The sequence below is a fragment of the Populus euphratica genome, unplaced genomic scaffold (genome assembly GCF_000495115.2).
Source record: "Populus euphratica unplaced genomic scaffold, PopEup_1.0 scaffold1.1, whole genome shotgun sequence".
NCBI lineage: Eukaryota > Viridiplantae > Streptophyta > Magnoliopsida > Malpighiales > Salicaceae > Populus > Populus euphratica.
This window is the reverse complement of record NW_011499845.1, coordinates 8,076,808-8,147,472: the sequence shown is the minus strand read 5'-3', so window position 1 is coordinate 8,147,472 and position 70,665 is coordinate 8,076,808. Positions and strand designations below refer to the sequence as shown.

At 35.9% G+C, this 70,665-nt stretch overlaps 8 protein-coding genes and 2 pseudogenes across 13 annotated transcripts in view; 2 read left to right on the top strand and 8 right to left on the bottom strand.

Annotated features, from left to right (window-relative positions):
* The window catches only part of LOC105127113 (ferredoxin, root R-B2-like), a 727-nt gene extending 497 nt beyond the window's left edge, over nt 1–230 (top strand). Inside the window, exon 1 of the mRNA XM_011028244.1 lies at nt 1–230. This exon is cut by the window's left edge and continues 497 nt beyond it. Coding sequence (XP_011026546.1) covers nt 1–67 — 67 coding nt within the window. The 3' untranslated portion in view covers nt 68–230.
* A 25-nt stretch (nt 231–255) lies between these two features.
* On the bottom strand, nt 256–2,299 carry LOC105127108 (Ribosomal L18p/L5e family protein). Its single transcript, XM_011028234.1, has one exon. The coding sequence runs from the start codon at nt 1,993–1,995 to the stop codon at nt 889–891; it is 1,107 nt and encodes a 368-aa protein (XP_011026536.1). The 5' UTR covers nt 1,996–2,299; the 3' UTR covers nt 256–888.
* Nucleotides 2,300–5,049: 2,750 nt separating this feature from the next.
* LOC105127099 (FRIGIDA-like protein 4a) lies at nt 5,050–9,140 on the bottom strand. The gene is made up of 3 exons (XM_011028223.1): nt 8,113–9,140; nt 6,615–6,790; nt 5,050–5,834 (listed from the first exon to the last, which is right to left on the bottom strand). The coding sequence occupies exons 1-3, from the start codon at nt 9,014–9,016 to the stop codon at nt 5,349–5,351; spliced, it is 1,566 nt and encodes a 521-aa protein (XP_011026525.1). The 5' UTR covers nt 9,017–9,140; the 3' UTR covers nt 5,050–5,348.
* A 3,958-nt stretch (nt 9,141–13,098) lies between these two features.
* LOC105127077 (uncharacterized) lies at nt 13,099–21,415 on the bottom strand (annotated as a pseudogene).
* A 73-nt stretch (nt 21,416–21,488) lies between these two features.
* LOC105127083 (photosystem II D1 precursor processing protein PSB27-H2, chloroplastic-like) lies at nt 21,489–22,785 on the top strand. 2 transcript variants are annotated; one of them, XM_011028213.1, is made up of 4 exons: nt 21,489–21,569; nt 21,697–21,818; nt 21,931–22,316; nt 22,390–22,785. In XM_011028213.1, the coding sequence occupies exons 2-4, from the start codon at nt 21,737–21,739 to the stop codon at nt 22,525–22,527; spliced, it is 606 nt and encodes a 201-aa protein (XP_011026515.1). In that variant the 5' UTR covers nt 21,489–21,569; nt 21,697–21,736; the 3' UTR covers nt 22,528–22,785. The 2 variants fall into 2 exon arrangements, with proteins under 2 accessions (XP_011026515.1, XP_011026507.1); XM_011028205.1 differs by having other exon boundaries at nt 21,510–21,612; nt 21,692–21,818.
* Nucleotides 22,786–23,048: 263 nt separating this feature from the next.
* LOC105127060 (uncharacterized) lies at nt 23,049–27,890 on the bottom strand (annotated as a pseudogene).
* Nucleotides 27,891–27,995: 105 nt separating this feature from the next.
* LOC105127065 (uncharacterized) lies at nt 27,996–37,662 on the bottom strand. 2 transcript variants are annotated; one of them, XM_011028176.1, is made up of 8 exons: nt 34,872–37,662; nt 33,844–33,976; nt 33,660–33,748; nt 32,662–32,900; nt 30,662–30,748; nt 30,165–30,264; nt 29,814–30,027; nt 27,996–29,735 (listed from the first exon to the last, which is right to left on the bottom strand). In XM_011028176.1, the coding sequence occupies exons 1-8, from the start codon at nt 37,146–37,148 to the stop codon at nt 28,531–28,533; spliced, it is 4,344 nt and encodes a 1,447-aa protein (XP_011026478.1). In that variant the 5' UTR covers nt 37,149–37,662; the 3' UTR covers nt 27,996–28,530. The 2 variants fall into 2 exon arrangements, with proteins under 2 accessions (XP_011026478.1, XP_011026486.1); XM_011028184.1 differs by having other exon boundaries at nt 29,820–30,027.
* Nucleotides 37,663–41,070: 3,408 nt separating this feature from the next.
* Nucleotides 41,071–43,930, bottom strand: LOC105127050 (40S ribosomal protein S24-1-like). The gene is made up of 5 exons (XM_011028153.1): nt 43,686–43,930; nt 43,544–43,585; nt 43,287–43,457; nt 41,560–41,646; nt 41,071–41,456 (listed from the first exon to the last, which is right to left on the bottom strand). Exons 1-5 carry the CDS (start codon nt 43,755–43,757, stop codon nt 41,424–41,426), a joined length of 405 nt encoding a protein of 134 aa, XP_011026455.1. The 5' UTR covers nt 43,758–43,930; the 3' UTR covers nt 41,071–41,423.
* Nucleotides 43,931–51,021: 7,091 nt separating this feature from the next.
* Nucleotides 51,022–54,219, bottom strand: LOC105127027 (probable serine/threonine-protein kinase WNK9). 4 transcript variants are annotated; one of them, XM_011028135.1, is made up of 8 exons: nt 53,958–54,213; nt 53,821–53,858; nt 53,484–53,711; nt 53,124–53,344; nt 52,731–52,888; nt 52,206–52,647; nt 51,330–52,100; nt 51,022–51,218 (listed from the first exon to the last, which is right to left on the bottom strand). In XM_011028135.1, the coding sequence occupies exons 1-8, from the start codon at nt 54,030–54,032 to the stop codon at nt 51,043–51,045; spliced, it is 2,109 nt and encodes a 702-aa protein (XP_011026437.1). In that variant the 5' UTR covers nt 54,033–54,213; the 3' UTR covers nt 51,022–51,042. The 4 variants fall into 4 exon arrangements, with proteins under 4 accessions (XP_011026437.1, XP_011026430.1, XP_011026421.1 ...); XM_011028128.1 differs by having other exon boundaries at nt 51,022–52,100; nt 52,731–52,879; nt 53,958–54,219; XM_011028119.1 differs by having other exon boundaries at nt 51,022–52,100; nt 53,958–54,217.
* A 9,318-nt stretch (nt 54,220–63,537) lies between these two features.
* On the bottom strand, nt 63,538–64,685 carry LOC105127022 (uncharacterized). Its single transcript, XM_011028105.1, has 2 exons — nt 64,399–64,685; nt 63,538–63,946 (listed from the first exon to the last, which is right to left on the bottom strand). Exons 1-2 carry the CDS (start codon nt 64,655–64,657, stop codon nt 63,831–63,833), a joined length of 375 nt encoding a protein of 124 aa, XP_011026407.1. The 5' UTR covers nt 64,658–64,685; the 3' UTR covers nt 63,538–63,830.
* Nucleotides 64,686–70,665: the final 5,980 nt, after the last annotated feature.

Below are 70,665 nucleotides of genomic sequence, written 5' to 3'. Positions count from 1 at the left end.
TTGTCACATTAGCCTTATTCCCGAAGAGGAGCTGCTGTCACTGCAACTAGCAACAGCTAATGACTAAATGCTTTGTGCCTAATGTTTTAAGTGAGGATTTTTGTTATCTCATGTTGAATCAGAGTATAATCTTTATCATACGCTTATTTTGCAATAGAATGCTGAATAGATTTGTCAAAATTTGGATCATCCCTGTCATCTCAATGCGACCAGCAAATCATATCTTCAAATAGTGTTGTCCTTTGAATTTGATTCAAATCCTCTGATAACATCTCCTCCTTAAAAAAAAAAAAAAATCATCACAAGCGAATAAAACATGAGTGAAAAAGGCTGCTTCTTCATGTCATTTTTTTCTGACTGCATATCTTACGAATTGTTGAATGTGGTCGAGAGGTGTAGATATATCCAATAGCAAGACATCGATTAAATAATGACATGAATTGTTGCAAAGGATTTCAAATTTTTTCATTCATTTGTGCACAACAAGCTTGAACAACACCTCGTCAGATTATACACAGAGACTACCGCAGGACGATCCTCAGTTCTAGTTTGCATCCCACAAGTAACAGAGCATTACAATCAGCAAGCGTGCCCCTGGTTGTTGTAAGCAATGCCGATAGGAGCAGAATAGATTACGAACTTGCAATTTTCTAATGGTGGACACGAGTCCCTTTCTCAGCAAATGGAGGAACTGGCCCTCTTTATGCCACTGGACATGAAATCCAAGCACTAAATTTTGACTGCTTCTATAAGGAGGGAAATTAAGCGCACTTCATTACTCAATTATCTTTCTAAAAGCAGAGTTGTCTAGTACTACTTGAAAGAGAAGCTGTTCGCAACAAATGTAAGCAATGCCATAATGTAAGGCTTGTAGATGATAAAAGGAACTCATTGAACAGCCAGCCCTGTATCAAGCTTCAAACCAGTGGATGGGAACCTAGCCTTCGAGGGCTTCCTTTGCTTAAGCTTCACTTTCACATTAATGCCATTGTCGATAATAGCCTGCAGCACAATCTGAAGCTTTCCCTCCAATCTCTCCCCCTTTCTTGGCGTGTAGACCACATCATGAATATCATCTGCTAATGCTCTCTGAGCTAAAATCCCTCCAATTGCAGCACAAGCAGCTGCATTCTTGGTTGAAGCCAGGTCGAATTTAAAATCCTTCGATATCGAATGTGCCACGGCCACCACCTTACTAGTCACCCGGTGTATAACACAAGCGCGGACAGAGGCTTTTGATATGTAAATGTCAAGGCAAAATGGCTCATGATAAGGACCTGTAAGCTGATTGAAAGTCGGAGTCCTGATCTTCTTTTTCTCGGCACCGCAAGAACTATCCATGTTACTAACCAAAGAATAAACCTTCGGATCCTTTGCTATTCTTGGAAGTTTTTCAACATCAAAAGCTGAATTACAGCTTGGGTTTTCCTTCCTTTTGCTCTCTTTACTACTTTCATTCTTCTTTGAAGATTCTTTCTTTTCATTTCCCTTAGGATCATCTTTCCTCCTCCAAGAATTCTTCCTGTGGAAGTCGAAACTGTACTCTTCAAACTCTTTGGAGTCCCGATCAAGCTTGTAAAAGAGATTACCTCGAATTCTCATATTATCAATCTCATCAAAATCAGGGTTACCATGCAAAGATTTAACATCATCAAACTGCTCACCGAATGCCTCAATCACTGACTTCGCTTCCTTTTCCCTATCCAATCCTCGCCATGCATGAACTAAACTCGATGATACCTGCCAGGCGTCATCGTCCACGAGCTCAATATTATAACCATCCAAATGAGGCCTACTATCACCGAGTAACGGAGAAAGATGAATCTTGCTAGAGTAGCTGGTTGACCTCTCTTGAAGCGATGCTTGTTCGGTCGTTTCGTTTGCCTTGTCAATATTTGTGGAAGCCTTCGAGCAAAAGCTACTTACTTTTGAGAGAAAATGTGAGCTCAGTCGTGATTGGAGGCTGATGAATACCCTAACTCGGGTTGGTGTCATCTTGGACTTCTGAATTTAAGATAAAAATAAGTGGGCAATTCATCAAACAATTGGTAGGCAACAGTCAGAAACCGAACTTTCTCCCCACTCTTTGATAAACGAAGGCATGTCTGAAGTAGAGGCAAGTCTTTATCGTAAGATACCACCGCCACAAGGTTACAAACTGCGGAAAAAGGTAAAGAGAATCCAGTGTTCAACTTGGTTCGTAGTAAAAGGGTCTTATGGTGGGGCCTGAGGACTCCAAAGCAATCCAACTCAACGTCTATGCACAGCGCGATTGGTGTTCGCCTACCGCACCTTATTACGAATTTAAGCAGTTTGTCTACGCGGATAAACGGTGATTTGCATAATTTTTTATATATATCTTATTATGATAATATTACAAATAAATTTTAAAAAATAAAAAGTATATTATTTTAATATATTATAAAATAAAGCAATTACTAATATTAAAAAAAATTACTAAAAAAAATTATTTTAAAAAACAATTGCTAATACAAGTAAAAAATATCTAAATCACTACAAATATGGAGATATACTATTTAAATAAAAACATCAATATTTAGAAATTATATTGAGAATTACTAAAAGGTAAAAACAAGTTAGAAATAATTTGATTATTGTAACCAAATTCAAAATCTTTATATAAAAAGTCAAGTTCTAGTGAAATCTTATATACAAGTCATGGATAAATAAAAGAATATAAATGATTTTTTTTTATAATGCTTAATTTATATTTGAATTCTTCAGCCAACTAATTAAGAATAATAAATTTTACATTAATTAAGAAAGAAGATAATACCACTTAGAATAATAAAACATTTGTATACGTATTTTAAGATATTTTGTTACCATTTCCTCTAATTATATGAATTTGTATAGGAAAAAGATTTTCATAAGGAAAATCTAGATTAGGTTCTCAACCTAAATTTCATTTTGATGAGGTTCCTTGTATATCTATTAATCCTTCAATTAGTTTTAGGTAACATTTTTATAAGGTAATCATGTCATGTCGAAATCTTTTATTTCTATATATATATATATATATATATATATATGAATGGTGAGTTTACTGATACTCCCCCTCACATGATAGATAATTTTGTATAACAACGTAATAATTGTTAAATAAATTTGATTTAAAAATTTGATTGAAAAATAAGTTGAGGTCTTATCTGGATTGAACCTGTAGGCTGTGGACTTTTGTGAGGTTACCAAGAAAACATATTTGGCCTGAGCGTGGGCTACACACACCTCCTCCGGCTGCAATAAGCTTTTCACATGCCTTCTGTCGACGCGCGTTCAAATAACAACTTGGTGTTTCACGCTAAATAACTGCGAGGCGCTCCCACACTACAACCATTGCCACTTCTTGCCTGCATATAATGATCACTTGAAAATCCCATGCCGCGGGCGGGAGAAATCTGGTCTTTTATTGGCCGAGTTCCCGTCCACATCCTGTTGTCCCACCATGAACCAAAACCCAACGAGACAGTTGAAGGGAGTAATAAGGCAAAGGACCATCACCCAGCGACGGTAACACCCCCCCCCGGCTGCCCTGAGGTTAAAATATTTGCCCCCTCCTCAACAGTGATATATTAAATTTGGTCCGTTTTCCTTGGAGTTTTAACTTGATCCTTGAAAGATGAAAGACCCCTTCAGTTATTTATAAACAAAAATCTTCAAAATTGACATATTTGTTCCACTTTTCTATAAAAAAAAAATTGTTTTTAATCCATAAAAAAACAAAATTTATCATTTTTGTCCCTAAAAAAAGTACCTTAGCATTTGAATATTTTCCTGCAGGGAAAAAAATGTTAGCCCCATGTCAATGAATCTGAAATCATCTCTGCCTTCTCCAAGGCTTAGTGGAGTAAATACCATCAGTACTTGCAAGTTACCACGAACCCGGGAAACACAGACAACCTTACCTGCTAGCTAGAAAACCACCCTTTTAATGCCAGCGACAAAAGTTGATAGAACATAGTGCTCTTAGAAAACAAAGAAGAACTCCTGTGTGTAAATTGATAAATATATCTCTGATTTATACGATCCGAATTCTGTGTACATATTATAAAGATACTCACTCAAGGAATCGCCTCTTGACATGGATACTACCAAAATAACACATGCTCAAATCACCGATGTACATGTACATCTACCACTGGCCGTATTACAATTAACATACGAACCCAGTCTTGATTTTCACTAGAGTGGCGAGTAGAGCACCGGAATTTTGAACAATCGAGGACGCGGAATTTCCGAGCAAACAAAGTCTGATGAGTCACAGAAATTCTCATCAACCCAACTTTCGTAATGCATTCCAAACTAAACCCATCCAGACAAACTCGAAAACTTTACAGGCGGGGCCTGCCGATTTGCCAATTTTCCCAATGCTTTATAGATTATGCATTGATACCACTCTAAAATTCTGTAATTTCCCCCCTAAGGTCGGTTACCTGATAATTCTGTCAGGTCGATTTTGCGATGCTCCAGGAAGGGAGCTTCTCTTTAAGTTTAACATAACACGTGCCATGAAAAGGCTTTGCATTTATTACACTGTGCCTTCACAGAATACCGTGCCTTCACGAATTTACAAGGCACCGAATTGACACTTGTCCCTTTCAGACATGAGAACAACCACTCAACAACTGCACCTACATCAACAGAATCATTTCATTCCACTAACCACTTCCTGTCCTTTGGCCGTTTTTGGAATTCACCTCAACTACAAAATGTGAAACACAAGTCTTTTACTTTCATCCTGCACGTAAAAAAACATTAAGACAGCTGGGGTGTCATATCACCAGCTAATTATACATTCCACACAACGCTAGTGGGATGCCGAGTGCCATCTGATCAAGCAACAAGGACACCTGGATCACCAGGCCGTAAATTGTGGGCGTTATAAAGGCGGACGCTCAAACGGAAACAAACGCCACCTCCATTCGATTTTGATTAAGATCTTTGCAAGCAATAGCGCGCATTCGTCAACACATTATATGGATTTTTTTTCCAATTCCGAGCACGCTAGAAACAAAAACGAACCGAACAGGATAGCAAGAAATAGTCTTTCTACAACTAACCCTAGTAACAGTGGTAGTACTTTCAGCTCATTGACATTGTTATGCTTCCATCATGATTACTTTCCACAATCACCTAGTGCTAGAGTTTGATCAATATTAGAAATACAACTTCTCACCATGGCAAAGCAAGAAGTAGAACAGTTATAATTAAACACACACGGATTGTTGCTACCGTTAAGACGGTTAGTGATTACAAACAAGCCAGTTGAGAAAGCAAATGAGATTGGAGTCATCATATCAGTGGTTACCATCATCGAGTAGTCATGTCTATCGGTAGTAAGCCTGCTGATAAGCTGGTGCGAAACCATTGCCATACCCTCCATATGCTGGATAATTCAAAGGAGCTACAGGGTATGAACCAGCAATTGGAGCGGCAGCCTCAGGAGAGTAAGCATACGGAGATGGTGGACTCCTGCTGCCATAAACAGCCGGTGGAGAAGGATATGCTGGTACCCCAGTAGGGTATTGTGTATGTGAGGGAGACCTGACAAAAGTTGGAGGTGCAGGAAAAGATGACACATATGCATTCGTCAAGCGACCAGCCTTGGCTGGGGGCATAGGGCCACCATTGCTGGCTCGTGTTCGTTTGTTGGCTGGAACTGCAGCTGGCCTTTTCTTCTCTGTCTTGGCCTTCTCAAGTTGTTCAAGGCGTTTCTTAAGGTTTTCTGGAGGGAACTGTGCCTCTAGTTTGTAATCTTCAACGCACTTAATAACAGCCCGGAGGGCTGACTGCTCCTTTCGTGCAGCAAGATGCTACAAAATAGATTAAAAAATAAATAATGCTAATTAGTTGAGTTTCTCGTGGTTGCTCATGCAAAAGAATGAAATTCAGGAATGCATGTACTTCAAAACCTTTTCTTCTCCCGAACAATTAACACAGTTACCCAAGCTTGCATTAAAAGACTTACAGGTATTGTTGCAGGCAAAGACATGATATTACAAGCATAAAACATTTAATCAAAAACAGAGAAAGGCATAGATAATATAATTTTAGCCCCTAAAGTAATTGAAAAAACAATTGCATTTGAAATTAGCTCAAGTGAAGAAATGGTGGTTTGCCTAGTAGTTTGGAGAGACTATACAAATTATAGACGGGGAGGTACAGGATGGTGGCCAGTGACACCAAGTTATTTACAGGGGGGGATTTTATGGAAAACATTAAAACAACCACTGTAGGTCACACCCAAAAAATGAGAGCTTCACTCCCTATAGTAAAATGTTGTGTCTAGTTAAAAAAGAAAAAAGAACAAGGCTGTAAATTAATTCAATACACTATGACCCCTGCAGTCATTTATCACTTCTTCAGAGAAAAATGCAGCATTTTTTTAAATCACCTACCAATGACGAAACACAAAATCAAGATTACCACACAGGTCAATCACATAACATGTGATCTGGTGTCCAAACACATGTTGCAGTTGAACCAGTTTCCAGTGACAAAATAAAGTCACATAATCAGTTCCTCAGAAGACAGGGCATATAAATTATCCGTGAACAAAAAATCAACTAGTTATACGGGATAACAGGAAATACCGCAGCTCGACCAGTATTTTCAGGATCCTCTAATACAGAAGCTGCAGCCTTCTTAGCATCCTTCAAAAAAGCTTTCAGCAAGGGTACAGGGGGGAATTTATCCACAAGGCCAACTTCATAGGTGAAATGCACTGCATCTAGCTGTTGTCCCCTACTGATTAATTCTTCAATCATATCTGCACGTGAGAGCAGTGTAAAACCATTGAACTAATCTATAGCAAATATAATACACAATTAACGGGTTGCATCAAAATCCATGACAGTGACCAAAAGGCTACTTCAAAAACAACATGATCTGGTGATAATAACTGTAAAACTCGATGACATATTTGAGATTGAGACGAAACAATATATCTAACACACCTAATACTGATGTGTGCAGATAGAAAATGCGAAGGATGTGTTGGATGAACTCTACTACAAATACATTATTTACACGGACATATCTAAACTATCAAATCCATAACTGTTGACTTCTATAACAGCTAGATTCCAATGCTTCCTATAAAAAACATATCCTCACCAGTTTCAATGTAAGTTAAATAACAAAAAAATTATTGCCCTCGTCATAGAAACAAGATGCTTTCCAACATGGGTTCATAATCATTGTACATCAATTTGTCAGGAACAGAACAAAAAACTAGCATGCACGTCAAGCAGCTGGAAGACTAAAGCACATCACATGGCAATAGAACGTGCAAAACTGCTACCTTCTCATTTTTACCACAAGGTTAAAAAGGTCATCCTTATCATGACATGTAACTTCCAAGACCACATATCAACAAAAGCCCAAACTAGATATAAGGCGATCTAAGCCCCATGGCAGGAAATGAAAGGTCGATGTAGCCTACAGATTCAGTAATTAGCACTGAACAGAAGCACATTAAAACGGAATTGATCCCATTCCCCATTCCACCTATCAAATCGTACAAGGGCATTTAGCTAAACGCATGCAAGGAACCAAGGCAACCTTATCTTGAAGCTCATAAGCTTATCTTGAGGAATTCTCAAATTCTCAACCATGTCTGGATCACAAACAACCTACATATGCACACTGCATGAAAGGGATCTTAAAAAGCTAGATGTAGCAATCAAAATCCCTAAACAAGAGCCAAACTCTCTCAAAATGAAAACTTTGATACATCACGTGTACGTTCTCTTTGTTTCCATTAATCCCTTGAGTTTTGCAAAAACATACATCGCATTTTCTCCCACATTGAAGTGTGCGATAGCACACCCGTCCTTCACTTAGTTTAGGGATCAAGATCCGCCATACACTCTCCCAAAAAAAAAACAAGTAAATATCAACTAGCGACATATTTTTGTTGTTTTGAATCTTGATTGCAGAGTCAGACACTTTGTCGGCAGAAAACAATATTTTTTTCCCAAACACAGACCAATAAATGTAAGCTTAAGAAAAAACGAAAACAGCAAGAAAACATCTCAAAACACAAAGCAAAACACAAAACCCGTAAATAAATAATGAAGCAAAACATACCAGGCATTTTATCACCCAACCCAAGAGAGACAGCAAGCTTAGGCATTTGTTTCCTCCAAGCAGACCCAACAACAAGCTTCCTGTACAAATCCACATCATCCTTCTTCACAATCCCGAAAGTCACCAAATGCTGCAAGAAAGTATGCACATCAGGAGTCTTGACATTCTCAATCCCACCTCTTTCCTCCAAACTCTTCTTCCAAGTCTCCGCTATCTCCTTCGCTCTTTCCTTAACACTAGGCGTAACTAACAACCTGGATTTCCCGATTACTGGGTCCACGACAACCGGAATCAAACTCTCCAAGATTAACACACAAGCCCAGCCTAAATCATTTCCCTTTTCACCACTTCTTTCCCCTCTTTTATCCACCGGAAAAACCTCCGATATCGCTTCTATGACAAACTTTGCCGGATCCACACACTCAGCTAGAGCCAAAGGAATTTGCTTCCTCAAAATTTCAATTTCCTTCTTTTTGGTAATCACAAAATTCCAAAACTCACGCGACTCCATTGTCAAACAGAGAGACTTCAAAACCATAAAAGATCCATCTCCATCATCCACCTCTCCATCCGGATTTTCATAATCAGGATCTGACAGTGACTTGAGAGCTAGTTCCCTGCGTTCTTCGACGCGCTCTAGTGCGATCTCGACGCTACCGTCGATTGTTACCTCGCGCTTCTTGAGCGAAGCAAGGGAAGCTTTTGTTTGGGTGTCTAGGGTTTGGATTTTGTGTTTCAGAGCTTCTGATTTCTTCTGGAGGTTTTGTTCCAGTGAAGTGAAGTGATCGGAGAGTTCTTTCCATAGGAGAGTGCAGCTCGTCATCAGTGATGTTTGACGCTGGAACTCGTCAAAGCTGGGCCGAGTTAGCTCAGTTAACTCGCCTGGATCGGGGATCGACCCCATGGTAGTGGCTGTTTCGATCAAGTTTTCGGTAACAGTGGGTGAAAGTTTAGAGGAAGAAACCCTAGAACCGAGAGAGAAAGATCAAGAGAAGAGAGAGAGGGGGGGATAAAGTTAGCTAGGGGAACAAGACAGCGATGACATGGAGCGTTTCAGAAAAGGACACGTGTAGTGGCGACTAAGGAGAAAGTGGTAATGTAGGGGTCTAGAATGCGCCGGGGATGCGTAGGAACTGAGGTTCGCACCAAAAGAGCATGTGGAGACTAACGTGAGCGGGTGCGTAGGATAGGAGAGTGGGGAGCCTGACGTAGGATAAATGGAGGGGGGAGTTGGTTTGGGTTGGAAGTGAGGACAAGAAGGGATGAGATTACTTTCGCGGAAACCGAAGAGAGATCGTAAAAAAGCAAAGTGAAATGGAAAGGGAGAGGGTGGGCCAGGCCCACTTGTGACCACCACATGGGTGGAAGTCAGATAAAGTAAAGGCATTGCCGGTGTAACAGTAAGAGCTTAGTGGAAATTAGTATGTATGTATGTATGTATGCATGCATGAATACAGCGAGAAGCATCCCTCCATCAGCCATCAAGTACCGCGGCTGCTGAGGAGTCCAGTCCAGACCAGAGATTCAATCATGCCCATCATTTTTCTATGACCTTGTGAGAAAAAAAACATCTAAGCTAAAATCTTGCTTGCGACTTTATGCAGACGTATGGGAGGACGCCACTTGGCATATCCTGATATGTTTTTATAGTGACTGATTGATCCAGTAAAACCTTACTTTTACTCCTCCATTTTTTACCTGAAAGTAAATAAAATTTTTATGTACGTGTACATAAGGAAATTACATTTACATTTACCCTTTGTATTTATTTATAAAATGTACTCAGACAGTTGAGAACTTTCTTGTGCCTAAGTTGTTAGCCCTTTCATATTTGCATGTTCGTATCATTGTTGGTGGCTTTTTTTTAATCATTTTTTTATCCTTAAATTTTATTTTATTATGTTGTTCTCGAGTGTCATGTTTTCATGCTTGGAGTTTACTTTGCATTATATGTCACTTCTGTGCTGTGACAAATTATCTCTACATTACATGAAAATTACTAGTATTTAATAAATAAAAAATTAACAGCATGGATTATCAGTTTATAAAATACTGGGCGATTTTGGGCAAGTACTACCATTACATAGCATTTACCACTATATTGATTCGGGATTGGTAACAAATTAATAATAATTTTTTAATTAAACATATATAAAAAATTATATTTTAAAAAAATTTGTATTTGACAGCAAAGTCAAACCCAAAATACTTATTACTGTATTTTTAAAGTATTTTTATTAATTATTTTAACTGTGATAATTCATAAAATATTTTTATTAATTATAGATTTATAAAAAAAAAAGATTACTATAGCAGATTTGTTATTGCATTTTAAAAATAATTTTTTAAAAAATAATTTAAAATTTTTTCTCTGCTTTAAAATAATTTTTTATATTTTTAATGTATTGTTGTTAAAATAAATTTAAAAAATAAAAAAATATTATTTTATTATATTTAAAACAAAAATACTTTCGAACAAAAACTATATCAGTAACAACCATAAAATATAATTTTTATTGAGGAAATAACAAATCTATAAACCAAGAAAAAATATTTCAATAAAAAGATATGATTTGAATTTTTAGATAAAAAATGTTAAATTATATTTTTATAATAGTTTGTTATTTGTAAATTATTTAAACTTGGTTTATAAATAATTTTTTGATCCACTTTACTTGGGATCTGGAAAATATACATGGTTTAAGTTTATTTAAGTAATCATAATAACAAAAATAATAATAATAAATAATAATAATAAGCATACTAAAAATAATAATTGAAGATAGAAATTTCATTGATAGATAACAAGTTCATAAAAATATAAACTACTTCAATAAAAATATATAATTTTAATCTTCGCATTTAAATCATTAAATTCTATTTTTGTAATGATTTATTTATAATAATTAAAATGTGTTAAGATATAACAATCATATGTGATATCAAACCCAAAAACAAGCATGATAATTCTGGAAAATTAAGTCTACAGACTCAGGATCGCAAATTTGGTCCAGGCACTCAAGGTCTGCCAAGCATATATAATTTCAATATTAGGTGTTTAACAATTATATTATTTTTTATTATCATCCTCTAAAAAATCTGAACAAATTATTTTATCTTTAATTGTTTTTTTAATGTAAAATATATTTTATAAAAAATATAATCTCACCCTATCTACATGCCTAATAAGTTTATTTAGTAAATGAAGTTATTGCATGTATGTTTCTAGTTTTTATAGACAGGGAATGTGTAGCTAGTAGCATAATGATAGACAGGGGACCCAAATTACCAACGAATAGAGCATGGCTACCGGGGGCGTGTATTTATTTTTTATTACCAGAACACTAATAAATGACTATCTTGATTTCATAACCCAACACATGGATTTGATAAGTTCATGTAAATTGATTTTGATATATTTTTTTGGATATTTTATTAATTTAACATTTTTTAATAATTTTTTTCAATATTATTCTGAAAAAAAATTTGATTTTCATAATTTAATTTATTTTTTATAAAATTATCACGGTAAAATCACTTATTTATTAAGTTAACCACTACCTATATATGCTATATAATTATTTCAATATTTTATTTAAAAATATCATTTAATATACTGCGTTATAAATATTTTAAAAAAATACATTATTTAATATATTTTATGTTAATTTTTCATGTAAAAAAATGACCCGAACCCACAGCAGCGCGGCCCTGTATAGGATATAATATCTGTTTCTGCAATACTGTACCTAAGTGGGCTCACTGCGCAGAAATCTTACATGCCGGTTTTAACTCTAGACTTTGGGTTGTGAATAGTAATTAGAAGGGCGGCGCTTTTATTTATTCAACGCCGGGCCCGTCAAATAACTAGAGAACTCATCTGAATTCTACCTGCCCCGATTCAGTTGAAAGAACAAGGAAGAAGGCCTGTGGATTGAGCTTACGAAAACAGAGTTGATCGAACCCTTGATTAAATTTGAACGAAAGAATGATCTGTTTCATTCTCCGTGCATGTGTGATGTCCACCTTACTCTCAACAATTTCATCGAGCTCTGCGAAGAAATGGCTTACGATCATGTGGAAGTCCACCGCTGGGAATTTTCAAATCTCCATTTACTATAATTATTGAGTGGTCCACCGATGGCCATAATTGTGTAGCTAAGCCTCCAATAAGTACCAGGTAGCCGAGGTTTAAATTAGTGTCAACTCATTGATAAATGCTTCGTTCATGCAAACAAGAAAGTTGGTGGGTCCGTCTCGGGTCTGTTCCCATTAAATAAGACATTGTTTGGATCCAATTATATTCTTCTCCTCTTCGAGGACGTATAGCAACGCCATCGTCTTTCATCCAGGCATCACGCATCCTCAGAAGTTGGACCATAGGACCAGATTGGGAGGGGACAGTTGGTTGCTGGATTGCTAATCATCTAAAAAGAGAAAAAAAAAAAAAAAAGGAAACAAGAACAGGTTGCAGCAGGGAGGATGGCATCGTGTCTTCAGCTGCTGAGCCACTGGCAATGCACAAAATACAATAGCAGCACGTCAAACGGGACATAGGGTATTGTACCATTTTAACACTCTTCTTACTTCCATGATCACATATTCCGATAAAAATTGTCATGGCCCAGGAAATGACCGTGGGAGAGCAAGGTGCTTCCTCCTAGTCCCCTCTCACTCTCATCATTGTTATTAAAAGAAACTAAAACAATAATTGAAATTATTTTAGCAAAAACTACTAATCCTGTACGGAAGTGACAGTAGATCACAATAGTATTTTTTTTTTTTTTAATCATGGTTGAAAGTTTAACAGCTAACTTGAGTTTTCTGAATTTTTCCAAAAAAAAAAAACATCCAATACATTTCAGATGTTTAGTTCATCATTATTTTTGCTATGAAACCATATTAACAGTCCCTTTATTTTTAATTATTTTTTTCTACATTTAAAATAAATCCGACCAGCAACATAACGGATGTGCAGTGCAGACTGAAGGGGCGGAAACATTCATGTGTTTCAATAATAATAGTACAAGGCGGGGAGGACAGGAAAGACAATAACAGAAAAAAAGAGCAGATGATGTCACGAGGGGGTGTTTTTCAAGCTCGGAAAGCAGCAAGGACGATAATTGCAAACACGATAAGTAGTGATAAGATAACGATTGTCCTCTTCAAGGACACCGGGAAATAATTGGCCACGATCAAAACATCACCACCTTGTACAATTTCTAAAAAGCGTGGGTTACCAGATGCCTATTCTCTTGAATCTTTGAAGGGAGAGGATCACAGTTTATATCCTGTCTGAGAGCGACCCAATCACCCATCATTCATCCAGCCATTAACATTACACTCGCCAGTGAAAAAAAAGGTGGAGCATGCACAACGAAACAAGAGAAAATCTTCAAATTACCCGTGACTTTGGAATGGGCGATTTGCTTATATTCCACAGAAGCCAACTACGCGGCATCGTACTAAAGCGTCCAACCACCATGCGACCTGTTGCTTATTCAATTCCAAAGAAAACATCTTCATCTGGCGTCCCGACTTCACTAGCCACTCACACGGAGACTTTTCCTACCATGGAAATCTCCCTTTTCCCATACATCAAATCATATGTCTAGCTAGCACAGATATATGATTGCTTGCATAATCAATGCTGGCAAACTCTGCTTTTCCACGTTTGATGTCCTCTAATGTATAACAATTACTGGACGAGTAACAGGGGACGTGTAAACAACTTGAACCTGTAAAGTTCCTGCGTAACACAAGCTGTGATTACAAACACTGATAAATTAGCATCAGAACACTAACAGGCCTCCTCTTAACTTGAAATTCGGTTAGCAAAAGGCCTACATGAAGTCTAGAAAAAGGAAAAAATGCCCACATGAAGCTTTCCTCAACTTGGTCAGAGATTTGCAGGTCAAATAACAGCACATCAAATTACGTTGTTGTACCTTTTTTTGTCATGACAAATCTACTTGGGTGCTTCGTATTCCCGCAGGCTCTCAATCACAACCTTCTTCCTTGTCTCAAAATCAACCTTGTAGAGATCAGCAGCCGTTGCAAGATAACCATATAGAATCCTGGTTTTTTCCCCACTCCGATCCACCTTCACAAGGCTCGGATTTTTATCATCATCCTTGCCCAATGTCACAGGCTGTAAGGAACCCCAAGCCTTGCGTCCATGATTATCCTTCTCAAAGTATTCTGCCATCCGTATAGCCTCTTTCAGTCCTGATTGATCACCACCAAACATTACAAGAGTAATGCCTAGATGACCATCTCTTCCATACAAGGACTTTGACTTGCCACCCACAAATCCAAGATCTGACCAAACAAGTAAAAACAAACAAAAGAAGGTGTTAAGGGTTGCACTCTTGCAAAATATTGAGTAGATTATGAAACTCATAAGAATCATCATCAACTCTTCTTCCAAGGCTGAACTAAACCAATGGTTCCCATACATTGCATTCATAATTAAGGATTTAGGTCAGAAAAAAAACAATAATAAATAATTCTCAGCCGGAAAGAACAGCAGAGTCTAGAAATATCAGTTAGGAACCGAAGATCATCCAAACGAAAATGATAAGCCTAAATTTGCAACTGCAGTAGCTAATTGCTAGGTAAACTTTGACACACTAAATAAATTTACAGAAGAAAATAGAATAAAACCAGCCTGTTGCTACAGCCTTCCCATTAAACAAATATTAAAACAGAAGACCAAAGAGAAAGAAATTAATAAATCATGGAAACAAAATACAAATAAATATATTACATGGAACGAAGCACAAACAAGTCACTAAACTGTGGTGCAAGACTGACGGTCCCAAGAATCTGGTAACTTGAAGGAATACAAAATAAATATATGTAGCTTGGTCTGCATAAAACAAGTTAGAATGTACGGCCTCAGAAACTGTGTGCATAAAAATTGAAACCCAGCAAGCCACTGGAGGTTCAATTTTGGTTCAATTTTGACACATCTAGAAACACTCAACAATTGAGTCGCCCACCAGGGCCCTAAGGATATTTTGTTTCTCCTTCAGTAATGGATTTGGATGGGGTGGAAGTTAAAACTAAAAAGAACCTGCAACTCTCATCAAAAAAGCCTTAACCTTAGCCCCTGACTGAAATACATGCTCTTCAGTATCATGCAAAAAAGACAACGAACAGAGTTGATGATCTAAACTCTCATCAAAAGCATGCTTGTCATTGCATCAAGCAAAGTAATAAAGCCATTGAAAAGAACAATTAGTTAATGCTTTAATTGAGATCTTCAAACTTGGTGGTTTTAGGTGTTTCTTTCATGAGTCCTCGAGCAACAGAACCTGTTATTGTTTGCAAGTACATATTCTTCTACGAATTTCTGTCTCTAATCTTTGCACCTCAATTCACTTCTCTATAATACTCAAATTACAAATTCCAATCCCCGTGGAACAAGAACAAGAAAAAGTCCCAGTAGCCTTTACAAGCACCAATGTATAAAGGTCATTTTCTTAGACTTTTGATAACAGAATTAAAACTATTTGGTTTTAGCTTGGAGGCCTATGCATGTGCAGTGAGTCCATTATCTCTCTCTCTCTCTTCCTCTCTTTACCTGCTTGCTCTTTTATCTCTATTCCCAACTTCCATCACTGCATTAACTTATTCTCACATCAAATCAACTCTCATTTCATTTCTAAAACACCCACCCGTGACTTGTATCCTGGTCCATTCTTCCATGATGTAGCGCCCAAACTCACAAACCTGCAACTCTAGTACTTTTTAGGTCACCGTTCACAGCACCAGCCTCCATATTTCATTCTTTTTGCTTGCTTTACTAATCCATAATCAGGCACAACATTACAACATCCATTACACTTCATGCAGTTGATTGACCCATCAAATTCAATTCTAAATACAACAATTAGCCACAGAACCAGAAAACCAGCAACCTACAACCCAAATTCTTGCTACTAAAACTTCTCTAGACAGAAACCATCTATTCACAGAGCGGATTATTTAAATATGATCAACATCATAAAGCTTTAGACCAACTGACCCAAGTCTGCAATCAATATACTTATTTACCTCACAATTATCCTTTTGCATAGCGGTTCCATCTCTTAGTTGGGGTAGATGAAAGTTTCTAGTAATATGATGCATTTCTGAGACTTATTAGTGAATGTCCTTTGTGTAGCAGCAAAACTCTTGGAAGCTAGTTACTGCATGTGAAGCCCATGAGCAGGGAAGCGTAGAGTTCAAAATGATTTCTCCTTGATAGTTTTCTCTGAGTTCATATAATGTAAAAGAGAGTGAAGAAGTCAACAAGCACATGGCTGGTCTTCTGGTCGGTATGGCCAGGAAAAAGAAATAAACTACTTAACAAAATTGTCAGAAGTATAAATAATCCTTCATTACAGAAACAACAGCCCTTAAATAGTTAAGCATACCCTAACATGACAAACCCTAGTCCTTAAATACCATAATAAAATAATATGCATAAAGAGACTAGAAAATGGAAAACCCTAACCCAACGAACCAGGTACAGTACTTGCTAAAGTCACCTATCATTCTTAAGCGAGTACTTAGGTTTGATCTCGCATCAAGATATCATCAGTATTTGTAGAAAAAAGTACACGGTGGTGTATTGAGATGTAGCAAGTAACTGGCATCTTCAAGAACTGATGCAAAGTGAGAAGCACATCCTATATAACAGGAGGATTCTATTAAGAAGATAAATAACACTGTATATGGTGCTAGTCACAGAAAGGAACCAAGGGGCACACTATACCTCTCATTTTGCTATCCATTGCTCGGTTTCCCAAACCTTCCATGCGCCCATCTTTACTCTTCCCTGTAATTGTGTTATGAATTATCACCATTGGTGGCCACATAATCAAATCATCCTGGTTTGCCCCTGCTTCATCAGCAGGTAAGAACTGATAGGCCTTTGAGTTATCAGGAGGCATCGAATAATTCCATCTCATTAGAATACAGAGAGCTTTATGTAAGCCCAAGTGATCCACATGCACATCAGCATTATCTGAGCTATACGTGTGCATTATAAAAGCATGCATGTCTGGGAAGTCTTTGGAAGACCTGTAATTTTGCATATCAAGGGCATCGAAGAATAATAATTCAGCTTTCTCTCGGATATTGTTAAGCCTACAAGTTCTAACTAAATGAACAGCAAAGACGCACTCACCACCATATTTTCGATAAGTTAAGGCACAAACAGACAAATAACATGTCAAGCACACACCACAGAGTCCATGCCTTCTGTGCTTCAATCGAGATAAACAATAAACATCAAGAATAATAATCTTTTGATGCTTTCTTCCAAGGAATGATTTCTTAACCCTACTTGTGTGAGGCTAGTAATTTTTACACTTCCTCCCCCATCAATTTCACACGTCCAGTCCCTAAAGCCTTAAAATTCTACAAAACCTAACTCTAACAAAATCATCTAAAGACTTTCCTTTTGCTGTCCTGCACCACTAGTGCGCATGTACTAAAAACAATAAAATAGAAGGGTTATCGGGAACTCCAAAGTTAAGAAGAAATGTTTCGCAAGCATAATGTCAATTCAAACTAAAGCTGAACCTCAAACTAGTTTGATACTTTCTCTTCCATTATGATATATTTTACACCTAAATTATCAATCCATCTTTGCACCTTTTCCCTCTTGACTGCTCCAAACCAGTTACTCTTCAGCATCTTGTACATCCGCAAGTCCATATTGGACAAGGCAAAGCACCTTAAACAGTCCTTGCTTGAATTATAGCTAGTTCATAGCCAACATGCAAACCTCATAATAGTCAGCAAAGAGAAATGGCCCACAAGCAAGACAAAGCAACTTATGGTCAAACAGGCACAAGCAGGAATTGATGCCATCTTGAGATCATAAAAGAGAGGATCTATATGATAAAAGCCTATCATACAAAATGGTCAAAACTCATCTGAAGTAGAAAAGATGAGAAAGGAAGCAAACTGATACCCTATAGATAACTTTTAGGATATTTATATCTTGATAGTGCAAGCATAAAATCCAAGATTTGATGTTATAAATAATATTGCACGAGAAAACTGGCATCAACTGCCTTTATTGGTCAACTAAAGCACCATACAAGGAAATGAAACTATTCATATTTTCCAAATACATGTCCATATATAAAAACCATGAGCATTAAAGGCATTAAATGAACAGCCAACATTTTTTTATGAGGTAAGTATTCCAAATGATTTAGAGTTTATAAGTGTAAAGAAACACAAAAAAACAAAAGTCAACTTGGTTAAGAAAGTTTCACTCATCAAAATGCTCTTAGATGTACATTTTGACCGCCCCTTGAGAATTAAGCAATCCTCAAAGTATAACAATCTGCCAGGTTACACAGGAGAAACAAACCTGTAAACCCATTTGAAAAGGCATAAAGACATGACAGCTAATCTCCTCTTTACAAAAAGTGAAAAAGACAAGGTGAATGCATAAGCTGTTTTCCAACTTGAAAATTGGAAATCAATCAAGGAACTTGCATATGCCTGCAATAAATGCATTAACTTTACAATGTTGTTAAGATCAACCACAAACCAAATCTATACAGGATCTATCACAGAAATTTACAATGTGAGTCGCAATTCAGTAGGCAAGCTGACATTCATAACTCAAGGTAAGCGACTTAATAACAACTATTCTGTGTCAGATGTAAGAACAAGATAACAAGGAAAGCTACAACCAAAAGGCCTACCAATCCAAAGTAGAAAAGGGAAAAAAGAAAAAGAAAAGAAACGAGAAGAAAAGACAAACAGCTAGACTATAACTACAGCTAATCTGCAAATAACTACCAAAACTTTTACACCCCAGTACAGTCTCATATAAGCCAGTTAATGAAAATCTAATAAAGAATATCACACGTGGAAACAAGCTCCAACTACCTTCCTTGATTAATTGAAGTACCAAGCAAAAAACTAGATTTTTTTTCACTTTCCAAATAAGGCATCCTTTTCAAGACTAATCATAAGCAACAAAGGTAGTATATGAACAACCAACGTTTGGAAATTTTGTCAGACAAGTTAACCTGATAATGTAATAGCAAAGATGTGATGAAGTTCATCCAAGTTAAGAATATTTCACGTTCCAGTATCCAATTCAATGCAGTATATATTCTCACCATGCACGGAAATTAAGCAATCATCAAAGGATAACACAAGTTCCAAACAAAAAAGCATCTATAAATGTATTGGCAAAAGCATAAAGAGATGACAGTATATTTTTTATTCTACAAAAAGTGCACATGAAAAGGTGAATGATCAAACTCATTTTCTAACTAGGTTGAAACTCAGACCAGAAACCTAAATTTTTATCTACAATAAGTTTACTAAGCCCATGATGATGTTAGCAGCTGTAGTGAGAACCAAAAGAAATACCTAAGTTCTACCACAGAAAATTACTACTCCAAGTCCCAACTCAGCTGCCAACTTGACATCTATGACAATAAGGAACTTACAGTTGAATAAGAACAATAAAGAGAAGTAACCACGTGACAAAACAAATGAGGCTTTTGCAATAGCCTGTAATTAAACTAGTCTAACAGGAGGAAAGGCCCTTTAACTATCATGTACCAGTCAAGAACTTTCATGTCTTACTACATGCAATAGCAGTGATAATTTATTAATCAAATGTGATTTCTGCAGTTAGTGCATTTCTATCAACATTGCTAGCATCTTACCAGTCTTAGGCCTACCCCTCATGCACTCAGTTAAATAACAGATAATTTCCCTAAGTTGAAAGGAACCGTATCCATATAGAAGTTGACAATAACTGACAGAGGATAACCTTTGATGAAAGAAATCCAGAAATGATTATTCTTCCAGCCCTAATACTCTAGCAACCTACCATACGTATCACCAGGCATATCAGAAGGTTAAAACCCTCAAACTCACTAATCCTAGGATAAAAGTGTATGTAATTAGCAACAAGCTTAAACGCACAGTCGCGCACACAAAAGCCTCACTTACAGGAGGCTTTAGGGGCTGATCAGTCCCGGACAGACCAAAAGTGGAGTATCTTCCCACTTGCAAATACAAACAAAAACTACAAAATAGTTTCTAACCAAACCTGGAGCAACAAATATCCTTTTATACCTATAAACAGAATTTACACTAAACCACTTCTAAACGCATGGAAAACCACTATCTCGCTCCCATTAAACCCAAACAAAACATTCCATAACTAACACACCAACATTTGTAAGCTAAAAACATTCAATAAATACTAAAAAAAACAAAGAAGAAAAGTAACCAACCTGCCACAAGCCACACACAGAAGCCGCCCTTGCTTGCCATTCTCCAAATACTTCTTTCTGTCGGTCTCATTCTCATTAATCACCTTCGCAAAATGAAAAAAATGCTTTCTTTAATTCACTCTGGTTCACTTCACTAAAATGCCTGTTATTATTTCTATTAGCCAACCCTACATCATCACCACTACCGATCCTCATTTGCTTTCCTGCTCTCATTTCACCCGCCACACAACTCGTTCCTGAACCTCGGTTATCCGGGCCCATAGTGTAATTTTTCCCATTTGAATGATTGTTATTATAACTACTACTACTATTCCCTTGCTTCACTGATTCCTCGTCAAATTTCCTCTTATCTTGATTTTGATTCTGGTTTTGAAAACCTAACGCATCAGGGTTCGATGGAGGGAAGCAGGGCCCAGTGGGGAGAAAGTCGAGGTGGCCCCCCCGATGAAGGAACCGCAGCGGAAGAGGAGGACGAGGGAAGTCTTGGTAATCTAGTGGAAGAGCTGAGTAAGAGCGGACGCTGCCGTCGGCGAGCACAATAGTGCGCCGTTCAAGCATGTGAAAGCCGTACGTAGGGGGTGGAGGAGGGCCAAGGTCTGGGAAAGGGAACAGAGGGGCTTGTGGAGGTTGGATTGGGCCTGCAGTAGAAGTAACGGGCTTGGGGGATGGGCCAGTGTTGGGCTTTGGGAAAGGGGTTGGTTTATGGAGTTTCTGGTTGGATTGCGGTGGTTGTGGATTGTTGTTGTTGTTGGTGGCGGTGGATTCCCAACGGGAGTTGCGGTGCGGGACAGGGGTGGAGGAAGAGGAGGAGGAGGAGGGTTTTTGAGTCAAGGATTTGGGGTGGGAGCCACCTGCCATCCCCCGGAAGAATGTGTGATTAGGGATTCTAAATGCATATCAAGATTTTTAGCGGAGAATAGGAGAGGGTAGAGTGCAAGAGGTTTTATTTTCAGCAGGGAGAGATGCTCTGGCCTAGGCCTCTCTCTGAGGATGAGAAAACGGCCTGTTAAAAAAGATGACCCCAAGGCCAACTGCAAGTCGTCCAGTTTTTTACGGAACGACACGTCACCTCGACGTTTTAAGGTGTGTCTTCTGGATAAATTGAACAACTAGTGAAAGACCGTTCTTTACAAGGAGGAAAGGATTGAAAGCGAAGTGTGTGTGGAAGGGAAGGAATCAAGGGTAAAACCACGTATAACTCTGCATCCAATTCTAGCTGGGATTGTGTATTTATTTTGTTTCTCCTTTATCGTTATTGGTTTTCCTCTGAACTCGTTAATCTCCATAGTAAATGCTTGCTGGTTTGTAGGATGCCGCGGATTTAGCTTGGTTGAGTTACAGGAACAAGAATGGCTGTGGTTCTTGGAGCTAAAATATGCTCATTTATCACTTTCAAGACAATGAACAGAACCTCTAAACCTGATATTGACTGTAAGTAACAACTTTAATTCCCTCCCTGTATTCTTTCTTTCGTAGATCAGTATTGACAACGGCGCAACATTCACCTACCTTGTTTGTTGATGGTTTCAATGCAACATTGCAGACAAATTGAATTCTAGGTGTGATGCTGTTCTATCATCTTTGCCAAGTCGTCGACATGTCTTGGTCTTTAGCGCTTCATTTGTTACAGTTCTGACCTTAAATTGCTTTCCTCCACCATTACAAGCACGGGCCAAAGAGGAAGAAAAGGATGACGGAGTTGCTGGGGCCATTAAATCATTGTTTGATCCTAATGAGAAAACAAAATCTGGGAAATTGTTGCCAAAGGCATACTTAAAGGCAGCAAGAGAAGTTGTGAAGAACCTCCGCGAGTCGCTCAAGGAAGATACCAAGGATATTGCCAAGTTTAGACGGACTGCAGATGCAGCAAAGGAGTCCATCCGGGAATACCTGGGCAGTTGGAGGGGACAAGAAAAGGTAGTTCGTGAGGTACGCACCTTCAACTCGTTACCACCGTTCGAAGAGTTGTTTCAATCTGCCACTTTTTACCTTCTTGTTGCAGGAATCATATGTAGAATTAGAAAAGGCAATTAGGTCTTTGGCCAATTTCTATTCGAGGGCTGGTCCATCTGCACCACTCCCGGAAGAGGTTAGGTCTGAGATATTGAATGATTTGAATACCGCTGAAGAATTTTTGTAGAGTGATCAGATGCACATCAGCTAAATGGCCTCCAACCCAACTGGTTTCTCGATGGGAAATCCAGGCTGTGCTCTCTATTTGCAATCACGTCTCTTTCCTTTGAAATACGAACAGAAAAACTACTGTTACATGCTGTGAATTTCTTAGCTATCATTTTTTAGTTCATGCAATCAGGATAATTACAAGGTTGGTCGGTTTGTTTGTTTTTCATTTTAGTATCCATCCAAGAAAGCACGATGGTTTAAGCAAATTCCGCAACTGCTTTCCCTTTCTTTTATGAATCACATCTCTGGCATTACATGCCCAATACAGTATTCGCTGGCTGTGAAAATTTCACTCCACCAGAAAATAGAAGGTTGGGCAGCATTCAACGCGTATGCAATGAGCGAATTCGGGGGAACCAAAATCTCACACCATGGACAAATGCATATTGATTTTCTTTCCAAATTGAATGAGATTGACATGATTTAGGCATATGAATTCCAAAACAAAAGCACTGTAAATTATAAATATGAGAAGTGATAAAAAGGAGGGTTTTGCATTTGCCAATTCATTCTCATATAAATCACAAAACCATTAGAATCTGCACTTGGAAAGCAACACATTCCATTCCGCTTGAAAAGATACTAGTAAAGATGTACATGGGCATTTCATATGACTAGAGAAAGGTACTGTATCCGACAAATAGAAAAATTCACTTAATTGCCTAGTCTAAACCACAGTGGAACAACTTGGCAATCACTAGAAATCAAGTCACCTAAGGCCACATTTCAAGAGCTCTCGGTGTACATTTCCCAGAGGCCACCACCAAGAAGCTTCAATAAAGTGACAGGTGAGAACGGACAAGTAACAACTACGAGCTCAAAAATTTATTCTTGACAAATACACATCTTCCCTGCTGCTCCCTCCTTTTCCCTACGCCACGAGTAAAACAACGTTTGGAATACAAAAACATCAATTCATTACGAGTTCCTAATACAGCTAACCATACGGGCAGTAGCCTATCCTTCACAACATCCATGTCCCCGTATTGGACTGCATCAGCAAGAACAGTAACTTGATCACTTTCGGTTTATCATATAAATAAATGGCGCTCAACTGACTATCATAACGACGAACTGGCAGAGATCACAAACATGGATCTCATGGAGGATGCTTGAAGACAATGCATCCAAAGTCACATCACCTTCGAATTTAAACCATCATTCTTAAAGTAATAATGAATCATCACGATCTCGAGAGAACCCCCTTTGAGCAGCACATAACAAATCATCTTTAGAGTTTTCATTGCAAGTGTTATGTGGACTGGTCAAAAAAACCTTCTACTGCTAAATAACTCTACAATATGCCATGAAAATTGGCTTCCTAATGGATAGTGAACATGCTAAAAAGGTAAGAAAAAGAAAATGCAAACAAGTGATAGGAAATGATTTGTAAGGTGCTACCAGCCAATCTAGGAAATCTTGCTGAAGCAATTTTTAAAAAATTATGGTTTCGTAGCTGCAAAAACTTTGATACAATGATTTGCTCATGAAGAACTGAAGAAGAATCTTATACTAAGGGGACAAGTCACAAAGTCACATATCAAGTTGAAAAAGGAGAAATGATGTCAAAGCAGGAACTTTTTGAGATCCACAAAGTAGAAGCACACCGTACTCTTTCATTAATGTAGCCACAAGATGAAAGGGGAAAAAAAGGAATCGAAACTGGTGCAGTGCATTGCACTTGTAAGACTATTTCTCATCTTTAAATCAACTTCAAAATTTGGAGTATGTTTACAAGGGGAGATGCTTTCAATCCCAGTGTAGTCACAGCTGAAGAGGAGAAATCAAACCTTGGCACAGTCCCGAGGCGAAGTGAGTCATATTCTGTTGCTTGTCGAAGAGCCCTGGCAAAAGCTTTGAAGGTTGCCTCAATAATATGATGAGAATTTCTTCAGCAAGCTGTGGTCCACATTGGAACATTCTTTTATAAATATAAATTTGACAGCAAACGGGATTAGAAAAGCTAGATAGCTAATCAATACAAGGAAAAATGCAAATTATAAAATTAAAAGGGAAAGACGGTAACAAAAAATAACAAGCAAGCCAACTTCTAAAAGATTGAAGATTGCAGCAAAGTTCATGGGAAACCTCCAGTACTACCATTGTACAATCTTGGTACATCTCTACACCAGATTGTGATGTGTGTTCAATTTGCCATATCATACAAGTAACGTAACCATAAAACCATCACATAATGTTTCAATTACATGAGTAAATGTTAGGACCAATATCTGCCACTCTTTCTACATTTTATGCTATAATGGATCCAAATTAAACTTGAGGAAAACCTACGTTTAATTCTAATGCAACCCTTCCACCAAAAGGAGATGTACTCCTATCACATCCTTATACCTTGCTAATTCTTCACAGGATTCTGATCAGCTTTGTTACATATATTGGGTTCTCTACAAGGAATCTAAGCCATTCTTGTCCATAAACTGTACTTTGAACCACTTCTGGGTTTGTCAGTTGACTCTAGTTATTAAAACAAACGGATGGCTTTGAAGAGAGGAGTGAAAGAATCATTTTGTTTCTATAAAATCTAGAAAAGATGGGAAACAAAATATATTAGAGAGAGCACAAGTGAAGTATCAAAAGACTTTATCATGCGAATGTTAAACTTATATAAAATTAGTTGAAAAAAATGGAGAAGTGACCGGGTTTAGGGTGGAAGTGTACCAAGTTAACAGTGCAACAGGAGCTCTGGGGTTTTTCTTCTTGTTTTTTTTCTTTTTTCTTTTTCAAAGGCTATAATGAGAGAATATTAATAATCTAATTACAAAGATAGTGAAGACTGTTTGCATGGACAGTCAATAGCACTGGAATGCTTCAGGCTAAATTGAAAAATTTAAGCATTACATTATAGTGTTACCTGCCGAATGTGTGGCGTCATACCAGTAGTATTCGCCAGTGACTGGAAAAGGTGTTCCACCAGCTAAAAACAGACATTTAAAATTAATCATGAATATCATTAACCATTTAATCTTAGAAAATGGAAAATTTTGAAAGAAGAAACCAGGAGAAAGGTGTTCAACAATCAAAATAATAGATCAGGTTAGAAATTCCGAGGTGTGAACTTTATCCGCATCAAATTGTCTTGTTGAGGCTTTGACCAATATACAAGAGTTGGCAACAGGCAAAAGAACATGAAATCACTGTTGCAGAAGTGAAGAAAGTAAAGTGGAGCACCTGAGTATCATATGTTCCAACTCTCTGAGTAGGAATTTGCAAATCATAACCTAACTATGGCCGGCAAACTCAATTCAATACAAATATGCATAACTTAAAAAAGAAAAAAAAAGCATGATATGATGGAAAGCTAATCCTACTTCTTAAGTAAGTACTGCCATATGATTTACAAGCACTATGATTTTAGTCTCGACTTCCATGATACCTCTGCAACCTCTAAGTCCATTTCATAAATAAAAAGAGTTATGATCATGGAACTGAAACTCTGATATTGCTCTTCTCCACTTTAAAATGAGCAATGCCAAGCAAAGTGGCAGGTGATGCAACTGTGCAATTCCTATTAAGAAGTTGCACCCACAAATCACGACCACTTAACCACAAGCATGGGTGTTCAGCGTGCACAATGACAATCACAAAGTCACACCACCCACAAATGTGATGGCTATTTCACTCCCAACCCAGCAAACCCATATCACATGCATACAAAAAAATTTCATCACACAACTAAATCAGTGGTAGCATCTAGCAATGCCCATGCATTTAGCACATAAGTATATGAGTCTACATGGTCATGCTATAAGGCACTCAACAAGCACGGTGACACAAATTATGTTTAGTATCTCTCTTCCAAACTTCCACCCAACCCCACCCTTAGTGACCTCATAACGTGTTAGTCCATTTCACACTTTAAAAGCATCATAACGATGCCATTCTTCTTCATTTTCCAAATCAAGCAATCTTAAGCAAAGTCGCAAGGGATTCAAATGTGCAATCTTCACCATGCTTATTGCATATGCGTGAGCGAAGATCGCATGCTCATGGACTAGGTGTTTGTCTGTCTTAGAGGGTAACGGTACAGGTAGAGGTGTAAGCTTTTAGAGAGGTGGAAAAGAAGGAGTTTTTTTTCATTAATAGCTGCATGGAGATATTTATATGATAACTAAGCGCATAACTTACCAAGGAAACATGTATTAATGCCTCATCAAGAGGAGCTGAGAAGTCGCCAAACCGATCGATTTCTTTCCTATCCCCAAGCGCTTGCAGCAAAGCCTGCAGAGGCAAATTTTACATATTGCCTCTCATTCATTTCCCAGAAATATAAACTCGAAAATAAAAAAAAAAAGAAAAAAAGAACTGATGATTCATGCTTAATTTTACAAATACAAGTTTCAAATAAAATAGAAATTAAGTAGGAATAACAAAAATAATCAATATATAACACGCAAAACCAGGGGGAAAAAAGAGAAACTACAAAAAGAGAAAAGATAATAGACAGTAACAGACAGTTCCAATTGCAAGAGCAACATCTTCGTTAGTGTGATGATCATCAATGTGAATATCGCCAGTTGCCCTCACATGCCATCAAAAAGCCCGTGCGAAGAAAGTTGCTAAGAACACAAACCAACTAAATAATTATAAGAAAAAAAAACTATAAATAGTAAAATCCAAATTTCCAAATGAAAAAAGGCAAAAAGAAAGATAACTAACATCTAACATGTGATCAAGAAAGGGAATGCCAGTAGTAGAATCAGCAATTCCAGTCCCATCCAAGTTAAACTGGACCGAAACATTCGTTTCATTAGTGACTCTCTTCACTTCCCCAATCCGAGCACTTGCTGCTGAACACCACCCAAAAAAAAAAAAATTGGCAAGATAATGTGGAAAGAAACTGATGAAAATAGTTGTTAATAATAATGAGATTTGTCCGGGATTCGATTGGAGAAGAAGTGGTTAGAGAGGAACGGTAGGCCTGAAGTGGTTTTGAGGTTGTAGTTGTAGTATGAGAATTCATTAGTAAAGGAGTCGAAGAAAAGAACGGGTGGGGGAATTGTCTTTGGAGATGACGAGGGACCGGCACCACCTCCATTCCACTCGTTTCCAGCCCATTTCCCAACTTCATTAACGAGTCGCCCACATGAAGGCACCAGAACCTGTAACGGCGTCGTTTTACAACGGTGGCCTTTTTCTCCCTTGCCGTTTTACCTGCTTAAATTGATTGATTATAAATAAAAGTACGGTGTTTTTAAACATCTTCCGCCCAAAAATAACCTCACCTGCTCCACAGAGAGCACTACTATAAATCAGAAGGCTGAGTACGAACTTCGAGAGCTTAGTTTCCATAAAGACCCATGAGAAGTAAATAATATGATATTTTTCAAACTCAATGGAGAAGGGCAACTCGGAAATGACCTTAAATTTATGAATCAAGTGCAGGCATCATGGGAAAAGGAGGAATGAGGAGGAAACAAAAAGGTTAAGTTATAATTACATGGGAATAGAGTTCAAAATCTTTCTCCAACCGCCTACGTCATGTGTCTAGATGTTGTCATATGAAAAATGAAATAATACACGACTTAGTAAGAAACTCGGAATTTGGATATCGGCAGATTCAGAAATGTACACACTGCATTGCATGAATACATTGATCATCAACACTTGAACATCTCCACATATCTGCCACCGGCCTCCGCCATTGCCCGCATTTCACGACAGTAGATTCTCCTCCTGCTTCAAGCAGATATGACACCTGATAATTCCATCAAGAATTACAACTCTATGGTATCAAAATTTATCTTGGTGCTTGCCATAGTTCAAACTGAATCTTGAAAATCATCCTCAGAAATGGTATTGGTGCTGATTGCAACGATTGATGGTGCTTCTTTATGCCAAAACAGTGCCCTAACAATCACCAACCAGTTGGAGCATTCCAAGTTCCGCGTGAAAGTTGAGCACAGAAACACATAGCGGGAATTTTGTGGAAGTGTTTGTGTCAGATGGAGCCAGATTCGATTTTCCCTTCACTTGCATCAATCACAGAACTCTCCTCCGGCAATGCAGCTCCTCCACAATACATTGCATCAGAAACAGCCTCTGGAACCACGTCTAATTTGATTCCCTGCTCATGGCCAATTTCACTATTTGGGTTAGGCTCGATTTGCATGTTATTCTCCTCAGCACCACTGAATCCAGAAACAGATACAACTGAAATTTCATTAACCTTCTCGACAAGGTTTTCTTCACTTGTCTTCTCTATGGAAGGGACAGCTTCAAGAGATACCATATCGACACTTCCTGTAGGAATATCACCCAAATCACCATCATTACAAGCCACGTTATTTTTTACAACTGAGGAATCTGATAGGGGCATGGTTTCCATCTTCAGTGTAATCTCCACAGACTTTTCCTCTGATTGAGGATCAGCACATCCACTCTCTTCTACTGGTTTTGAAACTTTCAGTTCCCCAGACACAGACTCATTGAGAATCAATGAATGAAATAGATTGATTACACCCACTTTACAAGATTGATCACTGTCTTTGGCAGGAGAAACCGTTTCAGATTTATTTTCCTCTTGACTGTCACCACTGACGTTCAAGATTGTTATAGAAGCAGACCTCAGTAGCTTGCCCCCTGATTCAGAATCAGCAGATGAAGTCCCATCAAAAGGTGCTGCATCTTTAAGTTCACAAGAAGCATCTAAAGAACCACTAATCACCGAGGCATCGCCTAGGGAAGCACCTGGAAGTTGGGTATCTGTATCCACAGCTGCCACATCTCCCTTGAAACAAGTCAGAGAGGTATCTTCAACAGGAGAATCTGATTTGGATTTAACCATCTCATGTACATCATGAGTTGTATAGGAGACACTTTCACTTTTCTTATCCACAGCAGATTGAACCAACCTGTCCTCTGATTTAGATTTTTTCTGTATGGTTTCCTGCTTGAGTGGCACCGCACTTTGAAGTCCATGAGACACATCCAAAGAACTATTCAGAGTAGAGACATTGTTCGAGGAAACATCAGGGCATTGGGAATCAGAACTAGCACTAGCCACTTCATTTTTCCCAATCGAACATTCCAAACCACTATTATCACAATCATGAGCATCATGCCCAGCCGGAGAATCTGCATCAGATTTATTTACTACAGTTTTAATACATTCACTGTCTTCTTCGAACTCCATCTGGTTTGCACCTGTTGAAGGAAATGCAGATCAATAAAACAGGACATAAATATAAAGTTAAAAAGAGAAAATTGAACAAAGCATCTGACCAAAACCTATGCTGGTACTCTTTCCATCAATATTTTCTTGCCTGAGCTCCTTCTGTAACATATCTATACCAGGGAACACCAACATATTCATAGACTTCAATTCTTGCTTGAGTAATTCATCAAGAGTAGTGAAACCAAAAACATCTGTCCAAGTATGCATGAGTTCAGAAATTGCAGGGATAATCAGTTTCTCAACCTTCAGAGAGCATAGTGTCTGAGAAGAAAGAAAAAAAATAATTGGATGATCAACAGATAGCAGGGAAAAAACAAGCCAAAGGCAAGACAAATAAGAACTTGTAGTTTCAATAGTTTAAACATGTAAATACTAGCAAAAGAGTTCTTATTCCTTACCGATTCAATAGCATAGAAAAGCCGACGAAACATCCCTTGACGCCTGTACATATGGCGAGTTCCAATAAATGGCATTTCTGCCAACCGAGTTCCGTGGAACCTAACCAACCAAGGATGGTGCCATTATCAGAATTCAACTGAAGCAAATCTACACTCAAACACACACACACAGCAAAGTCGTTTTCAAACTGAACACAATGTCCTCCATACCAAAACCTAACTTAGTAAAACATACAAGTATTTGCTACATTAAATGACAGGGGAACCAAAGATGTATAGACAATAGACTCGTAGAGTTATCTATAACAAGAAATTAATAAAAGACAACAGTCTTAAGAAGAGAATGACTCCTGCATAACATGCGATCATTATTTTCCAAACAAGAAAATCTGATTCCGGGAATTGCAGTCACTCACTTTTTAAAAGAATCTAGAAGACTCCATTCAAAAGTTAGAGATTGCACTAGGAATAGCAAGCAAATGACCATATATTAGAACCTGATGGATGCAGCAGATATTATTTCATCACCCCTTTCCAGAATGACAGCATAAAAGCCACCAAAATTCAGCCGGTAAAAGTTTGATCTGAAAAAAATAATGACAATTAATGAATGGCTCGAACAATCAGCAAAGCTTTAGCAACCTCCAGGGAAAAAAGAAAGAAAGAAAAGCAGAGGGTCACTGATGCAGTAATACCAATAAAAATATGAAGAGACACTGGCACCACAAAGTAACTAGAGCTAATGGGTCACACAGAGCAGTCTCAAATCAATGTATTGCTATTAAACCAGAGACAAAAGCACATATTTTGGCGCCCAATTTGAGAGAATGGTGTGAAGATGGCTAGACCATGCTCAACAATTGAAATAACCTGTGCTTTCTACATGGGCATAAAACATGTGTAGATGATTCATGCACAAGTTGCCTTCCTCATGATTCTCTCTTCAACAAGAGCTGCACAGTGACAGATAGCAAGACAAGGAAGCTTATCCATTCCATTGGTTACTCCCCCATTTCTTGGGCAAATTAAGCAGGGTACTGCATATCCCTGGCCACTACCAGATAACTCTAGTCTAGCACTGTGATCCTGGACGGCTCCACCTTAGAAGCATTAACCCACCACTCGTAATGTCACTTGAGGATATCACTTAGGCATGTGATCGATTAGATGCACTGCACCAGCATTAATCCAGTAATGCAAAGGCAGTTTGAGCTGCTAAGAAAGATTTCAAAATCCCAAGCCCCTCCCCCGCCTTTTTTCCTCATTAGCAGCTGTGCGTTTTCTTTTTGCCAGCCCCATGTTACCCTCATGAGTCACAGATGCCTAAGGATTTTGTGCTCCCCTATTAATGATATATTCTTACACAGAACTCTTGCACCACATTTTTAACAAAAGTCATAGTATGAGGTAATTTCTAGCTAGAATGTAATTCCATCTGGTTGACTCAGGTTATAAGGAAATATGAACCGCGTGGCATTATTATAAGACTAGACTGATATTTAGATGCCCTGTGCCTGGTGAGTAAAAAAGAGAGACTATGCTGAAATCCAAGGGACAAAAAGGTGGCTTGGATTAAAGACACAAGACATAACTGGGATTGACATAACTGCCACCAGCTACTGGGATCAGTCTTAAAACTAGCCCCATGGTGAGCCAAGTATAAAGGCTCGAATTATTTTTTCTGTGGAAGTTAAGACTTGAACTAATTCCAATTCCAATTCTACTGGTTTTTATGCATGCATCTGCCCGAGCAAATCTCAGCTTGATGCTATTAACAAGAAAAGTATACAGGTTCAGTACTTTTAAGTTCGTTTAGAAGGTGTTTTGCTCCAGATTGGATTGAGTGAGCTGGGAAACCAAAAAACACCAAGTGATTGAGCCAAAAAAGATCCACGAAAAATCCTCTACATCAGACATGCAACTTGTAAATCCATGCTCCTATGGTCTAAGCTTAGCAAATTACCACCTCCCACAGGTGCATCTGATGGTTCATTCTATGCAAAGGTATACACAACTTGAATATGCAAGGAAGTCTAATCTCCTTGTTGACATACACATACTTCTTCCTAACAATTGGCAATGCAAATCACATTAAAAACTTCATAAGATAATATCTAACAGCATAGTGATTCCAGTAAAAAAAATGTAAGTTATAATACTTAACAGCTAGATACTTTGAAACTGAGTATTCATATCCAAGAAGCTATTTATGTTAAATGAAAACACAACTTTAACGCTGTTGATCAACTTCATCATAAACCAGACGAGAATTGCAGCAAAATCCAAAACACTGCATTCAACAAAAACTGCCTCAAGACCAAACCAATTGTCAGTAATTATGCACAAACAAGTTTTCAGAGTGTATACTATTTTAAACCATAAATGCTTCATGCATCCATGCTCACAAATGTATGCGATAATATAGCCACAATTTTCAATCAAAGTAGAATGTCTAAAGACATTCATTCCATGTTGTTTGAGAACTGAGAATGCTTACCCGCAGTTGTAGAGAACATTCTGAATTAAATTGATCCCGCTCCTCCTATCAACAACTGGCAAAAAGCACTCGTCCATGACAGACAAAGAAACAGCCAGCTTTGAATTGCACTCCACCCTTTGTGGAAGTCCTTGGAGAGAGGCATCAGAATCTGCATCTACTCTATGAATTAGAGACCATGAAAACCCAGCATCTAGTTCATGTTTGACCCCAAGATACTTCTGCAACTGTTCAAAGAGCTGTACAAGCAATAAAAGGATTCATCAATACAGCAAATCTTTTGCAAATATAGATGATAACAATGTAGCAAAGACCAACCAGCAAGAGAAAAAAAAGTGTCACCGACTGACAAAACCAGATGTATTTTATGGATTACAAACTAATAAAAAGATGTCCCTAGATCTAAGATCTTAAAATGCATAAGCTACAGAGAGATTCAAAGAAAGGTTTCTGGTTTTAAAGGAAGAGTAACGCTTCCATAAAACATTTTTGAAGGTTCTTGAATATGAAATTTCTTTTGCAATAGAATCTAATTTCCAAAACAACAAATGCTCTAGACCAAGCTTAGACCTGGATGGCAGTATGCTACAGGATACTGGATTACCAACACCAAATCCATCGTGTGATGACACAAAAATCATGTGCTACCCTTTGAAATAAACAAAGCAAAAGGGAAAAGGAATTGGAAAGCTAAGAACTCAATAGCTTCCTGATTTAGCATTGGTATTAACCAATGCCTTGATACAGTTGCTGAAATAGTGAAGCCCAAAATCCTACTCATAAAATTACAAATGTTTCACAAAGCTAAAAAACCTAATAACCATTACTCTGCAAAATCATGAAATTAAAAGGTTTTGCGCAAAATATTAAATTACGATCCTCATATAGTCTAAAGTACAAGTAAGACTAACTCAATCAAAATCATGAAATTAAAATATTAAAATCATGGAAATTGCAGAAAAAGATAACTCAAATTCACCAAACCCCTGAAAAATTACCTCTCTGCATTTCTTCTCACAAAACCTAGCAACTGGACTGTTGGTGTCAACGGAAAGAGCATCAAACTCCTGTGTGCATGAACTGTGATCTACAGAGACATGCAAAGTTAATGTCCATGAAAACAGAACAAAGATATGCATAGAAGCAGAAGATTTCAAACCAAAGAAGAAAAAGGACGGGTACATTTTTTTACACACAGACTACAGGTGAGCAGCTTGGAGACTGTTGTATCATCTCCCTGGGCATTTTTATCACTCGCTATCCCACAGAATTTGCAAGTACAATTTGGACAGTGCCAATCACCTTGGGGAAGCATCTGCAATGAGAAGACAAATATGAGTACTTTGAATGCCAAGGCCAAAACAAATGGAGGAAAGCAAAGCTACTAAGCACAATTATTAAACAAAAATGCTAGCGTAGCCAATAAATTCCTGTGTTATTAGCAAGTGGATTAAACTTGCCCCCTACTTTTAAGGTGCAAGTTGAACCCAACCCCAAAAAGGAAAACCAAATGCTTGATGGGTGTTTTACTCAGAATATCATTTGGAGTGTGTAATAATCAACCTTATCATTCATTATGTGCAAGTATTTTTCCAGTGACAACCATCTAGTAAGATGGTTTACCTTTGTTGGGATTGTCCCAAATGAGCAACCAAAATGGTTCATGTGAATTAAACCAAGCTCACATGCAAGTGGCAGATCTAGGACTGGGTTGTGAGATAACAAATAGGTGGATTTCTTAAATTTCATTATTCCCAAGTGGAGTGATATATTTCATGTATGAAAATGCAAAATCCAAGCATCTGTAAAGTTTCTACCATCAAAAAACATGTATCGTTATTCTTTCTGTCCAACCCAACTATAACCTGTATGATGTGGTGGAGCCAAGGGGACCATTTATAGGGCACAATTACTAAGCATACTTTTGGGTAATTGAACATAAGAGCACGCAAAAGATATAGCCTCAACCAGAAATACATACATACAAACACACATACACATACATACACACATACACATACATGTGTGTGTGTGTGCGCACCAGTATTATCGCATCCAACTCCAGCCATTTACTTCTCCCATCCTTTTGTTCCCATACCATTCAAGACTGTGGGATGGAAAAAAGAGGCCACATGGGAAACATCATGGAGAAAACAGGAGACACCAACATGATCACAAAGTCAAAGTAAAGAACATGCCACTACACATACCTTTATATCTAAGCAGCTCTGATGAAATGTTGATGGACAGCCATCACAACACATCAAATCTCCACCATCTCCACAGAGGCCACATGTATCATCATTTGGATCGTTACCATCAACATCTACAGCTTGAAAACCAAGGCGTTTAACTGATTCCTGCCTATTCCATGCTTCAATCTGGCAGTCCAAGAGAGAAACACCAGAGTCTAGATATATATTTTGAAATGGCTGGCGCAGTTTGCTCCCTGCATGGATCTCAAACTTCGATACTGTGAGGATTTTGCTGCAGCAACCACAATGAATTCCATCTCTTGTAAGCCACCCTTCCAGCATCACTTTTGTTCGTCGACGATTCATGTAGCACACCTTTTCACTCAACTTCACAGTTCCACAGTCAATCAACCAGGAGAGGAGTGTCCGTTTCCCTGAATATGGAACAAATCCATCACCATCCAGGAATGTGCCCTCATTAGAATTCCGTACCAACAACATACATCTGCCCAGTTTTCTACTTTTACTTCCCAGAAGAGAATTGGACCCAGATGATGGTTTCTCAGTGCTGTTGTGTAAATGATGCGTGGAACTCTCACTTACTGAGTTTATACTGACAGAACCATTGCCACTAATTCTGCTCTTCAATGACTTTCCAACCTGCTTTACAAAGGAGCTTAGTTTCTCTTCACGACTACCACTGTCCAGGCTCTCCTCATCATACCTGGTACTTGACTTTCTTACAGTAGTATCTCTTGCATCCTCACTGTCGCTGACATCTCTTTTCTTCCTTTTCAATTCTTTCTCAATCTTCTTTTTTGTCTTTCTTGTTAGTTGGCTGAGCACATCATTTGATAAAGGCATAAAGGGAGAACCATCACCTCTGGATCTTGCCTCAGCCTCATCTAATTGCTTTAGAAGGGCATCATATGCCTTGATTATGGACCAGTAAGCTGTTCCAGTAGGATTTATATAAACTGCATCAAGGTAGTCTCTGTTCCTTCTAGGCCTATAGTCTATTGACCAGCCTGAATTCAGAAGCATCTCCCTTATCCGTTCTCGCAGCTTCTGTTTTTCCGTGCCACTACCTCGCTTAACTTTTCCTTCTTTAATTCTAGTTTCTGGGTGCTGGTTGTAAGGGGTTTTTTCATCTTCGCTGCTTGTCCCCTGCTTGTCCCCTGTTTTTTTGTCTTCGTGCTTTGGTCCCAGCTTTAACGATGCATCACTGTCATCAGAATCCATGTCAAGGTCCTTGCTTTTCTTTGTTACCAATGGTGTCTTCATAGGATTGTGAGCTTCAACTTTCTTTGGTCCCAACTTCAACAATGTCTCACTGTCTTCTGAATTCCTATCACTGACTTTACCATTCTTAGTTGACACCGATTTCTTCATATTCATTGTATTCTTCTCTGTCCTGGAAACTGAACCAGCTTTATCAAGGCTTTTAGGATCAGAGTAGACAGGAGGACGAATTAGAGCATTCTTCTTCACAGATTCCTCTGCTCTCAAGACCTTTCTATTTCCCTCAGCTTCCAAAAGATCATAACTATTCAAATACCCACCAACCTTCTTTTTCTTGTTGACCATCACCTTTAAAACACCATTTTTCCCCTGAACCCGAATGGGTTCATCAGAATCATAACTATCCCTCAAAAATGACAACGACGACCGAACTCCAACCCTAGCACCTCTCTGACATGGCCCACTTGACCTCTCAAAATATGAACCCTTTCTTCTATCAATAACAGCATGCCTACTGGAGCCTGACTCGTATTCCCTTGCAATGCCACTTCTCCCTGGCATCATCGGCCTGAAATACCCTCTCCCTTCAATTCCACCATCATCAAACTGCTGCCTCCTCGACATTTCCAGGCCATTCCCATCATACTCATCAAACCCAAACATATCCAACTTATTCCTCTTCATTTCACTCAAATCCCCCACATTCCTACCAATCAAACCAACCTCGTTACGCCTAATATCCTCCCCTCTGCTTCTCTTCCTGCCAATATAACTCTCTTCATAACCGCTCAAACCATTGCATGCCCTCGATGTTTCAGGACCTACCCTCCTCCGCGGTGGCATTAAGAACTCGTCACTAGACCCTGAATCACTGTATTCCACCCTAAGCCTCCTTTTCTCTTTCTTTGACTCAAAAACCTTATGTGAACCAGAAGACCCCGCGCCTCCCACACCATCATTACCTTTCTTTCTCACAATCAAACAACCTGAAGAACTCCTATTCTTCACTATATACCCAGATGGGTCACCAGATCTCCTTCCCTCTTCCATAAAGACAAAAAAAAACCCAAAAACCCTAACTTTCCAAAATTCCCTTCAAAATCATCTCAAAATATAAAATATTTCCAATAGGAACAGATTTTATAGTCTAAATCTATCTCAAATCACAATATCAAAGTAAACGCCACCAGATCTGATGCCACTAACTATAGAAAAAAGTCGAGGATTTGGGTTTTCAGCGTTATTACCGAGAAAAAGAATAGTAGTACCTTGCCGGATTTTGTAAGCGGGAATCTAAAAGCGGTGCATCACCGTTTGCTGACGTAACTTTCCGATGAAGAAAGCAATGGAGAGGGGGGTATGTTTATTTTTATTTTTATTTTTATTGAGGAAGTAGGGGTGGCCTGTCTAAAATTATAAGCAAAGAAGCCAGTAAGCCATTAGCTTCCTGTTACTGTTATGTTATTTCTTTTTCTTTCTGTTTCTATTTCCTTTTTTCTTTTTTTTCTTTTGGTCTTTTTTTCTCTTTATTGCATGCATGTATGTCTATTTCCCAGTTTTCCCTCCAACTCTCACTGTGGCGTCACCAGTCTTATTTTGGCAGGTGGAATGGTGCCCGGGCTTCTTATGACGTGGCCAGATCAGAGCCGGATGACTCAGATGGTGGTCCTCTTGTTAGATAGGTGACGTAGTATTGCGAGATGGAGCGCGTGGGGAGCAGGAAGGACGACAGTAGATTGGGTGGATTATAGTTGGAGAACCTGGACTTTGGTTCCCTTTGATGAGATCAGGTTGTTCCGGTTTGATTTTTATAATTAGCTCTTATAGTAATACCTAACAACCACAACAACGTTGTTAAGAATATATATGTTTTCTACAATATATGAAAAATATAATATAAACTTGAATTGTTAAAATAAATTGTAAAATCATTAAAAAATAAATTCATGCATGATTTATACACGCAGAAAAGATAATCTCTACTGCTATTTTGCCGCAAGAGTTTGAATCTCGAAAAAAAAAAAAGGAACGAATTATCCGAACATCAATAACTTGTCAAGACTTGATCTCCAATCCTGTAGTATGTAAAAGCGACGTTAAAAATGCTTTGAACATAAAAAAAATTAAAAAAGCCAATGTGAACTCGGGAATGTATCTTCTTCTTTTTTCTTTTCTTTCCCCTGAGACCGCTCTTTTCACTACGAGTACAAATCTGATTTAATATTGAATTGGATAAATTTGATGAGCAACGCCAAAAAAAATAAAAAACTTTGATGAATTGACATTAAAATAAAAAGTTTTGGTAAAATAGTATAATTTCATCATATTGGTTTTATAAATACAGTAAAATAATTATCATACTTTATAATAGTGATATTTAGTAAATATAGTATTTCTGATTCATAACATGATAAACCATCCTAATTTATTCTAATTTAGTTTGATTGATTGATTAATTTGTTATAATTAGTGAAATCAACCAATAAATTTCAAAAAAAAAAAATTTAAAACTATCAGCATTAAAGGGTCTATGAGAATTTTAATATCTTAAAATTTAACGATATAAGTAATGCCGCAATATCTAATACAAGAAAAATTATCTCTGAAAACTCCTATGAAAATTCAAGTGTGATCCAATAGTTAAATATAAAGTTATAGTTATTTTAAGTTGTTATTTTAATTTGATGTGATCAAATCTCCTCTTAAATCTAATCTCATCTTATTACTTTACATTAATATAATTTGTATAAAATAGATTTTTATTCAGTTAGGGTAGACTCGTAGCTTAAAATCACCATATCATGTGAATAATAATTTTTTAATATTTTAATTATTGTATATTTTTGAGTTTGCAAGTTAGACAAATATATTCTTTAGTTGTAAGATATATTTAATTTTTTTATATAAAATTATAATTTAGGTATGAAATGGTCAGCAGATTAATAAAATTACATCCAATCAATAGACTAATTGAGGTGAAAGATTGGATTCTGACCTTGTTGCTCTTATTTAACTTTAATCTTGTCGTAAAGTTTGTTTTTTTAAAAGTCATTAGGTTACGTTCTATCATGTTATAACACATGTCCAAGCACATTATAATTTGATTTTTCCTTTCCTTTTTTTTTTTTTTTCACATGCCACCAATCCGTTTGCCTGGAACACACTTTCTAACACACTACAGTAGTATTTGCTTGTAAAATATACCACGGAATATACCTTAAAAAAAACATGCAATGTTTGTTTTTTAATGAAATACATGGTGCGGTATATTTCTTAAACAAACACATCCTAGCCAGAGAACTCAACCTTGTTTTGTGTAAAAATTAATGATATTTTACATGGAAAAATCCCTCAACGTGAAAGGGGAAAATAACTGAATCAAAGTCCACTAGAAAAACTTCTATTATTAGAACAACAGGATCTCAAAATGATCTCAACAGTATAATGTTGAAAATTAACCAACTAAATTTTTTTTCTTGTCAAGCTTAAATCACTGTTCAACAAGTTGAACACTTACTCACGCTCAAAACTCTCATGGACTCCCTTGTCCTTTGCTCTCGCTTTTTTCCTCCTTTATATCGCGCTTTCTGCAATATAAGAACTCACGAAGCATTTACTGCCATAAACATGCAGGATTTTCGATTTCTTTTATAATAAAAGTTGCACCAACTCGCGTCCACCTTAATAAGTTTTTTTCTTAAAGTGTTATTGTAATTATTTTTAATAATATTTTTTTAATTCTTAAAAATTATTTTTAATAGACATCAAGATAATATAAAAATATTAATTTTAAAAAATAAAAATAAAAAAAATTAAGTTTTTTAACAACACTTTTAAAATATAAAACGCTGTATGTATGCGCTGAGCTTTCATTTTCAAACATTCACATGTACCAGTCAAACATTTCGACCCTTGCCTGCAAAAGGAATAGTCTACTCTTCATCTTGGAGGACTGATGTGGAGCCCACGTCTTGTCATTTTTTTTTTGTTTTCCATGGGCGTCACCTGCCAAGAACGAATACTATGAAGAATTATTACGAGCAATATATTGTGTTCTATAATCTTGTGCCTTGCTATAACTCCTGTGTTATCAGTAATTTATAACGGTGAAGTTGAGAGTTTTACCAGAGTAATCTGATGCTGGTGCGGGCCCCTGCCCCCTGCCCCCCCAGCATACCCCGTGCGCGCCTTATTTATATGGTTGCTTTCTAGGCAATATTCTAACAGCGTAAAGTCCGAGTTCTTTCACAATCGACTCACACTCGGACACTATGTATAAGGAAAAACAACTGCACTTCAAAAAGGCCACCCACATCTTCACTGGACGCTAGAACTTGCGTGTTAATTGTGCCTTTTCTGTTCAAGATGCTTCTTGAAGTGTTGTGGTGTTGTTCAAAGAAAAATGAAGGGTCATTCTCATGTTTTAAAGCAAATATTGCACGTTCATCGGATAGAATCCAGATGGAGCGGTTGTGAATTTGTGGGTTTTGGAGATCATGTTTTTTTCTTCGGTTTGGGATGTTGATGGTAAAGATGTGAGATCAGCGATGGGAGGGCCGGTGAGAGAATGAAGGAGATTGGTGACTGGTGAGGGAGGAGGAGAAAAAAGGGGAGGAATTTTCGAGATAGGCAACGCTCAGGATCGCAATAGATACGCGCCGAAATGATCGATTGAGATATCAATTACAGCTCAATTGTCATTTTCTAAAGTCAATTTTTTCCAGCTACTGCTGTCGCATGGAGGCTCTGAAAACTTGTATTCACCATGCAGCGCACCAATGCCATCCACTTATATCACCGGGTAACGCGTTTGCATCCAGACTATCCACGCTCACAACAGGTGAAAAATTCAGAATACAAATTAACGCTCAGGCCATGACCCTTTTCCCCTTGAAGAAACTGACACTGTCAACTTCTGTTGCAGTATATTTGAGGTTAGGACTAACACAGCGTTACAATCAAGAATTGCTAGTAGAAACTAACAAGAAATCTTGGAAAACAAAAATATTCATAATCCTGTATCGCGCATAAGAATTGCAAAAGTGTGAAGAGTGAAGCGAGAACAATTTGCATTAGCAGCATCAGGACCACCCAAAAAACATCACCAACGCAAAATTGTTACACAATCACCTCAACAAATGATTCCTCGAATATTAAACCTCTATAGGGGCATGTTCAGACAGCTGGCAAAAATAACTAAAGCGTCCCAAAACAAAAAAACTTGGCAAAACTTCATTGGAGGATTGGTAGATAAAATGCAAGAAGGAAACATCCAGGTTCCCAGTCGTATTACTGTGATGCGTAGGTAGCTCACTCGCTTAGAACTCACTTCTTCTTTGCAGCATCTCCAGCCTTAGTCTGCATATAGAAGAAACATGTTCGGGATCAACAGTTTGGATATGGAGGCTAGAAAAATCCAATAATAAGGAATGGAATTGCCAAAGAAAACTTGCTAAATTACCTTCTTTACACCTCGAACTTTCTTGGCCCTATTCTTCCTTTCCTTTAGTTGCTTCCTTGATTTTTCCACCTTGGTGGCTAGTCCATTCTATCATCAAAACAAGCAATTATTCAGCATAAAACACAAAAAACCCAGGCACTAGAGTACTCAGTATACACTGACAAAATCATGTTGAACTTCAGAAAACTAAATCAGTTTCTTGTTTCACCAATACATGTGGTGGTCGTATGGCAAATATGGTTCCAGATCAAAGAGCTAATAGCTAGCATATATCCTAAACTGTAGATGTTTGTGAGGCTTAACAATAAAAGCAGACATAATTATTCTAACAAATACACCAAAGCAGTGTGCAAATATAGAATCTGCATTGTCTGAACATAAAAATTCTGATACTAGTCTCAAGAAGAGTAAAAAAGGCATTCAACATCTTCATACCGCAGCTTGTCTATATCAACTTCCATTGCATTGGCAAAAAAAAAATTCTCCACCTTGAATAGTTTTTAGTGGTACCAAATTCCTCGTTATTGATCCAGAATCAATTCAGTCAAATTTGAATTGTAGCAAGAAAAATGTTAACACATATAAGCTGTATGCAAATGTTGAATCTGTTTTGTCTTGAACATGATAAAAAAACCTTTATGACGCAGGTTTCAGATGCTTTTGTGAGAATATGTCTAAAGAAGAATAAAGAACACATCCAGCATCATCATACAACAGTTTGTGAATATTAACTCACCTTAGCTCCAAGATCCCCAGCTCATTAACATAAAGAAAAAGGAGAACATGTGGACTCTAAATCAATAACACAGGAGATGACTTTCCAAAAAAATGACAAGTTAATGATCCAACCAGCAAGCAAAGTACTTGTATAGCAGCTACCTTCTGTAGTCTCTCAATTAGGTGAAGACTCAACATATTATCCACAACCCCTCAAACCATCTTACCAATTAAAACTAATGCTATCCTAGGATCAGAAATGCATTTGCATTTCTGCATTCAAAACTGGAGACAATACTCTCCCTGAATAATGTGCAAAAGGCTACAGAAAGAAGTGATACATACAGGCTCTCAGAATTCTATTTGAAAGTTAAGAGAAACTGAAAGGTGTGTTTTAAGGTATTGGCTAGAAAATTCCCAGGCTACTTGCATATATACCACATGGATGTAAAGAAGAGCTGATTTGACCAAAGTGCTTATATGACTGGAGAAATAGTTGATACAAGTTATTGCAAAAAAAAATCAATTAGCTTGGGTCATGAAAAGGTTTTGATATGTTTATATTTTAATAAGCATCCTGAAGGGTTCTGAAAATGTCCATCATACACTAGGTTTTGTTCTTTGTTTGCACTATGAGGAGGCCACCCGCACACATGATTCTATTTATAATCTGAATTAACAGAATAGGTTTGTTCATTCACAGAGAAATTTCAAGCTAGTAAAAACCAATAAGTCCACATAATCAGAAATCAAGCAAAGGGTTAGATAATCACATTTTCTTTTAATCAAATAATGCAGAAAAAATCTATCAGCAGGTATTATTTTGCCCATTCTTTCCCTGAATTAACTATTAGCCTCACTAAGATGTTGAGTGTAATGCATGCGCATTGCAGCTGCATAAAGATGATCCGACACTAACAAAGGAACAAGATATTCAACAAATGCACTAAGTAAGCGGATGATGAACATTCTAGAGCAGTAGCAGGGGAGTTGAGCAGATTGGCAGTTACCCTGATTAGCCTGTACTTGGGCTCGTACTTCTTGGCGCTCTCAACAGAGTCATAAATCAGCCCAAACCCAGTTGATTTCCCGCCTCCAAAATGAGTACGGAACTTGAACACAAAAATCGAATTCAGATCTTTCACTTCATATAAACTTGCCAACTTCTCTTTCAATTCAGCCTTCATAATATCCCATTATCAGATACCGAAAATCACATGAAAAAAAAAGCAGCTAGGAAAACATGAAAAAAAAACTAACCACATACCTTAGAAACATTAGCTCTCCCAGGATGCAAGACGTCGATGATCTGTTTCAAAAACCATGGTTAGTTTATAGACTGTATTATTCTAGAAACCAAACAGACCTAGAAAAGAACAAAGAAAGGAAACTGAAGAGATGGAACTCACAAACTGCTTCCTAGAAAGAAGCCTGTTTGTCATAAACTTTCTTGTTCTAATAGTCACAGCCTTGTCTGCCATGGTTGTCTGTAACTAATAGACTTCTTCTCTCCTTGACGACGCTGATAGGCTTTGATTCTGCCGGAGGCTGCCTTTGGGCTAGGAGAGGATGATGAAGGTGTTATTATTAGGGTTTTATGCAGTAACAGTGTGAAGCAGTTTGGGTTCTGTTTGGCTCTCGATTGTTGTACGCTCCAGTGTGTGATTAGATCTATCCGGCTCGAGCTCGTGATATCTAATCAAAGGACATGGGCCTGCAAAAAAGACTCGCCTAACACGGGCCTGAGTTCAGGTCAAATGTAATTTTCCAGTCCATCCACAATAGCATCAGATAGATTACACGTCTGAATTGATAAACGGTCCAGATTCATAGTAGATGGGACCAATTGTTAGTTGACACACCCGCACCTGATTCAACTTGGCATCCTTCCCAGTTCCAAAAGCTGGCGAAGCGATTTAACGTGAATAGTAGAGACATGAATTATTGTTTACGTCAACAATAGTGTGTAATTCTAGTTAGATTGAGTCACTAGATTAGAATTGCTTTAAAATTAAATGTATTAAATTGAATCCAAAAGAGAATTAAATTTTAGTTTTTAGTTTTAATTATGTTTTATTAATAGTGTAGTATTTATAAAATTTAATCATAATTTTAATTTTATTCTTGATTATATTTTATTTGATGTTGCTGCGCATTTAAAAAATTAAAAAAACTGTAGTTCTTATTGGATATATTTCATACATAATAGAATTATAGATAATTTAATTGAATAATAAAAAAATTTTATATAAAGTATTATTTATTTCATGATGTAATAGTAATAGTTAAATCTACAATATTTAAATTAAAAATAATCAATATTAATGTATATTTTTAAAATTATTTTATAACCTCAATCTCAAAAGTATTTTTAATCAAACATATTAAACTACTTTTTATTCAATCTCAATTTTAATTACAGTTTTAACCAAGCATACATAGATATCAAACCAATCTTAACTTATAAAACAATTTTTTTCAAATCACAACGATCTTTTCTTAAATCCTAATTATAAAACTACTATAATATCAAACAGACTCATTTCTATTTTTTTTTTAATGTCTTTCTTGTATATATCTTTGGCCGCCTCCTGTGGTTTATTAGGTGGCTCCTCTGGAGAAAGTTCTTCTGTCTCTTAAGGTGGTGACTCTTCTTTCTCTTTTGATGGAAGATGCTCTTCTTCCCGGGACTATATAGACTCTGAGGGAAGTAGAGGGCAGGGAGGATGATGGAGAGGCAGCAAAGTAGATGTTATAATATTTGTTACAAGTGTCGTGGTCTTAGTTTTATTCTATGCCAGTTTTATAATTGCCTTTTGCTGCTCTTAATACCAAAGAGATTGAAAAGGAAAAAATCAAAACAGTAAAGAAGAGAGCCCATAAAATCATAATAGTACACATTTATAATGGTTCAGGTACATTTTGAATATCGGATAATAATAATGTTTTGGTTTCTTTAACAGAACAAAGATTCAAATCAAATCAACTTTCTTTTTGGTTTCTAAACAAGGACTCTTGCTTTCTTTATAAAAGAAGGAATTTAATGCTGCAAAGAAATCAATACCTAAAACATGTTAGAGCTAGTTTATAGTTCTTTTCAATCCTGACATTGTAAGTGGTTCTAATGGACTCTCTTTCACTTCAAAATAAGCTCAATGAAATTTCTGAAACTACAAACACTTTTACAGCGAGGGGACGACACCGCATTTGACAAGTGAGTTATCAGGACTTCCTGGTATCTTTTTTGGAATATTATATTTATGATTTGTTTTTGACTCCATGACATTCAACTAATGTCGTGTCTCTTTTTCAACTATGGATTCAGAAATAATGTCGACGCTTCTATGATATCCAGAATACATGATCTTTGGCTTTTTATTTGTGTGTCAAACCTATTTTATCCAATAATTGATTTCGGCCCCTTTATTTACTGCATACCTATGAAATAGTCATTGCCTTATATTTAAGTAATTCATAGAAGCAGTGGCTAACCACTAGTCTTTGTTTATCTTCTTTTCTTCTTATAGATCATATAACGATTGAATGTTTTTATGAGCCCCATAAATTTTTAATAGGTAGGAAAGTATAGTACCACTGGAGCATTGCTAATGAGGTTTAAGCAGCTCTCGAGTGAAGAAAACAAAAAGTGTGATGCAAGGTCACTGGTGAATTTCAACAACATCAATATACAAAGAGAAGGAATTCCTGAAAAAAATTACATAGTAGGGAATTCATCTATTTCAAGTACTTCCTTTGACAAATCGATTACTTTCCTTATTTATTTTGACATGCTAAGCTAACTATTTGTTTGTGATACTTTATCCTTTTCAAAGTACCACATGTCAATTAAATACTTTCTAGGATGGATTTGGATTGATCGATTAGAGCAACATAAGCTTCTGAACCTTAGAGTTTTTATTTTTTTAGAAGCACATGGTCAACAAACCCTTAGATGCAAATTCTATAAAAGGAATATGATCATTAAACACTGCTATAGGGGAAAACTCTCATTTTCTTTCGTTTTTCTACTGTTACTAAATCTATTTTAAGTGGTTATTTAATGGATCAAGAAAGTTATGTATCACGAATATTGTTAACTTAAAAATAACCTTCATTGTAGCTTCAAGTGAAACAAAAACATGTATAAACCAAACATTATTTAATACTCCAAAATGTCTACTGAATCATTCCTTTCTAAACTATCATTGATAAACATTATTAGACTATATGTATGTAGATCTTCTTGTGGTGAAATCTTCTACTTCCTCCTTCAAATGGAATTAAAATGATGTTGTGAGAAAAATAAGGGGATATTTGTTATCCAAGAAAGAAGTGATGTGTGCGCTGGACAGAAGCCACTCATAATTTTTTATTCTTATATTTAGATGGCTCTTATTTGTTAACTTGACCTCTTGCAAAATATATGTTGAAAGTTTAAAATATCTGTATTTTTTATTATTCTGCATATTTTTCTCCTGACATCAATTCACAGGTGACAATCCTAGTGACTAATAACAATATGTACAGAGTTCCTGTTATTAAAAGCACAGAGGACATCAAAGGCGCCTTGCGATCTTTGAATGTTGATGCACAAGAACTTGAGGTGATAACAATGACACCTTAGATATTATATTATCCATTATACAACACTTTTCAATTTGGGCCTCCTATCTATCCTATATGTGCATTATATATGATATACATTGCTATTATTCTATATATACTACTAGAAAAGAGGGTGATTAGTATCAGAATAATTTAAATACAATTTTAGCAATAGATTATCAACAAATTATATATATATATATATATATATATTATTTTAATATTAGCAATGAAAAATCAAATATTAAAAAATAAATTAATATATTAAAAATCAGCAACGAATTTGCCATAACTAATATGGTTGTTGTTAAAAAAAAAGATTAAATTTTGACTTTTATAAAAAATAATAATAAATAATAATGACCCTTTTTCTACTTCTTCAAAAAAAAAAAGGAACCCCACAGTTGCAAAATTTCTCTATTCTCTAAAAGAACCCAATACTGTCCTTTTCTATGCTTCTCCACAAAAACCTAATTAACCCTTATTTCCCTTTTTGTTCCTTTTCAAGAAACCAAACCCTGATGTCCCTTTCAATTCTATCTATTTTTGTCATGTTTTATTTTTCACAACATAATTTATTATTTTTTTAACTTCTTCTCCAATTAATTTACACTTCCAAACTTCTTCTGTACAAGTAGTTTAGAGAGAGAGAGAGAGATTAGGGATGTTTTTGATTTTGATTTGGGATTATAATAGAAATCAATGAGAGATAAGAATAAAAATTTCCTTAGTATTGAGCAAAGCTTTCTCTAAGGGTCTCGGTTGGCCCCGCTCTTTTCAACCAACCTAGTGTCGCCCTGCCCTGCGATATAAACGGACACGAAGAAAGAACACAGGCAGCAAAAATACAAAAGATGACAGATTGTGGGAATATGAGTTTGATTTTGGGTTAATAAAAATATTAATATTTTAACTTTTTTATATATTAGATTTAATTTTGGCGTAATCAATTTTAAATTTTTGAAATTGAAATTAAACTGGATAAGAATATTTAATCATTAACAGATTAACAACAAAATATTCATTGCTAATTTACATATTCAACAACAAAATTGTAGCAACGAATAATTGATTACTAAACAAATCAGTAACTGATAAACCATTACTAAAAAATTAGCATTTATTATTTGAATTTAAAATTATTTGCTGCTAATTTTGTGGCCAAATTTTATCAATAATAAATTTTAATATTATCTATAACGGACTAATTAGTTTCTAATAAACTTATTTTTTACTAATTTTGTTGTTGAAATTTATCAACAACAGAGTACTAGTTAGATGCCAAAAGGCTTATTTTTCAATAGTGATAGGCTGTAGAGGTGCTCTGGATTCCGCAGGCTGAAAATGAAACATTGTCTGAGCAGGGATTTCTCCAAAAGTACCCACGTTTGAGGCCGGATTTTATGACCTGATGAAGGCATCTGTTCGAAACTTTGATGAAAGGCAATTTTTAGTTTGGGAACGCAATGCACTGCAAGTAGGAAGATGTTTTCGTTATGTCAAGAGTCTCCTCCACTTATAGGATTGATTACAATATGTTCTAGGATATGTTTGACACCTCTACGTGCTAAGAAACTTCACTCTGTATATATCTGCCTGTAAAGTCTTCTTACCTCATTTAGACACAATTTCTGCGAATAAGACGACAGTTAGGAAATTTGTTGTAGGCTTACCATTTGATTTGCTATTTTCCAAATAAACAAGCTCTACACGGGGCATGTTTGTATCATATTCATAGTTTTGAACTTCAGGTACTTTTCGGGCAAACATGAGAAATTAATCTGATAACAAAGGATGATATTCGGATGATAGTTTTTGTTCTTGTAACTTGATTCGACCATCCCGTTTAATTTCACATGTATCCCACTAACAGTTCGGTGCCATATATGTAGCCAAGTTTTGTTACCTTGACTCTTCACTTTTAAACTACCTATCTTCATTCACAGAGGAAATCAAAGGTGCCTTGCGATCTTTGAACGTCGATGCACAAGAACTCGAGGTAACAATAATGACATCCTAAATATTGTATTGTCCACTATGTTTACCTTGTATCTATATACGTTACCATTGTTCTATATGGGCTGTCGAGGTGCTATGGACTCCGCAGGCAGAGAATAATACCTTGTCTGAGCAGGAATTTCTTAAAAATATTTGTTTTTAAGCTCTAATTTCTGAAATCGAGAGTCCTGATTAAAAGCTATTTGCAGGGGTACGTAGTATTATATTCAGATAAAGATAACAGAGAATAAGGTGTAAAATAATCATGTAGCTTATTCACTAGAGAAGAATAATTTCAGCAATCAAACTTGAAAACGAGAAGTGTGCCCAGTACAAGCCACGGTTGCAACTCCATGCCATATCCCTCGGTAGAGATATTTCATCCTAGATAAATAGTGTCTGATATTCTCAAGCTAAGAGTACCGAAATCGAGCTGCAAGTTTGGTTTCTGTAAACTAGGTGGATATGTGAAGCCTCCAATTTCCACAGATGACAACTATGGTACGTGCTCTGAAGGACAGATATTTACATTTATGGGTAGCAGGTTCCAATTAATGGGCGACTATTGGGCACGTTATAGGCTTCGTAGTCATACAGCCCCATGTAAACCCAGCAAGAAGTCATAGAGCCATAAGTGAGAAAGTGGGGGGATGGGATGCGGCATTAATTATATTTGTTCTGTGTTTTAACAATATTTTAAAAAAATTAATTTTTTAAATTAATTTTTTTAGCATTTTTAAATTATTTTAATTTATTAATATTAAAAATAAATTTTAATATATAAAAAAATTATTTTAATATATATTTTTTTTAAAAAAACATCCTACATTGAATTCTACATGGAAAAGTTAGGTGGGGAGGGCGCTAGCTTTTAAAAAAGATCAATAATGAGAAGTCATAAAGAAAGCTGTGTCCGCGCTGGATAACTTTTCTACTGCTCAAGTTTTTCCATGCTTGGAATGCCGCCATGACACAAATCTACAAGTTTCCAAAAGCGAAAGTTCAAAGTTCATACTTTTTTTAGGATGGAATTTTCTTTTCTTTCGAATGGATTCCTACATCATTAGCTACTTTATAGAAGGGGGAAAATGACTCTGATTTCCTGCGTTAGCTCCATCTGTCCTTTTACTATCAATGATGTTGCTAATACTGTGATACAAGCCCTCAAACTCATAATTCGTTGTAATTTAGTCCCAATCCTTCAATTTATAATAACCGATCTACTTGTGTTATCTTAGCCTCGACTTGAAAATTCAACAATGCTCTTACTGTTTTCTAAACCACGAAAACACTTTCAATGCCACGAAAAGAAAACCCCCCGATGACAAAAAAAGGACATTTCATGTATTTATGAGCATTCTACAATTTTTCGCATGCACTTTAAGTAATTGTATCGTAAAAATGTAAGAATACTGGTGCGTTATCGTATGCAGGAGGTTAGAGGGTTGAGGGTCGTCACACTCAACTGCTTGAAATCAAAGGATCGGCACGTAATTAGAAGAAGATCAAAAGTTTGACGACTTTTACATTATCAACTAACTGACGTGAAGAGGACTAAAACTAACGGAGTAAAACCACAGCATGGTAGTTTTTCTTTTGCTTTCTTCCACACGCTGGCACTGAGGCAAGGTATTTGCAGGTCGCAATAATGACATGAGGCAGGCATATTTGCCCATTGGAATAGTGCTGTATTGCATCAGTCACACATCCTTCAGATATGTCCCGCTCAAGTTGACAACTTGTGATCACCCAGTACATCACGCTGGAAGCATATGCCTGCTACTAGGTAGGAGGTATATGAACGCTCAAATTGCATGGGACCATTCCACTTCAGTTTGCTCCGTGAGTCAATCTATCCTACACGGATCTGACTATGTGAGAGAAAAGTAGAGGCAGGGGGCACAATATGATTTCATTAAAATGAATCATGAACTTCTGGGAATTCAAGACTTCAGGCTTAGAGTTCAGAGGTGGGCAATTGGCATGTAAAATACAAATAAATAGTGAAATAATAGAGAGATTAAAAGTTTTGGTGAACTTGCACGTTTTTGGATGTTATGGTTGGGAACTTCAATAAAATTTTAATTGATATTTCAATTCATAACCGTAATATTTATTTAAATTCATCTTTACCGGTTCGTTAGGAAAATCACAAAAATATATTTAGACATCTACAGCATCAACAGGAAGGGAAGTTGCCCTGTGAAGGGTATGTGGAAGCAAAGCTCCCGCATAGAAATTCTTAGCCGTGATCATTTGCTCGGGGCTGAACGCCTTGTTGATTTCCTCACAATTTTGGACCTCTGTATTTGCTGAGTCAGCACATCTTTCATCAGCATCTGTAGGAAAATAAGAAGTGAAATTCTTGGCAGAGGAAAGAAACTTCAGGGCAGCTTCATTGCTTCCTCTCTTTTCTTTAGGCAACATCAAAGGCAGAGAAAGCACGTTACCTTTCTGGTGCTCCATGTTATGTGAATTAGGACTCAGGCTTGAGGTTTTTGATTTGACTCCCAACTGTTGGTCTTTGAGCTCCCTTAACTGCATCTGATACTTGGCTTTAAGCCATCTTAATTCTTGCCTAATTTCGTTCTCATAATCATCCCAGTAAGCGGTGCTAAATGCTGAAGGATTCTCGCAGGTAGATTTTCTTGCGCTGGATTCTCTATGAGTGTCCATGTTTACTATTCTTTCTTGCTCCTCAAAGATTGTGTGGTTTGTCGCGATGTGACCCTGCCCACAATGAATCTCTCTAGATCCTTGTGAATTGGGTGCATTTCGCTGAGCCCAAATGTCAGTACAATTGATTGTTGTAGATTGGCTTGGTGAAACAGGGGCACAATCAGTAATGGTACTTTGCTCAGGGCCTTTGACTTGATATGTGATTTCCTCGAACCGCCCGTGCACAGCTGCACATCCATGTTTAGAACACGGAAGGACTTCCAGGTTCCTGGTGCCTGAACTGTTTGATGAAAAATAATCCAGGAGGTTACCATGTGAAGCACAATTCTGACAAAAACTTGCATCTGTGCACTGTGGACTTTGCTGTATTCCCAGCCCCCTCTTCCATTCCGGTACTAGGGTTGAGATTTCACCATCGATCATGTCTGCTATCTTCAAAACATCTTGGTCTGTAATACCAAGCTCATCGAACATTTCAGTCGCAACACTAAATCCAGTATCAGTCTCAATGTCAAATGGAAAGTAGATGTTTCGTATGTGGCCTGCTTAGAGAAGTTACAGTGTCAGTATGATTTTTATGCTGCATTATTCAGTCAACATCTATGTCAAAACACAATAATGGTCTAGAAATTTGAAATTTCTCTTACCTTCCTTATCTGCAACCCTGAGCCTCAAGAAGATGCCATCATCCTCTCTCCACCTCCCTTTAATTGCAATGTCAACATTTCCCAAATGTTCATCCTCTTGACAGATGAAAAGATCAATTGGGCTTGTCTCAAGCTCAAGTTGATGGTATTCTATTTCATTCTCAAGATCATAACCCAGATAATCAGTGTAACCATTGGTCAAAGAGCTGTTGCTGCAATGAATTCCATAGAGAGGTTGTGTCACGAGAGGACCTGCTCCATTCAAGTCTCCTTGGTCATAATCTATTGGTCTCAAATCAAATCCACAATCATCAATTAGAAGAAAAGGGTCATTTAAAAGCTCTCTGGCTGAGAGCCTAGCGGACACAGTTGCTAGACATTTCTCAACAAATTGCCGCACATCAGGATCTTTTACTTTGAACAAAGAATCAGGTTTTTTCCCCTACATGAAAATAAGAAATTGTAAAATGAAGTAATGAAGATAAATTGGATCAGCAAAAAAACTGAAGAGTTCGTAGTTCCTACAGATACGACTTTCTTATAAATCTGACCAGCGTGGTTGCATTCACTGTATGGATAATCAAAGGTGACCATCTCCAAGACACACATCCCAAAAGAATAGATGTCAACTAATTCATTATACTCCTCCTCGTACACCTCTGGAGCCATGAATTCTGGTGTTCCTGGGTAATAAAATAAACTCAAATATATACTTACATTGAAGAAGCTTCAGCAGTTACTTTAATTTAAGCACTCTGGATTAGAAAAATCGTCTGCAAGCATTTCTGATTGAACAGTGGTTATGTGTGCACGGGAAAGTGTAAAAAGGCATAGCCCGAATGCAAGTGTTCAGTTTGAAAAACCAAAGGATGAGATTAGATCTTAGAAGGAATTTGAGAAACCTAGAATTGAACTTACCAACACAGTGAGCAGCGTAGGATTTCTTAAGAATTGCAGCAAGGCCAAGATCACCAATTTTGACTTCTCCCTGGTTACCATTAACAAAAATGTTGTCACACTTGAGATCTCTGTGGATAACAGGGGGGTCGTGGCTGTGAAGATAGAGAAGCCCCTTCAGTATCTGCCTACACCAATGCTTGACGGCTCTAATATTTACTCTCCTGTGTTTTAGCCTATACCTGCGCAGAAAAAAATGAAATTAAAAAAAAAGAATGAAACGTGCCCACACTGAATAACAATTAATGAATTTCAATCACCCGGATAAGCAAACTAACAAGAATGAAAGACTAAATTTCTTGAAACTTGAACAGTGCTTACTGTCTTAGAGTACCAGAGGTGAACATCTCAGTGACAAAGTTGATGTTCCTGTTAGCAGTATCAACCCAAGAAGTATAAAATTTCATGATGTTTTCATGGTTTAAAGTCTTGAGTAGGTGAATTTCACAGTAAAGCCTCTCAAGATCCTCAGGTCTCTGGAGGGAATCACAGAGCCTCACCTGATTCCAAGCTACCTCAATTCCTTCATACTCATCAAAGGCTTTATAACTGCAACGCAATAGACAAAAATAGAAACCATCGCGTTCAGAAAAACTGGATTCACATTTAAATGGAAAACCAACCACAAATTAAAACCCAAAAAAGAAAACATCCATACACAGTCTTTGAAGCTCCTTTGCCAAGAATTTCATTGTACTGCAGAAAGCATAGAGAAAAGACATTTATGTGAGACTCAAAACTCCAAATATTGATGACAACATGCAAGAAAGAGGGTATGCGTGAATGTATATTTACTCTTCTATATCTGCCAGTAGGATCAACTTCAACAAACTCCAAGTAATCTGTTTCGAGACTTGTAAGGCCATTCATTCTATATATCCTTAAAGCTCTGCAAAATTTCTAAGCAGATAAGAGAGAACGAAGGAAGTATACCTTGCTGGTTCTCCACGGTATTAATAGTAGTCGAAAAAAACTGAAGAGCAGAAATATTATTGTTATTATTTTTTTTTTTTGTGAAGGAAAGAGACTAAAACAAGATGAAAAAAAAAAAAATATTTAGTGACTGAAAAAAAGAGGAAGTCACAAGTGCAGTTAGTGCCTCGGTGAGTCCATAAGAAGGACAAGGTTAAAAGCCAACTACCATGACTTTTCTTTGTTTTCATTCAAAATATTTTTTTAATTTTTTTTAAAATATTTTAAATTAATTTTTTTCATAATTTTCAATCATTTTGTGCTGTATTAAAAATAAAAAATATATATTAAAATATTTTTAAATAAAAATCATATTAAAAAATAACAATTACTACAGTCAGACTGAAGGACAGAACCCAACAAAACAGCCCTGTCTGGTTGACGCTATCTTTCTATGCAAATGCATGCCTTGGTTCTCCGATCTCCATCTCGTCACAGGCTGCAAGACCTAGACTTTCTCTATCCTGCAACAGCTTGCATCAACCTGGACCAACCATGTTTTTCTTCTGTATCTATTTTCTAGAAGGTTTGTTTGTGGAAGAAAATATGGGAACTGGGATTTTAAATTTTTGGTGAAAGGTCATTTTTGCATCATGGATATCTTATGAAGCTTTATATTTGTTTATATTACCTTTTTTTTTTTTTCCGTTGCGGGTACCATTTACCTGTAAAGATTACAGTTTCATGTTAGCGCTGAGTCATTTGGTGTTTATTTGTAAGATCCTTCCACCCCTACATCCTCCTCCTTCTTCTTTTTTTTTTTTAATTGTAAATGTCCAGATTAATTTAAATGTATAGTGAATTCACGAGTTATAAACACAATTATATAAACCTATAATAATTTTAAAATGACTCAAATATGTAATTATTAAAAAAAAAATCAAAATATAATTAATTAAACTACCCCTTAATATCCTTTTATTACTTAGACAAGTAATTGGCAATTTGGGAAGCCCTTATTTTTATTGTACGATAAATCTTGAGTCACACTATATATATATATATATATATATATATATTCTCAATTGAAGATCTCATATTTAATTAACACCTAAGGCAGCGTCGGGTTATCTGGTTGGGTTATTAATTTAGGGCGATGTCTTGTCGTCGGAGATCATGGCATGGAGTCAACATGTACATGCCAATATGAGATCAGTCATGTGGATGCTTTTAAAAGGTTTGATGTTTATTTCGCTATTTAAAGCAATTTTCAATTTTTATTTGTTTCCTCGTAAACCACGAGCTATGAACTACTTTTGAGCATGAACGACAACAATGATGTGCTGTCATTGTACAAAGCGTGTCGGAGTAGATGATTCGTCAACTTCACCACCTCACAATATCTCCAGACTCCAAGGTGGATTGTGAGGTTATTAGGGTACTGGGATAGTACTATGTCGTTTCTAAATGAAATAGTACATGGACAGGAAAAATTCATTCAAAAAATAATCAAAATCTTGAAAAAATGAAGATGAGGGTATATCTGTCTTTTTATTATATTCGACAATGACAATTTAGATTTATTGAATCGGCTAAGCGTTAATTGAGGTTTAATATTTTTTTAAATAATCTCAAAAACATAATTTTTATAATGATTTAGTGCATTTAAATTAATAAATTTAGTTGGATGCTGATCACAAAATCCAAATTCAAGAAGCAAAGTAAAATAGCAAAATTTCCTTAATCACAAACCTGTCTATTGAGTTCTCGTACGATGATCACTGCTTGCTATGAAGTATTATACAATATGTTAGATGTAAACAATATTTATGGTAGAACCAAGAACTTTGCAGTTCTTTTTAATTTTATTTTTACTATTATTTGCCTTACAAATTATAAAATTTCAATTTTTTAATTTTTTACATATTTAATTTTGATCTAAAATTGTATTTTATTTATTTTTTATTTTTTAGTATGAGAAATAAAAGAAAAGGTTAAGTTATATTCAACATTAATAGTCTTACCTGTATTTTTTTTCTTGCTATCCCATCACATGGGATGGTAGATCCAAGCAGGAAGCTTTTATATTTTTATTTACTTATGAGTTTTTGAATTCGTTTTTTTACTATTTAAAATCATTTCAGAGTTTATTGAGTGTTGGGGTTAATTTTTAGGAGAATTTATGATTTTATAACCACTTCAATTCACCAAGACAGCCTAAGCACACGACCCTAGGCTAGAGGGCTAGCTCGATTGGGTTTTTTTAGGCTCAAAAGTGATGGGCTACTTGGGCTAGCCCTGTGTGATCCCGAGTCCTTTTCTTATGGTTCATTGATTTTTTTTTTTTTGTATTATTAGTTTTACTAATTATATACTTTAATATTGAGTTTTTATTATTTTTTTATTCTAACAAGTTTTTTTAAAAAATTATGATGTTTTTTTAACGTAATGCAATTGAATTTTTACTTGGTTTATGATTAAATTTTCAATTGTTTTTTATGATATTAATTTTTTTTTGCATAGACCTGCTTAATTTAAAAAATTATTCAATTACTTTATTAAATGTTTTTTCTAATTATTTTTTATTAAATAAAATATTAATTTTAAAAAAATTATTAAACATTATTGAATTGAATACATGATCCATATTGCAAGATTAAATTTATTAATTAATATGCAATTTAATCTTGTAATATATTTTTTATTTGCAGAAATAACTCTATATAGTACATTTTTATTCTATAGTTATAATTTTTTATATAAAAAATACATTAAAAAGATTATATGTTCGTTTTTTAAAAATAAAATTTACCTAACTTGTTCAAAAGGACGTGTCTAATAGCTAGTACTATTCTAAGATAGAAAGTTCCAAGGTCCCTTGAAATATCAAAGTCCGTAGTACATCTGGTTGCGTTCGTTGCATGTCAGCGATTAGAACAAGCTGACACGACACACTAACACCAAAGGCAAAGAGGGCACCTAATGGAAGGCCAAGAGACTGTAGATATTTGAGTAAATTCTGATTGTTACTTCGGTTATTTTTTAAAGTTTATTTTATTTAAAAGTATATTAAAATAATTTTTTTTAAATAATTTTTTATATTGCTATATATATAAAAACTCCAAAAAATAATTAATTTTAAAAAATATTAATTTTTTTCAGAACAATTTTTTTAAAAAACAAATATTTTAACGGTATTTGCGTGTCAACCTCAGTTCACTGCAGCCACAAAATCATTGCAGCCTAGTAGTTCTGGTAGACCACTCCGTTCACTCATGCATCCGATTCGTTTGTATCAGAAAGGTTTAGTCAGAGAACCGTGTTTGAAAAGTTATATGGGCCCATTAAAGATCGAAGAGGTCTCTGTAACTTTACAGGGCAAAAGTGGAACCAACGCCACTAGTCTTGTGCTATGTCAACGATATACACCAAAAGGTGTTTAATGACACCAGCAAGCACGTAATCCCTCTTGAGAAAGAGAATTGCTGTCCTTGGTTTACGTTATTGGCCGGTAAACATGGGTGCAATCCAAGTTTCGTGGCATGGAGCATCTAAAATGTTCTTTATCTATGTCGATTGAAACATAATTTGGTAATCGAAGATATCTTAGGTGACGATTTTGTCAAGGGATTATTCTTTTCCTTTCACCTCGCTTGCTATGATCGTTGATTTTATTTTTTTTCTTAATCAGTATTGTTTCAGTACCTAACCAATTAATATTTTCAACTTCATATTTCTATGCAATCCAAACCCATAATAAGATTTCAGCTAAATTGAATATAGCTGTAGGAAGGCCCTAGATTTAATATACTTAAATTAAACCTTAGTTTTTACACATTTTAATCAGTTATCATCTTAACAAAGAAACTGTTTAGAAATACAATACAAACCGTATTTTTAAAAAATAATTTTTTTATATGTTTTTTATTGTTTTGGTTTACCGATCTTAAAAATAATTTTTAAAAATAAAAAATATTATTTTTATATATTTTAACATGAAAAACAACCACAACTATATTTTTAAATAAACATTAAATCATTATAAGTATGATAAAATATTAGACTCGATACATTTTAGTTTAATCGCAAGTTAAATTCAAATTATTATAAATCTTATAAAATATCAAATTCAATATACTCAATTTTAGTTATAATCTCAATCCAAAAAATCATGAATATATAAGCTATTAAACCTATTACCTTTAAATTTGACAGCATGATAAAAGTATCAAGAATTCTATCATTAATTTTATATTTAATGGTTCAAGAAGAAAGAAATATTAACCGGCAATTTAATTAGCCACTCTCCAAAATCAAATAATCTCTTCCCTGCAGATGCTGTATTATAAGATATCATCATCCACTACGGAGAAAAGACCAGCATCAAGCATTACAAGCAACACAGTGATCAAGTAAATACCCCATCGATCTCAGAAGGACACACACCAACCTCTCTCGTAATATTATCGCAGTATTTCCGTGGCTAGATTATGATCTGGCTGGGGTATACACAAATCTTCTCTGTGCACGAAAATAGGAAAGATCCATTGTGCTCTTGACACGTTTTACCTAGCGTTTGAGATGCACCTAAACTCCAACCACCGTGGATGGTGCAAAATCATAATCCCCTAAACGTTAAAAATCGGCTAACACCCAAAACAGGATTTCATCTATTCACTAGCAACAGTTCTTTTCTTTTGAAAATTTACAGTGACGTTTTTAATCCATCTTCATCCTGTTCCCCTGTTCTTGACCTATAAACATTGCCTATTAGCTAGGTTGTAGCCTAATGACAGTTATGTCCTCCTAACCTCTTCTCCCAAAATTATGATCTCAAATTCGAGCAGTTTCCTTGTAATATATATATCAAGTATCAGCTAAGTGGTTAAAAAAGTAATTTATTGATTACACAATGGCAGGGGGAAGTTTTTTCATTTCAACGCACAAAATTAGTTGGTTAAAATTGTTTTGATACGTTAATATTAAAAATAATTTTTTTAAAAATATTTTAAAGAAAAATACAATATAGAGTTTAAAATAAACCATTATGAAAATACAATATATACAATAAAAAGATACTTAAAAAAGAGAAAAGAAAGGGCTATTCCCTTTCCTCTGAGGCGAATGGATCGAATCTCCACATAGTGTAGGGATTTTGACGAGAGTTCTTTGGACCGCAATGGATTTAATTGTACCTATAGAAATGTTAAAGATCTCATTTTTCATTCCTGAAAAATAATGCCTTTGGATTCACATTGCAGTGAGAAATTACAATTCGATCATTGTTAAATAGTAGATGTATATTTTTTTGGTTTATCCACGAAGTTGATTGTTTTGTATACGGGTAATTAGCGGCATAAACGTGGGGGAGCAACATTAAAAAATTATTATTTTTTAATTTCATAAAACACTATTAAAAAAGTTCCCGCTATCTCTCATTTTTGTTGAGTGCAATGCATTTATTTGCCTTCTCCTTCCTTCCAACACGTGAACTTTTAAAAACAAACAACATAAAATCCAAAAAAACTTCTCCTCCCCACTCACTCAATGAATCGGCAACATTTATGAGATTTTAAGTGAATAAATGATTTTGTGGGATCCATAGTTATTTTCTTTCTTTTGATTCATCATATAGATCCAACAAATGACATGCCCATACCAAAACTTGTCCCCAGTTGATTTGGTCTCTTGTGACATCGAACACTGGTTAATCTGTATCAAAATTGAATAGCAGACTTATGGTTTTACAGACCGATGGATTTTTCCTGCAATTTGATGCCAATAATTGATGTGCTCCTTACCCGACACAACTTGGGGATACAATTTTATAGAAATTTGTCTTTACATGCACCTATATAAAGTATTTAACAGCTGTTATTTTTTTAAAAAAAATTATTTTTAATATTGATCTATCAAAATGATATGAAAATATTAATTTAAAATGAAAAAAAAAATTTAAAAAGTTTTAAAATGCAAAAACAAAAATGTAAATAATCTGCCAACCTATACCTAGTCTTTCATGGGATTTGCAGTGTTTACTCAGGAACAGTCGCTGGCGCTCGAGAGGCCTGCCTTCTTAAATTATAGACTTCAGGTATTCTTAAACCAAAGCTTTTCTTTCTTTTTTTAAGAAGAAGACATGAGAAAAGAGTGTGGAAAGAAAAAATACTAGTTAGGGTTTTTAGAGGGAAATAAATAGATGATATATTTTTTTAAATAATTTTTAATGTTAACGGGATTGATGAGTTTTCAAAACAAATTAGAGGGTTTTTCGTCTAATTTCATTTTGATTTTTCTTATTAATTAAACTCCATTTAAAATTTAAATCGAAATCTTTAAACAGATTCTAAATATATAAATTGATTTAATCAAGTGCATCAAACTCAATTCTCAGGCCGGATAATGAACGCCATACATTCAATTCGTTTAAGATTTCTGCGACCCCCTTGGTGCCTCTTCCATGCAGAGATAAGTAATCCGCCGCTTGCACTTTAAAAAGATTGGCTACCTAGGTGGGAGAACGGCAGCCTTGTAATCCTTGGAATCATTGCCCAGTGAAAACAACAAAACACAGACATTCTTAATTGTTATTGTTTGGAATTGAGTTTGAATTTAAAAAAAAAATTAAATTTATTTTAGTGTTTTTAGATTATTTTATATGTTGATATTAAAAAAAAATTAAAATTAAAATATTATTTTAATATATTTTTAAATAAAAAATACTTTAAAAAATATTTATCACACGCTCAAATATCCCATGAAAACTCAAGACAATCATGCCAGAACATTACTTCCTCATGTCATTGTTGAACTATGTACTGTTTCAATTTCCTTAAATAATCAGAGGATGGCTTCAATAACTGAAAACTTATTGTGCCATGATAGAATGGAAGTTTGGAACGAACTTATACTTCTACCCTGACATTGTGTATCCTCTGTTAATCGGTAGGAAAAATGTTATTTTTCTTTAGCAATGGGTTTATTGGTCTTCTTGAAGGACTAAGTTGCATTTGGACCCTTTAACAATTTATCATCTCCACTAATTAAGAATTTTGAGTAATTAGTGTAGTATACTCAGTTAGGAATTCATTATAAGTGTGGAAAAATAATTAGTTTTTCTTCTTTTGCTATAACTTTTTTTTATATAAACAATGCCTATAAACCACAGCTGCATTTAATTTGCAAATGTTGAAAACAAAAGAGTAACATCTCTCTTGTAATATGTTTAGAAATATAATTATAGTTATTTTTAAAAATAATTTTTATTTAGAAATATATGAAAATAATATTTTTTTTATTTTTTAAAAATTATTTTTAATATCAGCGCATCAAAATGATCTAAAAATATTGAAAATATATTAATTTAAAATAAAAAATAAAAAAAAATTTAAAAAAGTTTTTAAAATCCAAAAACAAACAATTCTTTAATATTCAATAAAATCAAATAATGGCATAGCATCATAAGCTATGGTAGTTTCCACTTTGATTTAATGTGTTCATAGTAGAATAATTCAAAAACATGTAACACATTGTTTGCTTTAACAGCCTTCGTTACCCCTTAATTTCTCCAGCTTTTATCGCTGGTGTCATCCACTGCATATCAGTTCATGCCATTGCTTCCTCTGAGTCCTGCAGTGCTTAAACTAGATAATTACACTTCGGAAGCTTACTGTGAAATGTGAGAGTTTGATAAAGCAGCGAGGAGAAGAAGATCGAACATGATTCCAAGTATTGAAATCTGAAACTTGCATGCAGTAAGATTTGTGAGGATTTTCACGCTCTCTTCTTTTACTAATTCTGTGGTAGGTAGGCAATAGGTGTTCTAGGGATTGTGAGTTTTACGGGTTTCTTTTCTAAATATTAAGATTCCTTTGTATTAGTTTGAAGAATGATCATGCTTTGGTACTTCTTCAACTTGTCCCTATATCTCCCGAGGCTTGCTGTCCATGCCAAAATGTCTGCATATGGCATATGTTGTTGGCAGTGGTGTAACCTAACTGGACTTATCCAGGGGAAAATAATCATTGTTTATCCAAGAAATCTGCATTCTGTTTTGAAATGGCTAAGAGAGTAGATTCATCCTGCTGGTCCGAAGGTTGCTCACTGACACTGCAGGTTTACTGAATTCCATAATATAAATATCCATAAGTGACCCCTTTTCCCTTCATTATTACTCTTGCAAGAGTTCCATCTTATTTAGCTTCGCTTGTAATATTTTTCTGCTTTCTTTTAACTGAAAAATGCAGAGCAGGGCAGATGTTATTAAATGATCTCGTTTGGTATTGTGTATTGCGTTTCAACTTTACTTTTTAATTTTTTTAGCTTTGAATTTTTTTTTTTTTGTGTTTACATATTATTTTAAAATAAAAAAATATTATTTTAATATATTTTCAAATAAAATATCCTTAGAAAGTGATTATCGTTGCTAAATGATGGCAATGTTTCACCAGCCTCCAAACTTGTGAGGTTTTATTTGTAATTGCACTCGTTTCCAATAATTAAGAACGTCATAAATGCTTCGAAATACTATATTTAGCGAGAAGAGCCCGTGCAATCTGTCACAGGCCCTCTGGTCAATATGATAATAACCTGTGCATTTCCTTCAAGTTACGATTACGTTGCCTGAATTTTCCGTTTCTGCATGATGCTATATGTTCATGGCTGGGAAATATAGTTGACTACACTCTGCGACTTTTGGGGTGCTGTTAATGCGCTAAGCTTAAAATTTCCCTCGAGTGAAATAACATTTCAAGCAATAATAAATGCCTACAATCTAGAAGTTCCGATTTCGGGACCAGCAGAATGGCTTGGAATTGTTTTCAAATACTTGCCATATTTTCTACATATCATGGATATGTGCTTCCTGAAATGGACTAAAGATATCAAAAATTTCAGTCAGCCTGTATCATTGTACTTCTTAGAAAGAACATGAAGATGCTCCTCGTTAGCAACTTTACCAGCTAATAGATCTTCTTGTGACGATGACACCCAAGTAGCCATATGAAAATTCTCAATTGTGAGGTACTCACCCACACAACCGACCTTTCCTCCCTCCGAAGTTCAAATCTTTTTTTGTCTTAATATGGAAGGCACCTTTTAAATACAATCATTCTAACTTGCTAGACAAAGATAGCTAATCTGTGCTATCTTTTTAGTATATTCAAAGCTATATGCACATTTTACATTTAAAATATAATGACGATTGAATTTTAAAATGCCATGTGGTGTAATTCACATTTATATAAAGTAGTCTCCCCACTATCTTAAGGATTTTTAAGACAAAATTAATGAATGAACATAACAGCGGTGGAATAGCGTATAGCTAATAATATTTGTGGAAGAATTAATTAAAGACATGAACATCATGTAGGTTACTCCATCCATTCTATAGTTTTCGCGAGTCAACTTCAGGTTGATAAGAAAAGAAGAAATAAAGTGCTACACCCAACTGCTGGAAACTGATGGAAAAAAAATGACACAGCAAACTGAAGAGAAATAGAGCCTTCTTTCACCCATTGCCTTTTAATTCAGAGTTGGTGTAAACCATCTGCATAAAGTTTAAAGAAAAAAAGAAAAAGAACACGAATTTTGAGGAAAAGCTATGCTCTGATATATATCCCAGATGACAAGAAACTGAAGAAGCAAACTAGAAAACCAAAAATCCTTTCAAAAGATTATAAAACAAGATAAATACTTATGTACATGAGTGGACATCTCTCAGTTTCTTGGGAATTTAATTTGTTCGTGCGAACGACTTCAATGTTTTGACGGCAAGGAAGGTGTATGTGACTCCACTAGTATTGACCATAGGACATGCACATCTTCATATTGGCAGGATTTTACATCCTCGTACAGAATGTATATCCCTCTTCCTGAAACAAAAAAAATGCAACAAATTGCACTTAAATAATTATAAAATTTAGGATGAAGTTTGATTAAATGCAGCCACTTAAAATAAAATAAAATTGAAGGAGTCTTTAGTGGCGGGTTAGAAAGAATTCGCAAAACGATTTCTATAGAAACATGAAAAGGAGATTGGATCTGGGTGTTTGGATTTCTTCAGAACTGGTTTTAAATTCACATGGAATCATTAGAAAAGAGAGAGAAAGAAAATGCCAGGAGAAAGATGCTCGGATATTGGTACTGAAGCTGTAATTTGTACACAGATTGGCCATGAAGAAAGTCCTGTGCCAATGGTAGGATGTTGCTTGATCATTCTCTAATAAGCGAAGAACAATAATTAAGATAACAAAGAAATACCGTGCAGAAAATAGCACATAGAGAAGACAGCATGAAAATGCAGTTATAGGTGCGAAGAACATACTCTTCTTTGGAGTTGAATGTAGACGAAACCACAGCTTCTTCAATGGAGAGAGGAGGGATTGCAGCCACCCCATTTGGAAAAGTGGGTGTGGCTCATGTACGGGTGAGAGAATTGGAGGAAGGGGAATAAGACAGAAGAACTGTATGGTTTGCTTGGACAGGGGTGCACTTAAGGCCAATACTATTGCTAGCCAAGACACATTTACATTCCCTTGCCGGCCAATCATGCATTTCACATTTTGCTCTTGTTGCAGTGTCATTGTCAAGCCCTTTTTCCCTTGTAGTAGAAGAAGCAACCTCACCAATCAGCAGTGCTTTGTACACTTCCCACAGACTCTCTTGATCTCTTGTATATAGTATACACACGCACGCACGCACACACACACACACACATCCCCATATTTTCACTAACTTCCCTTGTGCCTCAAGCCTTATATTTTTGGAGTCTTTACTGTTGTTTTATAACGAGCTGGATAGCGCACAGTCTTGTGGGGCTTATTTGTGTTTCAAGCAAGCACAATCTCCCTTCATGAATCGTCTACAAGAGTCCCTCCCCGTATCTCCACCGTCCATTGTGCGCCTTTAAGAAGAGTTTCTATGAGAAGAGTTAACCAGGAGGCATGAATGCCAAACTGTGTCCATGAAATTGATACTTTCAACAGATAGAAGAGAAATACAGGGAGTACAGAACTGATAAATGTTGAATCTTTGATCTTAGCTGATGTTCTTGAAGTATGAGAATGAGAGACAATGCCTGTAACAATGATCGGGTACGTAGTGGAAGTGTGCTGAAGATCGATGATAGTGGAAACCCTCTTAACCCTTCCAGTTACTCTGGTTTAGAAATTTATATGCTGAAGAACCTATTTCTTCTTGCATCATCTTTGTTTAATCTCTCCAATTCCGAGTGAGAGATCGGATTTTATTTTCTTTATTGATTTGCTTACAATAGAATTTCATCAATAAATAATTGGACTGTAAAGGCTAACTAAATTATCATGGTCATATTTCCTCAATTGTGGAATAGAACAATGAGCTCAACTTCCAATTTGCTGGCACACCGTGTACATATTCCGACTATTTCCCTGGGAAAATTTCTCCAGGAGCACCAAAATCAATTAGTTCTTTCCCTTTCGATCGTTAGATACTAAGATAATTTTGTTATGTAGCCCAGGCCGGGTGAAGCCATCTTTGAGGCCGCTGACGTTGTTTTTAACCTAAGCCCAGCCGAGTAAAAGTTGAGCAATCGAGTGTGGCCTAGCCTACAAAAGAGCCTTATCCTCATATACTTAGTCTCTCTTCTTCTTCTTCTTCTTCTTCTTCTTCTTCATATACTTAGTCTCTCTTCTTCTTCTTCTTCTTCTTCTTTGTGTGATATAAGATCGAATATAAACATAAATTATTTAACATTTGATAAAGGCAAGGGATAAGACATTCTGAGGCAGCCAGTTTATTTTCCTCCGAGCATACAGAACATTTTGGAATGGGCCTATTTTACATGGTGCAGGTTTGCCTCATCTAGAAGACCGCAAATGATGGCCTGGGTTATCAGGAGACGCGCAAACTCCAAGCAATTATTTTGTTGTAATGCCGTTAATGTCGAAATGTCCCTTCCAAAAATTAGTTTTGTGAGCAGTAAGAAGACGCTTTTGTAATTATATTTGTGTGTTTTTAATACATGTTTTTTTAAATATTTTTTAATTATTTTGATTATATTGATGTTAAAAATAAAAAAAATATTTTTAGAAACTGTCATATTTCAATTTTGAAATTTATGCGGAATCAGCATGCAGATTTCACAATTATAATGAACAAATCCCCCGACTGATTGCTCTTCCTCCATCTGATCTCTTCCCTGGAAGTCATGCGCCATGATAGTGTGGATCTCTGCAACCCACGTCATTGCCTGCCCTCTGCATCGATGTCTTGTAGCAATAAAAACTAGATATAAAGTTAGAATACATACAACGTGCAAGGATCCAAACATATGATAAAAGAGTTTTTAATGGTGGTGGGATTTCTGGCGACTGCTAGCCCCACGGACAACCTGCACAAAGCGGCACCGCATTAACCACAATGGAATCCATGTGAGTGTATAATTACTGCAACCAGGCAACAACGAATCCAAAAGAATCGATATCGCATAATGATGCAGACGAAAAGGCACTCGATGCCATCGCCCTTTAATTTGTTGCCTTGATATCGCTTCCTGCAGAATCTTGTGCTATATATCAAACTCATTTTGAAATTGTGTTATAAACGAGTTTCATGTAATTTGATTTGTGCTATATAATCTTGTGTTATGAAATTGTGTTATATAGTTTCTTGTGCTATATATCAAAATATTTTTTTTATATTTTTTACAAGTTTTGATATAGGATGCTAAAAATATATGTTATTTTCATATATTTATAGATAAAAAAATATTTTCAAAAACAACTATTAATATTTCTCCCCTAAACAAAGATGAGTCAATTATTGAGATCTCAGGCTCTGGGTTACCGAGCGGCCTTGCTCGTAGATGTCCATACCGTTTACAGTTCATGGAATTAGATTTTACAAAAAGAGTAGGAAAGAACTAGAAAATCCCCCTCATCCCTGAAAATCCCCCCTTTATTCGGCCTAGTACAAACGGACATGATCCATCCGTTATCAGTCCTGTCCAAATCAAACACGGTAATGGTGGTTATTGGCCTTTTTTCTTCTCCTATCTACTGCGTTATTTTAAACAAAAACAATGCTACCCTTTTCACCATAAGCTATTCTTATAATCCTGCTTCTTAATATATATATATATATATATATATATATATGGGAACCGCATAAATGCACATGCATGTGAACAAAGCAAGAGGGAACAGAAGCCAGAGAGGGAGGCACTGTTGTGAAAACATCGTTTGGTTTGAATTTAAAAGGCGTGTTGATATAACCATGATAAACATGTACCTCTGTATTCTTTGGGGCTGTCAGGGACATCTCTGAAGGGAGGGTACGGTGTTTCAAATTTTGAAATCTCACACAAAGGGGCAGGTGAAAGGATAAAAAACAAAGGATTAAGGAAGCAACTTGAGGACTATAGGGCCACGTGGGTGGGCATGAAGGCAACAAAATCATATCACAAGCACACACCTACTTAGTTGGAAAAAAAAACCCGATAATACTAGACGAGCAATCCCTGCTTTGTAAAAATGGGAAGAGCAAGAAGCTAGAAGGTTCTGAGGTGTAAGGAGTGGAATCTCTCTCTTTCGTGAATGGAGACGAAGGAAACAAATCTCTCACTGAGTACACCTTTTGTATTTTTTTATGTAATTAGCACGATAAAGCTTACACTTTACTTTGGAAAGCCCAATTTACCAGCCTAAACTACGCTTCGACTCTCCCAACCCAAAATCTATCTTAAGCCCCGCGACGAAAGCCTCCTTTTTCGGTTCTGCGGAGTGCTTTGTTGGGTGGTTTGATTATTATTATTTAAAAAAGAAACTTGAAAAAAATTTATTTTTTTATATTATTTTGATTTACTGGCTTAAAAAATAATTATAAAAAATAAAATGTATATCATTTTAATATATAAAAAAAAAACTCTTTAAAATAACTGTTACTATAATCACAGATACCCCCGTGTAACCAATCAAGACGATTGTGTCCTTTTTCTGCTGGAATCGCATATATCCAAGCGCTACTTGAGTGTGAGTTTCAAATTTCCATTTTCCTTTTCGAAGGAAAATGAATAATATTTTTTCATTGATTAAGTTACCTAACACAACGCTCCCTTCAAGCCTTTTATTTCATGCTGTGTTGAGAGTCAATTATCGTTTGACAAAGCAGTGTACGGTATCAAAATCATTATTTCTTATTTTTTAATAACAAAGTATCACCAGCAAATTAGCATTTATTTATTTAATTATAGGTGTTTGACCAACTAACATCTACCTTAATTAATTCATTAAAATTATAAAATTAATGATTATATAAAATTTTTATAATTTAAATTTTATAATACTCAAACTAATAATTTTTAAAAACAAACTGATAAGTTAAACAATTAAACTCCATTTCACTAATTCAAATAAACATTTATTGTTTCAGGTGGTTGTCGTAGAATTTTCGTAAAATCACACGGCAGATTAAGGGAAGAAAATATACAATGAGCCATTAATGCGGCGGGAAACTGGAAACCAAAAGCTCCCATGGCGCGTGGATTAGATCAAATCTGATAAAACCATGACGTTTTGTGCATGAAGGTCGTGGCTCAAGTCTTTTCATTTTGACTTTGAAGGGCATGATTGTGAGTCTAGAAGCTCTTCACACTTCCGACTGCTTCAAATTAAATTCGAATAAAAGAAGTTAACTAATTCTACCAAATTTTATTTTTAATCTATTTGCCGAGCCTTTTTTTGAAATTAAGATAAAGATGGTTTTTTAAAGTTTTTATTTTAAAATTAAAATAATTTTTTATTTATTTTTAACACCAACCCATCAAAATAATCTAAAATTATTAAAATATATATATTTAAATCACGAAACAACTTCATAGACAAACACTGCCAACGTTAATAAATCCTTGTAATTATATCAAGTAAAGAGACCGACACGTGGAGAATATTCGGAATTTAGTGCTTGTCCTGACTCTCGTGGCAAGATGTAGGAAACAAAGGTCCACGCCGTAACCCCAACGGAATTAGGCATTACTTCGTCAATCTTTAGCTACTTATGGACAAAAATGAAGGTTTTGACTCGTAGAATTATGTGCAGTGGATCATATAAAATTCGGATTCAATGTATGCATCGTCGTGTTTGGTCGTGCAGACAACAGAGAGTACTTAATTATAGCTCGGTAGACTCATATTAGATGTTAGAATCTCAAATATATTCATGTATATTTTTATACAGTTCGACCTTCATCAAACCTTCACTAACATCTTAATAACTAATATCAAACAACATCTTATATTTTTGTAACCTTAACATGCAATGATGAGAGCTTACATTTATTGCACCTGGAAAAAGAACAAGATGTTACAGAGTACAATTCTGTCGTGGACGCAAACATGACTCGCAGACTCAATTTTCTACACTGCAATTGCTCGGAATTTTTATTTTTATTTTTTTACTTATTGTTATTATCTATTTAGTTTTGTGAAATATTTTTTTTATGGTGGTTTAATTTATTTAGGATTTTTATAAATTTTTTTAGAATTCCTAAAGCTTTTAGGTTGGTTTTTGATATTATTTAATGAGCTATGAAACTCCTAAAACAATAAGCCATAATAAAAATTTTATTTGGAAATGTAGTTAGGGGTAGTTTAAAATATTTTTGTTTGAAAATATATTAAAATAATTATTTTTATTTTTAAAAATTATTCTTAAAACAATCTAAAAATATAAAAAATTAATTTTAAATTAAAAAATACAATTTTTAAAAAATACAATTTCAACCATAATTCTAAACACAACAACCTAAAATTCCTGTGCGCTATCATATTTCAGCTATTATTTTGAATTAAAATCTTGTTGTCTTGCATCAATGACTAAAACCCATCAATCAATGACACCATTTGTTTGTGCTTTCAAAATAACATGCAATAGTTCGTGTGCTGATCTAATGTTTGAAACAACAGAGGACATATCCCTTCCTTTTTTTTTCTTCGAAACAACGCTAAATGCATTGTACACCCATAAACGAGGAAGGAACAAAATAAGCAGAAAAGAACTGTTCTATTATCCACAAGTGGCAATATTATCGTACCATCCGTAGTGTATAAATTTCCTGACCAAAATAAAATATGCATCCCAGTGCCAACTGAAACTATAGCATGCTTGAACCAGATCATAGCAGGGCCAAAAAAAAAACACAAAAAACTGTTTACTACAAATCTACTGTCTAATATCCCGAAATATCCGCTCACGGGAGTCCTTCGATCTTACTATTCATAGTCCTTTGCCTTCGAAGGTTATCATTACACAGGCAGCGAAGGAAATTATCAAAAATAATGAAAACAATATAGTACCGTTGTACTCGAGTTTAATTAATGACACTGTGCCAAGGCCCACTGCAGCTTTCTTCTTTATTTTTTCTTTTACATTTTTTTTTAAAAAAAACTAGCAGTTCATTTCCCATAAATGAACACTTTAATGAACCCTATATAGAGCAATCGATATTTTACTGCAACAAGTGTCAAAATAAATGCATGTCCTAAAAGAAATAGATAGGACACTGGAGAAAGATGGAAGAAAAGAAATCACTAACGGGTGGAGGCGGTGACGTTTT

Coding starts and splice junctions, on each gene's coding strand:
- LOC105127108 (XM_011028234.1), bottom strand. CDS start 1,995: ATGACACCAACCCGAGTTAGGGTATTCATCAGCCTCCAATCACGACTG.
- LOC105127099 (XM_011028223.1), bottom strand. CDS start 9,016: ATGGGGTCGATCCCCGATCCAGGCGAGTTAACTGAGCTAACTCGGCCC. Junction 6,791..8,112: donor GTTGGGTGATAAAATGCCTG/GTATGTTTTGCT, acceptor TCTCACGTGCAG/ATATGATTGAAGAATTAATC. Junction 5,835..6,614: donor AAAATACTGGTCGAGCTGCG/GTATTTCCTGTT, acceptor TCTATTTTGTAG/CATCTTGCTGCACGAAAGGA.
- LOC105127083 (XM_011028213.1), top strand. CDS start 21,737: ATGGCTGTGGTTCTTGGAGCTAAAATATGCTCATTTATCACTTTCAAG. Junction 21,819..21,930: donor CTCTAAACCTGATATTGACT/GTAAGTAACAAC, acceptor GCAACATTGCAG/ACAAATTGAATTCTAGGTGT. Junction 22,317..22,389: donor AAGAAAAGGTAGTTCGTGAG/GTACGCACCTTC, acceptor TTCTTGTTGCAG/GAATCATATGTAGAATTAGA.
- LOC105127065 (XM_011028176.1), bottom strand. CDS start 37,148: ATGGAAGAGGGAAGGAGATCTGGTGACCCATCTGGGTATATAGTGAAG. Junction 33,977..34,871: donor AGAGCTGCTTAGATATAAAG/GTATGTGTAGTG, acceptor TTCTCATTGCAG/ATGCTTCCCCAAGGTGATTG. Junction 29,736..29,813: donor GAGTACCAGCATAGGTTTTG/GTCAGATGCTTT, acceptor TTCCTTCAACAG/GTGCAAACCAGATGGAGTTC.
- LOC105127050 (XM_011028153.1), bottom strand. CDS start 43,757: ATGGCAGACAAGGCTGTGACTATTAGAACAAGAAAGTTTATGACAAAC. Junction 43,586..43,685: donor TTCTTTCTAGGAAGCAGTTT/GTGAGTTCCATC, acceptor TTTTTGAAACAG/ATCATCGACGTCTTGCATCC. Junction 41,647..43,286: donor CCAAGTACAGGCTAATCAGG/GTAACTGCCAAT, acceptor TTTTGATGATAG/AATGGACTAGCCACCAAGGT.
- LOC105127027 (XM_011028119.1), bottom strand. CDS start 54,032: ATGAATGGCCTTACAAGTCTCGAAACAGATTACTTGGAGTTTGTTGAA. Junction 52,648..52,730: donor TTTATAAGAAAGTCGTATCT/GTAGGAACTACG, acceptor ATTTTCATGTAG/GGGAAAAAACCTGATTCTTT. Junction 52,101..52,205: donor CAGGGTTGCAGATAAGGAAG/GTAAGAGAAATT, acceptor TTCTCTAAGCAG/GCCACATACGAAACATCTAC.
- LOC105127022 (XM_011028105.1), bottom strand. CDS start 64,657: ATGACACTGCAACAAGAGCAAAATGTGAAATGCATGATTGGCCGGCAA. Junction 63,947..64,398: donor ACATTCAACTCCAAAGAAGA/GTATGTTCTTCG, acceptor TTTTTGTTTCAG/GAAGAGGGATATACATTCTG.